The 70964-nt window shown below is 46.9% G+C and overlaps 2 protein-coding genes across 2 annotated transcripts; both read left to right on the top strand.

The window, feature by feature from the left end:
* Positions 1 to 27680: 27680 nt before the first annotated feature.
* LOC134487644 (vomeronasal type-2 receptor 26-like) lies at positions 27681 to 48939 on the top strand. The gene is made up of 9 exons (XM_063289569.1): positions 27681 to 27686; positions 27802 to 27926; positions 29844 to 30135; positions 39238 to 39490; positions 39782 to 39999; positions 41083 to 41301; positions 45788 to 46006; positions 46524 to 46653; positions 48010 to 48939. The coding sequence occupies exons 1-9, from the start codon at positions 27681 to 27683 to the stop codon at positions 48912 to 48914; spliced, it is 2367 nt and encodes a 788-aa protein (XP_063145639.1). The 3' UTR covers positions 48915 to 48939.
* A 12088-nt stretch (positions 48940 to 61027) lies between these two features.
* Positions 61028 to 68393, top strand: LOC134487635 (vomeronasal type-2 receptor 26-like). Its single transcript, XM_063289558.1, has 6 exons — positions 61028 to 61254; positions 61813 to 62104; positions 62604 to 63431; positions 65006 to 65224; positions 65746 to 65875; positions 67453 to 68393. The coding sequence occupies exons 1-6, from the start codon at positions 61028 to 61030 to the stop codon at positions 68355 to 68357; spliced, it is 2601 nt and encodes an 866-aa protein (XP_063145628.1). The 3' UTR covers positions 68358 to 68393.
* The last annotated feature ends 2571 nt before the right edge of the window (positions 68394 to 70964 follow it).

Below are 70964 nucleotides of genomic sequence, written 5' to 3'. Positions count from 1 at the left end.
ACTGAGTGACATGGCAAAGAGCCCCAGAACCACGACACAGTGAGAAGCCCCAGAGCCATAGTGCAGCACATGGCCCCAACTGCCTGAGCACCACAGCACAGTGCCAGCCTGCAGATGCCCCAGCCCAGCCCAGCCCAGCCCAGCCCAGCCCAGCCCAGCCCAGCCCAGCCCAGCCCAGCCCAGCCCAGCCCAGCCCAGCAAGGCAAGTGTCAAGCCCCAGCCACCCAAGCCCAGCAGTGTGATGCAAAGGCCCAGCTACAGGGACCCTTGCCACCCTGCACACTGAGCCCCCATCACCATGCACTCCACTGCCTCATCTGGCCTTCGCCACGCTCTTTCTCCCGCTGCTGCTGATTCATGCCTGGCCTGGCCCTTTGTGAGGCAGCTGCTGGCTGCATGAGGCCTTTTCCCCAAGGTCTTGTGAGGAAACCACCATGCGCAACCTCGGGAAGAAGGCCTCGTGCAGCCAGCAGCTGCCACACTCAGGGCCAGGCGGGGCATGCCTCATTAGCAGTGGGAGGAAGACGATGGTGAAGGTCAGCTGGGGGTGGCAGACCCCAGGGTGGCAGTGGCCACAGAGGGCAGGGGACAGAGATAGGGGGAGATAGTGATTTTGATCAAATGACAGCAGGGGTGCTCCAACGGCTGTAATTTTGAGGGCCAGGGTGTAAGTATAATCGTTTTTATTGTTGTTCTATTTAATGAAATGAGTTGAAAAGATTTTTCCTACTTCGTTGAATCTGTGGACTGGAATTCCAACCTATGTATTCCCAGTTTCTATCTTCCCAATTGGCTTGGTTTACTTTGAAGTGGGCTAATTGTTTAAATGTGTTTATTAGTCTTTATTAGTCTTTATTAGGAACTGAGGAGCCTTATGATGAAGGTGCAAGAAGAAAGTGCAAAAGTTCTTTGCAGCTCAACCTCAAAAAAACCAAGATTATGGCAACCAGCCTGATTGGTAAGTGGCAAATAGAGGGAGAAAATGTAGAAGCAGTGAAAGACTTTGTATTTCTAGGTGCGAAGATTACTGCAGATGGTGACTGCAGTCAGGAAATCAGAAGACGCTTAATCCTTGGGAGAAGAGCAATGACCAATCTCGATAAAATAGTTAAGAGCAGAGACATCACACAACAAAGGCCCGCATAGTTAAAGCAATGGTGTTCCCCGTAGTAACATATGGCTGTGAGAGCTGGACTATAAGGAAGGCTGAGCGAAGGAAGATCGATGCTTTTGAACTGTGGTGTTGGAGGAAAATTCTGAGAGTGCCTTGGACTGCAAGAAGATCAAACCAGTCCATCCTCCAGGAGATAAAGCCAGACTGCTCTCTTGAGGGAATGATATTAAAGGCAAAACTGAAATACTTTGGCCATGTAACGAGAAGACAGGACACCCTGGAGAAGATGCTGATGCTAGGGAGAGTGGAGGGCAAAAGGAAGAGGGGCTGACCAAGGGCAAGGTGGGCGGATGATATTCTAGAGGTGACGGACTCGTCCCTGGGGAAGCTGGGGGTGTTGACGACCGACAGGAAGCTCTGGAGTGGGCTGGTCCATGAAGTCATGAAGAGTCGGAAGCGACTAGATGAATAAACAACAAATTAGTCTTTTAAAGGTTTAGATAGATGCTCTTGCCATTTGGACATTTTTATTTTTGGGAAAAGGGTATTAATGAAGTTACTTTTCTAAATACGTAATAGTAATAAGGTGTTGGCAGGTTGCTTTGCTTTAGTTTAAATGCTTTGGTTCACCTTGATAATTGTTTAAATATATTTACCAGGATGACATTTTTTTAGGAGTTTAGATGGATGTCTTTACTTTTTGGATAATATTTTTATAAATAAATAGTAGTAATAAGATGTAGTCGGGTTATTTTTTGTTAGTTTAGCTGGCAGATAGGAGTAAATTACAGTGAAGAAGGATAAAGTTTGTGAGTTTATAGGTGAAAAATTATGTTTGAAGGGGTTTTTCATATTTTTTAACTGAGAGGGAAAATTTGTTTTCAAAGAGAATGCTATACTGAGAATTGAAATGTTTTATAGAAATAATGTTTACTATAATTTAAATCGGAGTAAGAGATTGATACTGGTTTATGTACATCTTTGCTGTAGAAGTCGGAGTCATTCTCTAGCCGTGTTTTTTGGATTTTCACAGCATTTACGTTTTCTTCTTTTCCTCTGTAGTTTCTTTTGTTTCACCCTTTTTAGTTTTTATCTATGTGCTTAAAAAAATTAATAAAGTTTAGAAAAAAGAGAAAATCTGCTCCCAACACTGCAAAACAGATTCTGTTGTTGGGTGTCTGTATCATGGCTTCTTCAACTCCAATTTCAAAGAATAATCCCTACATACAGAGCTCTTAATGCCACACTCCAAATGTCCTTCTTTATTTGGCTGCTGTGATTCTTGGCTAGAGACAAATCTTTATCTTGGCCAAGGTCTTATAAATGACAAATGATATTTCAGGAAACAGTAGGTAACTTATGCAAGAACCCGGTTAGACTCCACGTGTCCCTGCTGACTTTCGGTCACTGATGCTCAAAAAGGGCTGAATGTAGCAGCCCCGTCTGGCCAGGGGCCAAGCAGGGTCCTCGACTTACATACGACCTTCTCTCTTGAACAGAGCCGCTGCCTGCCCTGTTTGGTCCCTCCACAATCGAAAAATATCCAAGGATAAGCCCTGGATGCAGAGCAGCCCGAGGAATCTCAGAGCAGGAGGACTTGAGGGCCACTTCGCCTTGGAGCCCTGCTGCGTGTCCTGAGATTCACAGAGGCTCCTTTCACACAAGCTGAGCCATACAACAAATGGAGTAGTCAACAAATTGTCTGTGTTCACACAGTATGTGAAGCCATAGAAAATAAAGCAAGTTAAAATGAATTGAGCCTAGTGTCTTTTTAGAGGTTGGATTCAGGCTACATGCTAAAGGAAACTTAGGTGGTCCTGCAAACATGGGCAGTAGGAGTTCAACTGGCCTGTTGGGGCATCTTGCGCAAACGCACCCAGATTGCCCCCTTTCTCTGGGCTGGCACCTCCTCCCTGGAATGGTCACCTCCTGAAACTCAGGAAACTGTTGGAGACCTTGCAGGACCTGAGAGGAAGGTCTTTCCTCCATGGATCAGATGGACAACTGGTTGGGCTTACTTCTCTGACCCCCTCTGGCCCTTTTTCATCAAAAGATGATCCTTCATTCATATTACTGTTTTTAAATAATTGTTGTTTTAATTTGTTTTGAGATTCAGTTTGATGGGAAGCGTGGAAATATTTGAAAAGTTAATCAAGCAACACCCATGGGAAGCTGGCTCTCTGAAGATCTTTTGAATGGACAAATAGCCAGAGATTACCTGCCATGACTGGACATTGGAGATCCTCTTTCCAAGCTTCATCAGGGTTGGTCGCTCTCCTGATCCATACATTGCATGTAATGCATGTGCCACAGAATAAATGGCATTGTAGATGCTGTAACTTTCACCTGTCATGCTCATTTCAAACACGCAAGCTGGCAGATTCTGTAAATTCTCCTTTCCTGTACATGGTTTTTTCCCCTCTTGAGGGATTTCGCCTGCTTGCAGGAAACTGCAGCCAAAGACCCTTTCCCACCATGGAGGGAGAAAGACATCACCTTGGGGGTTCAAGGGGTCTAAAGACAGGAGGAAGTGCCTGAATTCTGGGACATCCCCAGTGTGGTCCCTGAAATGCAGAGCCCCATGGAAGGGCTTTAGAGGTTGCACCATTCCTTGAAATACTAGAAAGCTTATTTCCCAATGGGAAGTCAGGATCCAAACTTTTCCAAATAGAATCTTAGTCTGTTGTTCATAACGATACACAGCCAGGTATATAGTAGTAACACTACTGGAGTCTCCAAACAGAATAATCACTTCAGCTTTAAACCAAGTTTCAGGAAATGTGAACAGTAAAATACCAAGATTATTAGATTTCAACATTTCAGTGAAGGCCAGGCAGATCTCCTTGTACTTGAGCATGGGCATCAGGGAGGAGATGAAATATTCTCCAATGTCATTTTCAGGGGCCACAAGCCCAACCCAATTCCACTGGAAATGCAGGAGCAGCTGGATCAAACCCAGATACTGAGGAAATTCATTGGGGTTAATCCAGAAAAAGGAAGGAAAAACAGTTCTGTCTCCCTGAGTGAACTCAAGGAAGTCAAAGCCGAGCTGCAGAAAGGGAGAATCTTGTTTTACAAATGAATTTTTGAAGACAAGGTGAAATTTTATGCTGATGTTGAGGGTCAGCATCCTGTGGTTTATTCCCCACCAGTCAGGCTGACTCACTTTGAGCTGCAGCAATGCTTCTTCCCTCCATAAGGAAAGCCACCACTGACCTAGTTTGCCTGGCTCTGGCATGTGAGTAGCCAAGGGAACAAACCGTCATCCTCATTCAGAGAATAAACTGGATTGAAGGATAGTTACATTTACAAAGTTAAGAAGCAATTCATCTAGAAAAGCATTTCAGAAATATGTTATTATTTACCACTTTGGGATGGGGCATAAAGAACATATCCTCACACATAAAGATAAAAATGAGCTCAACTATAGCATCCATTCCCCAAGTGACATACTCTTGATGTACCCCCAAATAACTTTGGCTTCTTCTTTGGCTTCTGTGTTCACTTCTGTTCTGCATCTACTCCATACTGTATCCAATGGAGCCCCCTTACCTGTGGGACCTTGAGGATGCTGAAGATGGAGGCCATCTGCCTTGAGGATTTGGGGTTGAGACCACCAATGACAGAGAGCAGGGTGTCCTGCCTGTCACATTTGTAGCCTGGAACCATTCGGCCTCGTGTGGAGAGCAGAGAGAGGCTGTTCATGGAAATGCTTCTCCCAGACTGGCTATTGTCATAGATACGGAAGCCGAGTGTGACGTTGGGCAGGAGAACCAAATCCTTGTTGATCTTCGTTACTGCAAGTACCAAGGCCAGAAACAGCTGGTAGTTCCTGGGCGTAATGCTACAATGAGAAAGCATTTGGGAATATGACAGGGAGGCTTGTATGTGCTGGTAGATTTTGCCTTTCCTTGTGTGTGTGTGTGTGTTTGTGTTTCCTCCTGGACTTTGAGGTGGTGAATCAGTTTGTTGTGAGCTTTTGGACAGAATAAATGTGATTAAGAATACTACGTAGACGGTCCTGCCTTGGAACCATGGTAAATGGAGATCAGGGCTGAGAAGTACCACTTTTGCAGCCCTAGACAGCCATGGCTCATCCACGTGAGAAGCCTCTAAGGTAGCTTGGACAGTTTGGTTGTCATTCTGAAGAGCTTTTTCAGCTATTCACAATACTCCAGTGGGGGTCACAGCATAGATTTGCTAAAGGCCATTGCAAAAGAGCACTAATGATTCCAAAACTGTGTGTTCCTTTCTTGCAGCACCTCCACACTGTAAGTGGATTGGCCTTTTCTCTGAGTTTTCCACTATGACCTTTTGTCCAAATTTATATTTTAAGCCAAGCTCCTCACTAGGCCAGCACAGTTTCTAACTCCTGCCCCTTCCTCACTTTTTATGCTGTTTATCATCTGCCTGCTGAAGAGCCCTGGGAAACAGGAACACTCTGGCCGATTTGATGGGCTTGGCTTTTTATCGGGAAAAGCAGCAAGGCTCCTGAACTGCACCAGGACATTGCAAACATCACAACAAGAATTTCTCAAAGGAATCCCTGAAGCCAAAGCAAGGCAGGCAACCTTCTACCCCTTTCCCCTCCAGGTGAAACATACCCTGGTGCAATTGGGAACAGTGATGGGTCCTGCTGAAACGTCATCTTTCTAATATGAGCAAAGGTTCCCAGGGGCAAATTCCCCCCGATAATGAGATCGCCAGGCCTGTAGTGGTCCTCCAGAGTCTGCAAAGGGTTCCTCAGTAGACATACAGTTTGCATTATCTTCTGAGTCGCTGATGGCAGGAGCCAAAAGAAAAGCTGCAGTAGGTGAGGCAACCCATTCATTCCTCTCACCTTCCCTCCTAGACCAAAAACCAATGTTTCTTTGGAAGCTGAACTACAGGTGGTCCCCACAAAATCTCATCGGGGCTTGAGCACAAAAGAAGCAGGTTGTGCCACTTGGATGGCCTCACAGCAAATTTATATCAAGGGTGTTTTCTCTTACTGGTGTTTGAGCTATCATCAAAGAGAATATTGAGTCCAGTTCAGTTTCATTGATTGCAAGAAATGACCTCTTTGCAAGAAAAGCTGAGCTGACACGTCCAGCCCCCTTGGGAGAGCTCAGCACTTATTTCTTTTAAGCAAGTTTTATCTTGGAAGACTTTTGTGGGTAGAAATCCACCAGGGATACATTCAGAATTACTGTTCTTCTGATAATTGCAAGGAAGGGTAACATCCTACCCACTTAGTAGCAGCTTCTCGTCATACCCCAGAAGGGGAAAAACATGTTTGTAGTTGATCCACAGAGGAGATGCAGTTGAGAGGGAGGGTGCAGGTGGGTATTTCTCATGCCTGAAACTGAGCACCTGCACCCAAGATGGAGTCTGGCCTGGGCCATAGTTGGTTCAGATAGAGCAAGGGCTAAGGGGCAATGTGGCAGGTGGTGGGGGTGCACAGTCACTTAAGATATTAGACTAATTTAAACACTGCAGCAGTGTCCCTGATAACTGGTTGGAGCCAGAGACATTTGTCAATATCAACAACCAGGATAGACTTGCTGCTCAAGTGAGATGGGGGCCACAGGACTCCATGGCTCTAGGGAGGCCCTCTGTTTGAGATCAGGTATCCTCACTATGATGATGAAATACACTTGCACCTGTTGTTCCCTGGCTGACCAAGTGGTGCTGTCAAGGTCTAGCTCCAGCACCCAGAGGCTGATGGGACCTGGATGGGGAAGAACAAGGTCAGTCTCAATCCTAGCAAAACCAAAATTGTCAGGGCTTGATGCTCCCAGTTCTGGGGGACTTTCCATCTTTGGTCCTGCATGGCATTGCACTGCCGCCATTGGGACTGGTGTACAATCTGGGGGCTCCTGTTCATTTATTGATTGATTGATTGATTTGTCAAATTTGTCACCGCCCATCTCCTCTGAGCAGAGGAACTCTGGGTGGCTTACAATATAAAACAATAAATACATAATAAAATTTCAATAAAAAACACATTATAAAACAATTTCGCAGAGCTACCAAATATAATAAAAGTTGGATGATGAAAAAGTTGGATAGAAGGAAAATTGATTTGCTTGAACTATTGTGTTGGAGGAGGCTCTTACACATCCCTTGGACTGCAAAGATAACAAATAAAGAAGTGTTGAAGCACATAAAACCGGTCATGTCACTAGAAGGAAAAATAACAAAACTTAGACTTAGTTACTTTGGTCACGTCATGAGATCAACATCGTTGGATGATGGAGATCAACATACTGCTTGGAACAGTCAGTGGCAAAAGACAACAAGGACGTGAAAGAACGTGCTGGTTGGAGGTAATCAAAGCAGACACAGGCCGAGATATAAAGCAACTGAAAGAAGCAGTACAAGATAGGAAATCACGGAGAGAACTGGCTGCGAGGGTTTTGGTTTTAAGGCCTAATTTTAGAAACCCACAGCACAAGCCATGATGGAAATGCGAAGTTCTTTATTCAGTCTTTCAGTCTGTCAAAGCCATGACTGGCCTCACTTCCTCCCACCTCCCTTCTTAAGCCTCCTGCCTTTTCTTTGTCCCACCCCTTCCTCTGCATTGACAGCTTGCGTGATGGTGGCTTCGCAGTCTCTCAGTTCTGAGTGGGGTTGTTGCTAGCTACTCTCTTCTCATCCTTTGCCCCTCCATTGTTTCTCCTCTCTCTTTCATTCCCCTTGATGTGTAAGGTTGGAGCACCCAGTCGCAATTAGCTATTGCTTCTGGGTTCTCCAACTTTACATGCCACCCACCTTTGGAAAGATGGCCTCCACCCCTGTTCCATCCCCTGGACCGGGAGGTACCTAGAAGAAGAAAAAAAAACAATTAGGAGATAAGTAAGAGAAGGCAACCAGTCTATCCTACATTAGGCTTATAGGGATATTGTTTATGAAACACCCTGACCAGGCAGGGTACATGGTCATGGTGGCTCTCCACCCACTCATTCTCAGCTGCTGGTAGGTGTTTCAAGTGTACTAAGTATTGTAATTTCCCCCACCTTAGTCTGGAGTCTAAGATTTCCTGGATTTCAAAGTGTTGTTCGCCCTTGATTAGGGTGAGGATGGTTTGGGGTGCCATCATGCTGACGTTCATGCTGGTTTAAGTAGACAGCAATGGAAGACCAGGTGAATATTGCATAATTTTTTTGGAGCTGAAGTTGTACAGTGAAATCATTTATAAGTCATGTGATTGGAAAGGGACCAACATATCTTGGGCCAAGTTTCTTTGATGGGTGATTGGATTTCAAATATTTAGTAGAGAGATATACTGTGTCTCCCACTCTTAAGGGCCACTGAATGGATCTCTTCCGATCAGCATACTTTTTGTAATCGGCCTTGGCATTGCCCAGGGCCTTAACAATTGTTGGCCAGCTGTCATGCAGTTCTGCGATCCAGTGGTCCAAGGAGAGTATTTTGGTGTGAATTTATGGGAGTTCTGGGATGGCCATGAAGTCTTGCCTGTTACTGACCTGAAAAGGAGTAAACCCTGAGCTCACATGTACCGCATTTTTGTATGCTACCTCGGTGAATGGGAGTAAATCAACCCAATTGTCTTGTTGGTGGCTGGTGTAACACCACAAGTATTGCTCGAGGACCTGATTCCTCCATTTCCTTGCCCTGTCAGTTTCCAGGTGGTGGGCAGAGCTTAGTGCTTGGTCAACACTGATCAACTTGAGAAATTGTTTCTAGAATCTGGAGGTGAATTGAGTTTCTTGATCACTTATTATATGTTTGGGGGCTCCATGAAGGTGATAGATGTGATGAATGAACATTTTGGCCAGTTGACTGGCTGTAGGAAGTCCAGCAGATGGGATGAAATGAGGCTGTTTTGGGAAAAGGTCAGTGACTTCCCATATGACCATTATCCTCTTGGTCTCTGGGAGTTCAATGATGATGTCCATGATGATTTGTTTCCATGGAATGGGTCTTTCTGAAAGTCTAGCAACACAAAGGAAACCAAGTTAATCAGGGGCAAATTGCCCCCAATAATGAGATCGCCAGACCTGTAGTGGTCCTCCAGAGTCTGCAAAGGGTTCCTCAGTACACACATGGTTTGTGTCATCTTATGAGTCATTGAGGGCAGGAACCAGATGAGGAGCAGCAAGTGAGGCGGCCCAATCATTTTTCATTCTCCTCACCTTCATGCCTCGGTAAAAATCAAGGCTTGTCCAGATCCTCCTTAAAAAGAGGCAGGCTCTGCCTGTTACATGCGCTGGAGGCCAATTTATATCAAGCATGCTTCGACTTAGGTGTGTTTGAGCTGAGACCAAAGAGAAAATTGAGTCTGGTCCCTCGAAGGAAATCACCTCCTTGCAAGACAAGCTACGGTGACCTGTCCAGCCCCCCTTGGGAGAGCTCAGAGCAGATTTATTTTAAGCAGGTTTTCGCTTGTATGTCTTTTGTGGGTAAAAGTCCAGAGGGGATACATGAAGAATTACTGTTCTTATGATAATCCAGGGAGGAGCAATTTTTTATGCACTTAGCAATAGATTTTCTTCACATGCCAGGAGGTTACAACACATGTTTGTGTCTCTGGTTGGTGACCCAGGGGGCAGATGTACTGGAGAGCCAGGGTGCAGCCAACTCTTTCTCCAATGGGAAACTGAGCACCCGCAGCCAGGATGGTGTCCAGCCTGTGCCATAGTCTGCTGAGGTGGAGGGAGGGCAAAGGGGCACAACGGCAGCATGGTAAACAGCTGGGCCTTGGAAGTGGGGTCAATAATGCCAAGTTTGGATGGAACAAGTGGTGCCCTTCTGGAATGACTGCCGAGAGTGAGAGTGGAGCGCATGAGGCCACGTGGTTCTCCTCCTCTCTCTGGAGCTGCTTTCAGTCAGACGGGAGAGGCTGGGCCAGAGGCCTGTGATTTTCAGGGTGCCTCAGGCTTGGTGTTCTCTTCCCTCCTGCTTAACAGCCACAGGAGGCTGCCAGGAGTTCATCAGCTGGCTTGAGGTCAAGTATCATCACTATACTGATGATGCTCAGTTCTGCATCTCAACCGCCATCCATTCAAGCAATGCCGTCAAGGTCATGTTCCGGTGCCTGGGGGCTGGGTGGGGCAGAAGAGGCTCAACCTCAGTCCTGGACTGTGGGTCCTTCATCCTCCCTGTGGAGGATTTTCCATTGTTTCTCCCAAATGGGGTTCCATGGCCACCCTCGGGACTGGTGCAAAGTCTGAGTTGTTCTTCCTGGACTCTCAGTTGCTGCTTGAAGAGCAGATGGCAGCTGTGACCAGAAAGGCCTTTGCACAGGTTCAGCTTGTGAAACAGGTGTGCCTGTCCTGGATCAAGAGGCTCTCCTCACTGTCCCTCCAGCCTTGGTCATCTCCCGCTGGATTCTTGCAATGGGCTCTCTGTGGGACTGCCTTTGAAGGGCAGTGCTGTAAGATGGGCAGCCATACAAATCTTGTAATGGAGCCCCAGTGTCAAAGCAATATGATTTGTCCTGCACAACCTGTTTTAACAAACCTGTACAGGCTTCTGGTAATCACCTTCTTTGTTTCTAGGTGCTTGCAAACCCAGCATTTGCTTATATTTTGTAGGATTGCTCCATGTATTATTTATTTATTGCTCACATTTATATGCCCCCCCATCTCACACGGCAGCTCTATAGATATACAGCATTTATTTTGGCTTTCAAGCAGCCTTACACTTTGATAACATTTTGAACCAGTGATAAAATGAGAGAAGGGCTGTCCATGTAATAATCGTTTTTCAAGAGTGCCTTTGCCCTGCTCTTTTTACTCTGCAGTGAGCCCTTGCACTGTGTGGTGGCAGCAGCTTTGACCTATCATCTTCAGAGACCAATGGCAATGGAGGTCTTGGCTGCTGCCTGGAATAGTAAAGCGGCCGGGGCCTTAGACAAGGTTGCATCTGTGCGGCCTCTCTTATCTCATCGAACCCGACATTCCCAGTGGTTCACAGAGGTGCTCAGGGTTCTGAAGAGGGTTAAGAGATGCCTAGAATGCTGCTGGAGGAAGACAAAGACCGAACCTGACTGAACACAAGCTAGAGCAACCTTTAAGTCCTGTGGTGGTAAGAGGGGCAAAAAGCCAGTATTTCTCCACTCCTATTGCATCCGCAGAATGCCACCTGGTGGCCCCGTTTAAGATTACCCGATCCCTTCTAGGGAAAGGGGATCCAGAGATCCACCTACAGGGCCGAGCTGAGGAGTTTTCTGGGCATCTGCAGGATAAAATCGCTCAGATCCATTCCAAGTTGGACTCTGAGTGTGAGGCATTGTCTGTGGATGTGCCCAGGGAATGCTCTTCCTCTGTTATCTGGGAATGGTTTGATCTTCTTGAGAGGATCAACTGCACACAGTACAATCCCCATCCACATCACCCTCCTGCTCATCTATGTGGAGTTTCTGCCATCAAGCAGGGTATCTTACGGGACCACCTAGAAGGGTTGGGATTGGAGACCCTTCTGGGCACCAGCTCCATCAGGGACGGTTTCAGTCCATGGTGGGGGAGGTGAGAGGTCAGCCTGGTGGGCTTTGATATGTGGGATGCTGCAGGGTCAGCCCTCTCCCCCTCTCAATGTATCTCTAAGCATTCTTGTAAGGACCTGAAACATCCAAGAGGCTATCACACAATGTTGTCTTCCTTCCTCTCTGCCCAATAGTGAACAGTTTGCTAAAAATGCTGTTCTGTATGCTCTTTATACTCCAATTCTCTGCAGGGCTTGCTCTTTCTGGAGTATGGTTGGTAGCCAAAGAAAAAGGACCCCAAGGGACACTTGTTGCCTCTGGGCCAAAAGCTGGATACTGTTGCCTTAGAGGGTGGAATTGAAATGACAGGCTACAAGATTCGGGAGGCAAAGTTATGGATGACACTTGGTGGCAGCAAAAAACATAGACTTATAGGATTAGACTAGAGAATCAGAGAACTGTAATGTTGGGAGGGACTGCTAGGATCTTCTATTCCCTCCAGTTTGCAGGAAAACCAATTCAATCAGCCTAGGCAGACAGCTGTCCCACTCTTCTTCTAAACTGCCAGAGATGGAGAACCCACCACCTCCATACGGAGACTGTTCCATGGTTAGATGGATCCTACTACCAGGAAGGTTTTCCTCAAAATCTAGTCCCTAGTTTCAATGGCCATGGAAATAAGTTCCTGACCATCTCCCTGATAGCATCCTTTTCCTTCAAACTATTGCCTAAGGGATAGAGAATGGGTGTCTTTCCAGCCTTGTGGTGTCAAGGCATTTACAACCATAAAAGGACAACTTATCATAGAGGAGAACCCCCAGACAGGTTGATGGACTCAGTCACAGAGGCAATGGGTGCACAGCTGAAGGAGCAGTTGGTGACAAAGTGTCCTGGGGAAAGTCTATCTATCTGGTTACAGAGGGTGGACACTGACTTATGCACATTATGAAAGATTAGATAGATGATAGATGATAGATAGATAGATAGATAGATGATAGATTCATAAGGTGCCATAAATACCATGTATCTGTGTGTGTGTGTGTGTGTGTGTGTAGTACTAAAGGTAAAGCCCAATAGACAATTTATTATATAAATTGCATTATATCATTTATATGTCCTGACATTTGTTATGCCCTGTATATGAGAAATTATAAGACAAAATAAAATATTATTGACTTTTTGATTTGCTCCTGCTGAAATGTGCAACACCTAAATGTTTAGGTTCCTAACATTCCGTCCAGTTCCCAAGTTGTTCCACCCTTTTCTTTCCCTCCAACTACACCTTCTTATCCCGCCTTTGCTCATTCATTCATCCCCTCTCCAGCTGCTTCCCTGATAAAAGCAATGCTCCTTTTCTCCTGGAGCAGTTTTGTGTGAATGTATTAAGATTCATATATGTTAAGGTTTACCTTCCTTTAGGAAGGAATTAACTTTCCATTCCCATTTGCAAAGTTGGGGGGAGGGGTGAAGGATAGGAATGGGTTGCCCCAGGACTGTCTTTCTCCACCTCCCTCCCCACAGGCCTGGTGCCTGTCCATGGGCATCCTTTAAAACTCCTCGCCAACTCCCCCCCCCCCACACACTTGTGGACCCACTTGCTGCTCACAACCAGGGTGAAATTGCTCAATTGCTTTGAGAAAAACAATTTGGCTGTAAAACTGATGACATGAGATCATGCTGCCTTCCCAACTCTTGATGGGATTTTCAGAACAGAGAAACAAAAGAGGTCTCAAATCTGATGAAATTGGAAATACAAAATCTGAATGCCATTCCATGTGCTGGCGTTAACCTTGAAAGCTCTACATGGTTTGGTGCAAAGGCACCAACAGGACCATCTTGTCCAAACACTTCTGGCCAAAACTGGAGAGTGTGAAGGCACACCGGCCCTCCTTCTCTGTTGCTGGCCATGGTTGGTTGACTCTTGCAGGTTAATAGGTTATATTGTGATCAGTCATGCAACTTGATAACCAATTATTTAACAGACATGCCCCTTTCTCATTTAATCACTCGTAAGAAATGTGTTCAATGTTTAACCATGCCCATAGCAAAAATCAATGTGTCCTATCTCTGAATTACTCTGAATTATTTTTCTTCACTATATTTTCTCTGCAATTCAGATTGGGCCTCAATAGGATAGTGTAGCATTTGGGGGAAAAGATACAAGCCAAGAGACCAGCTCCAGAGGCCAAGATGGAGAAGATCTCCACAGCCACCATGGATTTCCCTTTGGTGCTCAGGTAGGTGGGGAGGAAGGTGATCCAAACACTGCAAAAGACCAGCATGCTAAAACAGTTTTGTGTTGGGGATAGTGTAAGTGGTTTTGAGTGATACCGTGTTACTGTGAGTAGGAATTTGCCATGTATAATTGCTGTGTAAGAATTAGCTTACATAGTAAAGACTGTACATAGTTAAAGAACTGGTCTCAAGCTGATTTCCTGCAGAGCCACTTGAAGACTGCAGTGCAGGTGCAGCTCTGACAAGTCATGGGTCCAGGAGATCCCCCAGGTTATGCACAGGGTCCGTCTGGGGCAGTGCAGCCCCATCCCAGTCCAAAGTAATTCTCTGGAAACCAAAGAGCCCTGAACCCACAGCCATTCCATCTTACCAGGGTTCAGCTTCAACCTGTTGCTCCCCATCCAGACCTCAACAGCCTCCAGGCACCGGGAAAGGGTGGTCACGGCATCACTTAACTCGCCATGGCCAGAGATGTACAACAGCTACAGATAAAAGGTTTGACTGCAGATTTGGAACATACAGCACGCCCTTCACAGTTTCTCCCAGGCAGGATAAATACAAGTCACCTTGTCCCATCATTTTGGTCACAGACCCATCAGCCAAAGACACAGTTTGCCAGTCAGTTTTAGACAGTGAAACAAAAGAGCTTTTACAATTACCTAGGTGACAATTAGCCCCAGAAGCTAACACCCATACATCAGAATTACAGTTTTCAGAAACCTATGCAATGTGGGTTGTCTGGAGAGTCTTCTTCTGCATTGCCTCTTTTTTCTTCTTCCCTGTCTTTTGATTTTTGGCCATTAAGGCACAGTCTTGGGGTGGGCAGCGTAGTTCTGCGCTGGTTCACCTCCTTCCTCCAGGGCTGGTCCCAGTCGGTGGTGATAGGAGAGGAGAGATCCGACCCTTGACACCTCCATTGTGGGGTGCTGCAGGGTTTGGTTCTCTCTCCTCTCTTGTTTGACATCTACATGAAACCACTGGGTGAGATCATCTGTCAGCATGAGTTGAGGTATCATTAGTATGCTGATGATACCCAATTATACATCTCTATCCCGGGTGAGGTAAGTGATGCAGTGACTGCCCTTTCTCAGTGCCTGGAGGCTGTGGGGGTCTGGATGGGGAACAACAGGCTTCAACTGAACGCTGGTAAGATGGAGTGGCTGGGGATTGATGGTGCTTCATCTTCCGGGAAACTGTCATCCTTAGTTTTGGATGGGGTGGCACTGCCCCAGACAGACTCAGTGTGTAACCTGGGGGTTCTCCTGGACTCATGACTCCTGCTCGAAGAGCAGGTGGCAGTCGTGGCCAGGAGGGCCTTTGTGCAACTTTGGGTTGTGTGCCAGTTACGCCTGTTCCTGTATCGAGAAGCCCTCTGAACAGTCACTCACACTCTGGTTATCTCCCATATAGACTACTGCAATGTGCACTACATGGGGCTACCCTTGAAGAGTATCCAGAAGCTTCAGCTGGTCCAGAATGCAGCTGCGCGGGCTATTTTTGGTGCCCCTAGGTTTGCACATATAACACCATTGCTGCACGAGCTGCACTGGGTGCCAGTTTGCTTCTGGGTCCAATTCAAGGTGTTGGTTATTGCCTTTAAAGCCCTACATGGCATGGGGCCAGGTTACCTGAGGGACCGTCTCATCCCCATTACATCGGCCCGCCCCACCCGATCATCCAGAGAGGGCATGTTGTGGACCCTGTCCATAAGATAATTTCATCTGGTGGGGTCCAGGAAATGGGCCTTCCCTGTAGTGGCCCCTGCTCTGTGGAATATCTTGCCCCTGGAGGTGAGGCAGGCCCCCTCACTTCTGACCTTCCAGAAGGCCCTGAAGACCTGGTTCTGCCGTCTCGCCTGGGGCAGGAAAGTGAATAACCATCCTTGAGGGTGGCTTGCACCCTAGAGTCCCTCCCACCAGCCTGGATTTTATACCTTTCTTGGATTTTATTTATTTACTGTATTTTATTATAACTGTTTTATGTGATTTTAATGTTTATATTTTGTGCTGGATTTTATTGTAAACCGCCCAGAGTCCCTCTTGGGGGAGATGGGCAGTGGCTAAATTTGAGCAATAAATAAATAAATAAATAAAACCACAGTTGAAGCATTGCCTGCTGGTTAGCACTATTGCTTCAGCTTCATTTCCCTTCTTTTCCCTGGCTTTCTTGTGCTGTGATTTCCCAGAAGAGATAGGGGGGATCTTTCCTATCTCTTCTCCCACTCTGCGAGCAAGCAGCCAGACATATACGAGGGGGTGAGTTCTGTTTCGAGCATTGCCCCCAGGGTACAAATTAGGGTGTCCCAGTTTTCATTCAGTGAAGACAAAATGATGTAGGATTTTGTCAGAGGTGCACACTCAATGACTCTTTCTTGCAGCTCAACAAACAGGTGCTGTATATGATTCAGGTGTTCAGGAAGGCTATTTCCCTCTGCTAAGTGGGCCTTATAAAGCTTTCTGGTCAGGGAAACTTTACTCCCTGCTGTTGCCTTCACATATAAGTCTCTCAAAGCATCCCAAAGTTGCTTTGCAGACTGCACGCCACACACATTCACTAGCTGATTGTCCTCAACTCCTAAAATAATGGATGCTCCGGCACGTTCATCCTGTCTAATTCATGCATTGCTGGGGTTAAGAGGGGTTTGCTCACTGATTGGCTTCCAAAGGCCCTAGTTGTGCAGGTACATTTCCATTCTGAGACTCCAATTTAAGTAGTTTGTCTCTGATAGGTGCTCGAGCAGCATTGGTGAGTGCTGAGAGGTAGCAGTAGCAGCCATGGCTTCTTTCTTCTCTTGCAAGTCACCTCAGCTCAGCTTTTTTGTTCTGCAAACTGGAAAGCAGCTGGAAAGTCTCCATGTGGCTCTAAGAAGAAATCCTCACAAGTCTTTTTCACTTGCCTTTAAAATGCAGATGAGGTGTCAAGCTCTCTCTGTGCCAGGGTCGCCTGGGCTCATAACCTGTTGATGCATGTGCAGAGTGCTGGAAAGCATTTGGCATGAGAGGTCAGAAAGAAGACACTAGGCATTTCAGCGAAAAAGTTGTATTCAGAGAAGACATGGAGAACATAAACAGTTTCCTCCTCTAGATCCCTAGAGGGACTCAGAACCTGGAATACAAAAGCACAGTTACAAGTGCACACGTGTTGAGCAAAAAGAGCTGCTGCTGAGCTGGGCTGAACAGAAACAGAAACAGAAACCACTGGCAGTAACTCCAGGCAAGTTTTTTTTTCAAGGATGCAGGCAGCTTTCCCTCATATGTTCATCCAACAAGATTTACACCCATTTAGGAAGGAATTAACTTCACCTTCCCTCTTGCAAAGTTGCGGGGAGGGGTGAAGGAAGGGACTGGGCTTCTCCAGGACTGTGTTTCTCAACCTCCCTCCCTGCCAACCTGGTGCCTGTCTTTGTGCATCCTTTAAAACTCCTTGCCAACACCCCCCCCCCCCTCTTTGCTTCTGGCCCCACCTGCAGCCCACAACCAGGGTTAGACTCTTTGGGAAAAACCATTTGGCTGCAAAACTGATGACATGAGATCGTGCCACTTTTCCAAAAGTTGATGGGATTTTCAGAACAGAGAAACAATTGAGATCTGAAATGTGCTTATATCAGAAATAAAAAAATCTGAATGCCATTCAAAGTGCTGGCGTTAACCTTGAAAGCTCTATATGATTTGTCTCAAAGGCACCAACAGGACCATCTAGTCCAAACACTTTTGCCCAAACTGAAGAGTGTGAAGGTGCACAGGCCCTCCTTCTCTGTTGCTGGGCATGGGTGGGTGACACTTGCAGGTTAATAGGTATATTGTGATCAGTCACACAACAATTATTTAACAGACATGCCCCTTTCTCATTTCATCACTTGTAAGAAATGTTTTTAATTTTTAACCATGCCCAAAGCCAAAATAAATGTGTCCTATCTCTGCATTTCTCAGATTTTTTTGTTCCTCACTATATTTTCTCTGAAATTCAGATCGGGCCTCAATAGGATAATGTAGCATTTGGGGAAAAAGATACAAGCCAAGAGACCGGATCCAGAGCCCAAAATGGAAAAGATCTCCACAGCTACCATAGACTTCCCTTTGGTGCTCAGGTAGGTGGAGAGGAAGGTGATCCAAACACTGCAAAAGACGAGCATGCTAAAAGTAATGAACTTGGCTTCATTAAAGCTGTCAGGCAATTTCCTAGCCAGAAAGGCCGCTGTGAAACTGAGGAGGGCCAGGAAACCCAGGCAAGCAAGGACAGCATAAAACATTGAAGCTGAGCCTTCCTTACATTCTAAGATTATCTCTCCTACCAAGGAGTAGAAGTCCAAGTGGGGAAACGGGGGAGAGGTTACCAGCCAAGTGGCACAAAGAACTGCTTGAACCAGGGGGCAGGCTATGACAATGGAGTTGGTCAGTGTCTTTCCTAAGAATTTCCTTGTCCTGTTCCCTGGCTTGGTGGCCATGAAGGCCAGAACCACCATGACAGTTTTTGCCAACACAGAGGAAACTGCAAGGGAAAAGAGAATGGCAAAGGCAATTTGTCGGAAGAGACAGGTGAGCTTCCCAGGTTGACCAATGAAGAAGAAGGAGCAAAGGAAGCAGAGCAGGAGGGAGACCAGGAGGATGTAGGTGAGATCTCTGTTGTTTGCTCTGACGATCGGTGTGTCAGAATGTTTAAGGAAAATCGCCAGGACTGCCAACGTGATCACAGAGAGAGAAAGAGCGAGAGAAGCTAAAGCATATCCCAAGGTTTCTTGATAGGAAAGGAAGTGGATCTTCTTGGCCATGCAGTGATCTTTGCCCTCGTTGGGGTACTGGTCTTCTGGGCAGGGGTCACAGTGAGCTGCATCTGCAATCAAGAGTCTTTGTCTAAGCATTTCAGATGTATCTGCTGTGAGCAAGTTCCCTCCCCCCAGGTGTCTCAGGGGTGACATGACTGTTCCCTTTCTGCAGTAGCCAACTCAAAGATGGTGATGGAATGATCTACTGTAGAAATTTTGCTCACCCACAAAAGGCAAAATATCCTAGGTTGAAGATGAGTCTAGAGATGGGTTGGTTACATACAGGGATCTATGGAGTTCCAATTAAGAAGTCTGCTGTGGAGAAAAACCTTCCTAGGAACACTGCTATTAGAGGTTTGTCTACATTATCTGTTGGTATGTGCTGAGTAGGCATAAAACAAAAGAGAGAGAGAGAATGACAGGAGGTGGGAGAGGGAAGGGGCTCTTTGCCTGATCAAAAGTGATTCATGGGGAAATTGGCTTCACGAGGGAGGGAGGAAAGAATGATCCAGAGGCAAAATAGCACTGAGAGCTCTCTGGCTCAATTTCTCTGCTTTGTATTTCAAATCACATTTTCCTATCAGTCATCCAGACTTTTTTCCATGGAGGGGTTAGCAGACATGGGTAGATGGATTTCCAATTTCTTTGTTTGGCATATCGATTTCCTTGGAGACTGACATTCCTGAAACATCTGGTAAATAATAAAAATTAAGGCTTGAACCCCAACCACACCACATTATTCATTCAGAAGAAAGATCAGTAGCTGTTTTCTCCCAGTGGTATGTGATGGTAGGACTGGAAAGGCTAATAGGGAACTCATCAATTGTTCCCTGAAACTACTTTGTATTAAATTGCTGAGGAGTGGGAAGGTTGGTCTTTGCGGGCAAGACGGTTTAGGTCCATATACTGAAAGTCTCTGCTGAAAAGTAGGAATACTTTTAAGCATGTCAATCTTACCAAAAATGACCAAAAATATCTTAATATTTTGATCAACTGAATAATTTCCTTGACCCAGGAAGATCTGCAGTTGAAAAAACCTGCAAGGTTTGCCCTACCTGTCTGATCAGACATGGTCCCTTCTGGACAAGGGTCACATTGGTAGCAGCAGACCTGCTCGCCCTCTGGAACGCTTCTCCTCTCCCCCGCATGGCACCTCTTCATGCCACACCTGGCAAAGGGCACCTTCTAAAAGAGAAAAGAGAAATGATTGAGATGGCCTAAGCATTGATCACACATCATTTATTCATTTCCACATTCCCATTTCTATCTTCAGAATGTCTTCGAAACAACTGGTTCACCATGGTCTACCAGGAACCAGGAACAGCTCCTGGGGGAATTAGGCCAGTGGTGTTCCCAACCCACCAATGGATGCTGGAGATTGGAACTGGGACCTCTGTGGGCAAAGCAAGGCCTGTGACAATGTCCTATAGCCTTGCTGAAAGAAAGAATCACAAAGGTCCAGTAAAGGTCCATGGAGTTCACTGTCTCATGCTCAATTCCACCCTGGGTTTCCAGCATGAGTTTTTCCCAATCCCAACCCTTCTTGGGCATGCAGACCTCAAATATGTTACACGCAAAGAAGGTCTTTCACCCCAAATTCAGAACATTTCCTTATACCCCACCTTTGTGGCCCAGATGACTGCATCTGGGTTAATGGTGAAATCCTGGCCTGGGGGAGCCCCAGGATCTATTTGCCCAACTGTCACAGGGATGAAAGTTTGATTGAGGAGGAAAACCCAGTTCAGAAGATCATAACGAGCAGATCCCAGTCCGTTTTCTGAGTATGAGACTTCATTTCCAGCACTATCATTGAACCGGACATTCATCAAATATGGAAGAATCTGAAACAGAAGACACCCTTAGGAACTGGGGTAATTGCAAATGAGACATCGTGGCTCTACCAGTCTCTGGTGGCCACCGTCTTGGGAGAGAGGTTGTGTGTCTGTACTTGGTGAATATCTTTGTGATCATGAGCAGCACCGAATCACAGGAATCCATCCTGGAGCATGTGAAATTAATCTCAGCACTGCAAGAAGATTCTATTATTGGACATTTGGATTATGGCTTATTCAATTCCAGTTTTGCAAGAAAGATACCGACATACAAACATTTTAATGCCACACTGCAAATGTCATTGTTTGGTTTTATTCCTGAAATCCTTAGCTATATAAATTTTTAATGTTTATCATGGTCCATGGTCTTGTAAATGACATACTCAGTTTTCGGAATGAGTCAATGAATTCCACAACAACAGTAAGATTCCCCTGGACTTTCCTGACTCTTTCGAGATGACAGTCAAAGAGTGCAGAATGTAGTACCAGGTCTGACCCAATGGAAGGAAGTGCCTGCCCCAATCTTGATAGCGATCAAGGGAGATCCAAGATTTAGCCTTTGATGTGGAACAGCCTGATGAATTTTGGACTGGCAGGCCAGTAGGGGCATCTTTCATTGGAGCCCTGCTGTGCGTGTTGAGGTTGGCAGAGGCTGCTTTCACACAACAACTTGAACCGTACAACAAATGGCCAATTACCAGATCAGCCTGAATTCACAAAAAATGCTAAGCCATTGAAAAATAACAAGGTTAAAGCGAGCCAAGCTTAGTGTTTTGTTTATACGCTGGATTCAGATCACATGCTAAGGCCAACTTGTGCACATGTGACCACTGGGAGTTGCACTGACCTGCGGAAGCATCTTGCACAAGCACAGCCAGATTGCCATCTTGCTCGGCTGATGCTCCTGCCTGGGATGGTCAGGAATGGAAACTCAGGCAGCTGCGGAAGAAGCTGCGGAAGGCCCTTCAGGACCTGAGAGGGAGGCCTGTCCCCCCTGGGCACTGTGGACAACTGGTTGGGTTGTCTCTTTTGCTCCCCATATCCCTTTTTCATCAAAACATTGTATTTCGGGCATTTTTATTCCATATTTTAATAATTTTTCTTTTAATATGTTTTGATTGCTCATATATGATCAAATTGTTGTTGACTCTTCACGACTCTGTTTTGAGTTGTAGTGTACAGGTATTTAATAAGTAATTTAGTAAAAATTACTAAATCTTCCTCTCTTAAGTATCTTTGGAATGGACAGGAGAAAGACATTACCTGCCACGAGTGGACATGGGAGATCTTCTTTCCAAGCCTCCTCAAGGCTGGTCGGGCTCCTGATCCATGCATTGCCTGTAGTGCGTGTGCCACAGAGTAAATGGCATTGTAGATGTTATGACTTTCACCTGTCATGCTCATTTCAAAGACGCAAGCTGGCAGATTGTGTAAATTCTCCTTTCCTGTACATTGTTTTTCCCCATCTCGAGGGATTTCACCTGATTTCAGGAAACCACACCGAAAGACCCATTCCCACCATGGAGGGAGAAAAATGTCTCCTTCGGGGTTCAGCGGGTCTAAAGACAGGAGCCTGAATTCTGGGACATCACCGGTGTGGGGATCCACAGTAGCAGAGAGGCCACAGAAGTGTGATCTGGTCCAAGGCCCTGCCACCTTCCCATTCTAGGTGGCAACTAAGGCCTCAGTCGAATGGTGCACCAGACCTTCGGCAACAACCCCAAGCTCCATGATTTGGAACCCAATAGGGTCCAACAGGACCGGTGTGGACCGAGGTGGACCTTTCTAATTGGTCCTGCCTCTGATGGCAAACTCAGACTCAGACGGGGAGACCAACAATTGGCAGCCTGCTCTGAAGTTATCAGATTAATCACGGGCTGAGGACTTGAAGGCAGCTGAGGCGGGACCGTGCGGTGATCAACAGGAACAGCTGCTGTTGGTCTCTGAAGATGAGAGGTCGAAGCTGCCACCACCACACAGCGCAAGGGCTCACTGCAGAGTAAACAGAGCAGGGCAAAGGAGCTCTTCAAAAACGATTCTTACATGGACAACCCTTCTCTCATTTTATCACTGGTTGAAAATGTGATCAAAGTCTAAGGCTGCTTGAAAGCCAAAATAAACGTGGTCTATCTATACAGCTGCCTTGTGTGAGATGGGGGGGAGGGGATATATATGTGAGCAATAAATAAATACTACCTGGAGCAATCCTACAAAATATAAGCACATGTTGGGTTTGCAAGGACCAAGAAAAGTAAAAGGTGATTACCAGAAAGCTGTATGGGTTTGTTGAAACAGGTTGTGCCAGACAAATCATATTGCTTTGACACTGGGGCTCCATTACAAGATTTGTATGGCTGCCCATCTTACAGCACTGCCCTTCAAAGGCAGTCCCATGGAGAGCCCGTCGCAAGAATCCAGTGGGAGGTGACCAAGGCAGGAGGCACAGTGAGGACAGGCACACCTGTTTCACAAGCTGAACCTGTGCAAAGGCCTTTCTGGTCACAGCTGCCATCTGCTCTTCAAGCAGGAACTGAGAGTCCAGCCCTCAGGGACTGGAATATGACCTTGACAGCATAGCTTGGGGGGAGATGGGCGGTGGTACAAATTTGAGAAATAAATACAAAATTGCTTGGTTGGCTGGGCGTTGAGATTTACAATGGAGTATCGTCAGTGTAGAGATGATACCTGACCTCAAGCCAACTGAGGAACTCCTGGCAGCCTCCTGTGGCTCTTAAACAGGAGGGAAGAGAACACCCAGCCTGAGGCACCCTGAAAATCACGGGGTTCTCACCCAACATCTCCTGTCTGACAGAAACCAGCTTCAGAGAGAGGAGGAGAACCATGTGGCCTCATGCAGCCAGGCCAGGACACCATGGTTGACAGTTTTCTTTCCTCCCCAGCTGGCAGTTCTGAGGACGTATCGCAGACTAACTTCTCTGGCTCCACGAAGTTTTTAGAGAACTGAAGATAAAAAGGGAGGTGACCTTGACAGAAGCACGCAAGAACCGTTGCTAGGCAAAGGGGGCTGAAACGTTCCTTAAGTCCTGGGAAGCAAGTTAATATTCAGGAGCGGATCAGGCAGATTCACTGGGGCATAAGAAGGAGGGGAGATGCAGCACAATCCGATTGGAAAGATCCCGTTCTTATAGCCACTCCCAAGAAAGCCTAGTTCTGGTCTTCTCACGGAGTTGATTTTCTGGTCAGACCCACCTAATGGGGCTCTCAGGAACCCTCCAGCAGGGTTCAAATTAGCCTTGCACCTGAGTGACCACCCTGCCTCTCTATTTTTACATTGATTTTTATGCTTTATTGATTTTATTGCAACTTCTTTCTTTGATGGTTGTGAGCTGCCCAGAGTCATTGAGAGTCAGGTGGCATACAAGTTTAATTTTGTTGTTTATTCGTTTAGTCGCTTCCGACTCTTCGTGACTTCATGGACCAGCCCACGCCAGAGCTTCCTGTCGGTCGTCAACACCCCCAGCTCCCCCAGGGACGAGTCCGTCACCTCTAGAATATCATCCATCCATCTTGCCCTTGGTCGGCCCCTCTTCCTTTTGCCTTCCACTCTCCCTAGCATCAGCATCTTTTCCAGGGTGTCCTGTCTTCTCATGATGTGGCCAAAGTATTTCAGTTTTGCCTTTAATATCATTCCCTCAAGTGAGCAGTCTGGCTTTATTTCCTGGAGGATGGACTGGTTTGATCTTCTTGCAGTCCAAGGCACTCTCAGAATTTTCCTCCAACACCACAGATCAAAAGCATCGATCTTCCTTCTCTCAGCCTTCCTTATGGTCCAGCTCTCGCAGCCATATGTTACTACAGGGAACACCATTGCTTTAACTATGCGGGCCTTTGTTGTCAGTGTGATGTCTCTGCTCTTAACTATTTTATCGAGATTTGTCATTGCTCTTCTTCCAAGGATTAAGCGTCTTCTGATTTCCTGACTGCAGTCAGCATCTGCAGTAATCTTTGCACCTAGGAATACAAAGTCTTTCACTGCTTCTACATTTTCTCCCTCTATTTGCCAGTTATCAATCAAGCTGGTTGCCATAATCTTGGTTTTTTTGAGGTTTAGCTGCAAGCCAGCTTTTGCACTTTCTTCTTTCACCTTCATCATAAGGCTCCTCAGTTCCTCTTCGCTTTCAGCCATCAAAGTGGTATCATCTGCATATCTGAGATTGTTAATGTTTCTTCCAGAGATTTTAACTCCAGCCTTGGATTCCTCAAGGCCAGCTTGTCGCATGATGTGTTCTGCATACAAGTTGAATAGGTAGGGTGAGAGTATACAGCCCTGCCGTACTCCTTTCCCAATCTTAAACCAGTCTGTTGTTCCGTGGTCTGTTCTTACTGTTGCTACTTGGTCGTTATACAGATTCTTCAGGAGGCATACAAGATGACTTGGTATCCCCATACCACTAAGAACTTGCCACAATTTGTTATGGTCCACACAGTCAAAGGCTTTAGAATAGTCAATAAAACAGAAATAGATGTTTTTCTGAAACTCCCTGGCTTTTTCCATTATCCAGCGGATATTGGCAATTTGGTCTCTAGTTCCTCTGCCTTTTCTAAACCCAGCTTGTACGTCTGGCAATTCTCGCTCCATGAACTGCTGAAGTCTACCTTGCAGGATCTTGAGCATTACCTTACTGGCATGTGAAATGAGTGCCACTGTTCGATAGTTTGAACATTCTTTAGTGTTTCCCTTTTTTGGTATGGGGATATAAGTTGATTTTTTCCAGTCTGATGGCCATTCTTGTGTTTTCCAAATTTGCTGGCATATAGCATGCATTACCTTGACAGCATCATCTTGCAAGATTTTGAACAGTTCAGCTGGGATGCCGTCGTCTCCTGTTGCCTTGTTATTAGCAATGCTTCTTAAGGCCCACTCAACCTCACTCTTCAGGATGTCTGGCTCTAGCTCACCGACCACACTGTCAAAGCTATCCCCGATATTGTTATCCTTCCTATACAGGTTTTCTGTATATTCTTGCCACCTTTTCTTGATCTCTTCTTCTTCTGTTAGGTCCTTGCCATCTTTGTTTTTGATCATACCCATTTTTGCCTGGAATTTACCTCCGATGTTTCTAATTTTCTGGAAGAGGTCTCTTGTCCTTCCTATTCTATTGTCTTCTTCCACTTCCGCGCATTGCTTGTTTAAAAATAATTCCTTATCTCTTCTGGCTAACCTCTGGAATTTTGCATTTAATTGGGCATATCTCCCCCTATCACTGTTGCCTTTTGCTTTCCTTCTTTCTTGGGCTACTTCTAGTGTCTCAGCAGACAGCCATTTTGCCTTCTTGGTTTTCTCTTTCTTTGGGATGTATTTTGTTGCCGCCTCCTGAACAATGCTGCCAACTTCTGTCCATAGTTCTTCCGGGACCCTATCTACTAAGTCCAGTCCCTTAAATCGATTCCTCACCTCCACTGCATATTCCTTAGGAATATTAGTGAGCTCATATCTAGCTGATCTGTGGGTCTTCCCTAATTTCCTGAGTCTGATCCTAAATTGTGCAAGAAGAAGTTCGTGATCTGAACTACAGTCAGCTCCAGGCCTTGTTTTTACCGACTGTACAGATGTCCGCCACCTTTGGCTGCAAAGGATGTAATCAATCTGATTTCGGTGTTGTCCATCTGGTGAAGTCCATGTATAAAGCCGTCTCTTAGGTTGTTGGAAGAGAGTGTTTGTTATGCAGAGTGAATTGTCTTGGCAAAATTCTATCAGCCTGTGTCCTGCTTCGTTTTGTTCTCCCAGGCCATGCTTACCTGTAATTCCAGGTGTCATTTGACTGCCCACCTTAGCATTCCAGTCTCCTGTGATGAAAATAACATCTCTTTTAGGCGTGTTGTCCAGTAGGTGCTGCAGATCCTCATAGAACTGCTCTACTTCAGCTTCTTCAGCATTTGTGGTTGGGGCGTATATTTGGATCACTGTGATGTTAGATGGCTTGCCCTGAATTCGAATTGAGATCATTCTATCATTTTTTGGGTTGTATCCAAGCACTGCTTTAGCCACTTTACTATTAATTATGAAGGCTACTCCATTTCTTCTGTGGTCCTCTTGTCCGCAGTAGTAGATCTGGTGGTCATTTGATGTGAAGTGGCCCATTCCAGTCCATTTCAGTTCACTGACGCCCAGAATGTCTATCTTTAATCTTGACATCTCACCAATAACCACATCCAATTTGCCCTGGCTCATAGATCTTACATTCCAGGTTCCGATGGTGTGTTGATCCTTAGAACATCGGATTCGCCGTTCACCACCAGCACCGTCGGCCGCTAGCCGTCCTTTCGGCTTTGAGCTAGCTGCGTCATCACATCTGGGGCTAGTTGAGCTCATCCTCTGTTCCTCCCCAGTAGCATTTTGACCATCTTCCGACCTGGGGGTCTCATCTTCCGATGGTATACCGACATATCTCTGGTTGTACTGATCCATTTAGTTTTCACGGCAAGAATACTGAGGTGGGTTGCCATTACCTTCCCCAGGGATCGCATTTAGTCTGACCTCTCTGTCATGACCTTCCCGTCTTGGGTGGCCCTTCACGGTTTAGCTCATGGCATCATTGAGGTGCTCAAGCTCCAGCACCACGACAAGGTAACGATCCTTTGCTGAAGACAAGTTTAATAAATTATCATTATTGTTGTTGTTGTTGGTCTATAGGAGAAATTAGCTTCCAAGGTCATCTCCTGCCAGGGGAGTATAAATAAGCCACTTGTTCCATCCAAACACAGCATTATTGCTCCCACTTCCAAGGGCCCAGCTGTCTACCATGCTGCCCTTGTGGCCCTTCCCCCTCCCTCCACCTCAGCAGACTATGGCAGAGGCCGGACGCCATCCTGGCTGCGGGTGCTCAGTTTCCCATCGGAGAAACAGTCAGCTGCGCCCTGGCTCTCCAGTCCATCTGCCCCCTGGGTCAGCAACCAGAGACACAAACATGTTTTGTAACCTCCTGGCATGTGAACAAAATCTTTTGCTAAGTGCATAAAAAAGTGCTCATCCCTGGAATTATTGTAAGAACAGTAATTCTTCATGTAACCCCTCTGGATTTTAACCCACAAAAGACATCCAAGTGAAAACCTGCTGAAAATAAATCTGCTCTGAGCTCTCCCAAGGGGGGCTGGACAGGTCACCGTAGCTTGTCTTTCAAGGAGGTGATTTCCGTTGAGGGACCAGACTCAATTTTCTCTTTGGTCTCAGCTCAAACACACCTAAGTTGAAGCATGCTTGATATAATTTGGCCTCGAGCGCATGTAAGAGACACAGCCTGCCTCTTTTTATGGAGGATCTGAACAAGCCTTGATTTTTACCGAGGCATGAAGGTGAGGAGAATGAAAAATGATTGGGCTGCCTCGCTTGCTGCTCCTCATCTGGCTCCTGCCCTCAATGACTCATAAGATGACACAAACCATATGTGTACTGAGGAACTCTTTGCAGACTCTGGAGGACCACTACAGGCCTGGTGATCTCATTATTGGGGGCAATTTGCCCCTGAGAATCTTGGGTTCCTTTGTGTTGCTAGACCTTCAGAAAGACCCATTCCTGTCGGACACCAACTATTCGTAAGTTTGAGCTGGAGGGGAAGGGGCAGAGGATGCCTGATTTTTTTGGGATTCAGGGCCTGCTTTCAGAGTTTCTTGTTCTGGTGATGTTTGCAATGTCCAGGCACAGTTCAGGAGCCTTCGTGTCTTTCTCGATAAAGAGCCAAGCTCACAAAATAGTTCAGAATGTTCCGCTTTCTCAGGACTTCAGCAGGAAGATGATAGACAGCTTCAAAAGAGAGGAGGCAGAATAGCTCCTAAACATGGGTGACCTAGTGAAGAATTTGATTTCACATTAATTTGGACAGAAAATGATGGGGGAAAACTCAAAGGAAACGCCAATCTGTTTACAGGGTGGAGGTGCAGGAAGAAAAGGCAACTCAGTTTGGGGATCCGTAGTGCTCCTATAACAGCCTTCAGTAAACGGATGCTGTGGCCCCCGCTGGAATATTGGGAAGAGCAAGGGTTATCCGAGCTGACGAAGCTGCTTGAGGGGACAAGCAAATAGACTGGGGATCCAGTGTGGTGATTGGGAAAGAAGGCAGCTGCCGGAGCAAAGAAAAGAAGGGGGGGACGGTACAGGGGTATGAAAGTGGGGGCGATGTGGAGGAAGAGGATGGTTTGTCTGCTTTCTCAAAAATTCCTCCAGGCTAAAGGCAAGAAGGTTCAAAACCAATACAAGGAAGCCCTTCTTGAAAAACCAGACCCAGTTAAGTGGTGGGACTTGCCCCAACCAGTTGTGTGGACGGTTTTTCAAGGGGGTGGATCGATTTGTGGAGGAGATGGATATCATGGGCTGTTCAAAAAGGGCAGCACACAGTCAGCAGGCTCTAAATACCAGCTCCTGGGGCTTCAATGCACCTGTAATGGTTGTTGGCAGAGTGCAAGAACGCATTTCGCCCAGGAGAGATCAGAAAAGTCACACACGAGGCATTTCTATAAAAACAAATTTATTTACAGAAAGCACAAAAACATATTTACAGGCTTCTGCATTCTCACAGGCTCTCTGAGAGCTGCTTACTCTCTACAAGCCTAAAGAGAAGGAACTGAAAACTAACAGGCAAACTGCCCTCCCTTCAGGCAATTCAACTATTAACACCTGAAAAGAGGACAATTAAATTCAACCTCCTCCCCTGGCCAAAATTATTAGTTGCCACAGTAACCTTAATCTGTAGCAGAAAACAATATACCAAACAATGGTTTCTCACCATCTTATGATATCACATACCTTCATCATGGCTTGTTCCCCAGCTCCATTTGCTTGCACTGAATGGCAGAGGCAGCTTCCCAAAGAGGCTTTACTGTTGACAAGTGCAGGAGCTGTGAGGTCAAAAGCTTGGCTTTCTGTGTGCGAAGAATGTGCCTTGACTGCTCAGCTGTCATCGTCCTCTGAGAAATCACCTTGGATTCCCATTCCCATGGATCTGAACCAGGGGTTTGTTGAGTATTGCAGAAGCTACATTATAGCCAGCTACCTGAGAGTCAGTGTGGGGTAGTGGTTAAAGGCATGGAGCTAGAAACCGGGAGACCCTGAGTTCTAATCCCGCCTTAGGTACAAAGCCATCTGGGTGACCTTGGGCCAGTCACCCTCTCTCAGCCCCAGGAAGAAGGCAATGGCAAACCACTTCCAAAATCTTGCCAAGGAAACTGCAGGACCTTTCCAGGCAGTCACTGGGAGTCAACACTGACTCAAAGGCACACACACACATATCTTAGACCACAGATTACTCACATTTTGAGACTGTTTGGATTCTCAAACGTAGTACTTCTCAGTCCCTAGCACTGTTTCAAAGGAGTATCTTCCAGATAACATTCTTAATCAGATGTTTTTGCCCAAAGCCTCAGAACAAAATCAAAAGTCCAGGCAAAAGGCAAAACAAACTCCATCAGCACACATCACCTCTCCTGTAATGTTCTCTGATGTCTTTCTCATTGTAGAGTCATACCCAACAACTATCAGCAGTTCCTCGCCATGGTTTTTGCAGTCACAGAGGTCAACAAGGACCTGGTTCTCCTCCCCAACGTCACGCTCGGCTTCCGCATCTACGACAATAGACAGATTGAGAGGAGGATCTCCTTGAACAGCCTCTCTCTGCTCTCCACTCGAGGCCGAATGGTTCCAGGTTATCAATGTGACAGGCAGGACACCCTGCTGTCCGTCATCAGTGGCAGTGACTCCAAGTCTTCAAGGCAGATGGCCCCCATCTTCACCATCTTCAAGGTCCCACAGGTAAGGGGTTTCAATTGGATATTGGTGTGGGGCAGACACAGAACAGAATTGAACATAGAAAGCAAAGACCAGTCCAAGTTCTATGGGGGCACATTATTTATTTATTATTATTGATATACAGTTATTGCCTGCCCAACTCTAGTGAACTCTGAGTGGAGTCCAAAAGTAGAGAAAATATAGGAACAGCAAGAAACATGAGATCAAAAGGCAGCCCTGACTTAAATACTTGCTAACCAAACCAACAAAACAAAACAAAACAGGGGCCATTAAACAATGACAAACATCAGCCCCAGGCCTGGGGCCAAAGCTGGGTTTTCAAGGCTTTCCGGAGCCCCAGCAGAGAGGGTGCCCTCCTCATCTCTGGGGGGATGCTGGCCCAGAGGGTGAGGCCGGAATAGAGCAGGCAGAAGAGAAGGCCACTTCATTTTGAACCAGATGCAGCTTCTGGATGGACATCAAGGTAGCCCCAAGTATCGCATTGCAATAAACCCAGCATGAGGTGAGCAGGGCATGAGGTCTCCCAAATGAGAAAAGGGCCAAACTGCCACACACGCTTTACCTCCTGGCCACAGCTGTCACCTGCTCTCCGAGCAGAAGCTGTGAGTGGAGAAGGACCCCCAAGTTGTGCGCCAGTCTTGGCTGTGAAAGGGCAGCCCCATCAAAGACCAAAGATGGCAACATCCCTGACCCAGGGGGTCCAACAGCCACAGCAACCCAATCAATCATGTTTATTACAGCCCTAAGGCCAGACACAATAAAATTATACATAATAACAATCTTACATTAATATATATATGCATGTAAAAACAAAAGCAATCAATATACTATGATCCAAAATTTGTTGAAAATAAAATACTCTATTAAACATTTCAAATCTAAGTGATGGTGCAGCGTATTGTGCAGATGGTAGCACAAAACTGGGCAACCTGGGAGGAGATTTTCGGGTCCTTGTCTGAAAGAACTATCATTAGGTAGAGGTCACTCTCCCTACCAGGAAATTTCTTCAGTAATGGATAAATAGGACTCTGTCTAGAGTCCTTATATAGGGAACAATAGAACAGCATATGGCTTAGGGTTTCTATTGAACTGTCTCCACATGGACATAGTCAAAGGTGCATGGGAGTACCCTTGAAACGTCCAAAAAGGACTGCTGAGGGCACTTCGTCCAGCCTGGCTAAAGTAAAAGCTTTACAAAACATCAAAAATTACAATAGAAGATAGATAAGAAGCTGAAACGAACCCTTCGGGAAGCAATCGGCAGATATTGGGGAGTAGCATCTTACTTCAATTTGTTTGTAGATCTATATCCCAGATTCGTTGTTTCAGGGTGGTTCTAACGTTATCATATCCTAATGAGCACAAAAACTCAGTCTTATTAGGTGTAATGGTTGCCTAATCCCAAATACTCAGTCTCACAAGCTCGGGCTTAAAGATAACTGATTTATTAAAGGAATAGTATGCAAATACAGAGAAAGCTGAGAATGAGCAAAAGCGCGCCAAATACAAACTTAAGAGCCTTGCGTTCAAACCAGTCCCGCCCCGAATGCATGACAGCCAGCACCCCCTCCCAGGTGTAAGCAACCGTTACACGCGCCTGGGAAAGTAACCTTGAACAGGCTTGCAAACCCAAACATACATTCCAGTGTTGGAAAACAACGAGGAGGGCAGGAATGGAAAACCCCCAGCATGAAGTAACGTGAATATACTCAGCAGACAGGTTTGACATGTGAACCGTTACAATGTATACAGATCATTGAAACGTGGAACATGACATATCGCCCCTCCCCAGAAAAGTGCTAAGGGGCCGGTTTGTTAGGGTAGGCAGAATGAAATTGGTTCACAAGGATAGGTGAACGAACATCAGTAGCAGAAACCCACTCGGGATGAGGGAAATGTTTCCAGCGCATGAGGTATTGCAATATAGAGCGCTGGCGACGGGAGTCGAGGATGTCGGCCACTTCGAAGTGTTGCTGGTTATCAATCAGGATCGGAGGAGGTGGGGCTGCTTGGGGGTGCCAGCGGTCGGATGGGACATACGGCTTGAGTAAACTGCAATGGAAAACAGGATGTAAACGTTTTAGGTTGTGTGGTAAATCAAGTTTAAAGGTAACAGGGTTGATTTGCGCAACAATAGGAAATGGACCAACAAATTTAGGACCCAGTTTTTTGGAGGGTTGTGGCGACTTAAGAAATTTTGAGGATAAATAGACTTTATCACCGACTGCAAAGGCAGGTTCTGGGGAGCGCTTGGCATCTGCGTGTTTTTTATAGGTGTTTTGGGAGTGGTTTAGAGCCTGTTGAATATTGCGCCAAGAGTCTTTGAGAGAGGCAGCCCAATCTGTGAGGGAAGCCGGAAGGGGTCGTGAGTGCGGGAGCTCGGGTATTGGAATGAACTCACGCCCAAAGACAGTCTTAAAGGGAACTTGTCCAGTAGTTTGGTGAATGGCGTTGTTGTAGGCAACTTCTGCAAAGGGGAGTAAGTCAACCCAGTTGTCTTGTTGATAATTGACAAATGCTCGAAGGTATTGTTCAAGAGTAGAGTTAACAGCTTCAGTAGATCCATCCGTTTGTGGATGCCAAGCAGTGGAAAGGGCTTGTTTTGTTCCAAGGAGTTTCAAAAATGCCCGCCAAAAGTGTGACGTAAATTGTGTGCCTCTGTCACTCACCAAACGGGAGGGTATTCCGTGGAGGCGGTACACGTGAAGGAGGAACAGACGTGCGAGCTGCTGAGCGGTAGGAATGGAGGCACATGGTATGAAATGGGCTTGTTTAGAAAAGAAATCCTTGACCACCCAAATGACGGTTTTTCGTTGGCTGGGAGGTAGGTCAACAATAAAGTCCATTGATATGTCCTGCCATGGGACAGATGGGGTAGAAATGGGTTGTAAAAGTCCCTGTGGTTTGCCAGGTTTGCGTTTTGTCATAGCACAGACAGGGCAAGCAGTTACATATGCTTTAAGGTCCTTCAGTAAAGATGGCCACCAGAATTGGCGTCTGAGCAAGTGAAGGGTTTTGAGGTACCCAAAATGTCCCGCTAATTTGTCATCGTGGCATCTCTGGAGGACCGTTTTTCATAAAGCTGGAGGAACGTAGAGACGATCGTCCCGCCAGGCAAAACTGTCAGTAAAAGTTACAGTGTGTTGGTTTGCTTGCAACCAAGTATCAGTTTTGAGGTGGGAAAGCAACTGTTGTTTCAAATCTGAGGGAATTGGCAAGCGCGCTGGAGTGGAGGGAGGCGGAGCGGAAGGGGGCTGAGTCTGGTGCACTCGCGCCCGGCTGCGCGTCACCGCTGCCAAACTTAATTGCTTTTCCGTCCAGACTGTGCCTTGTACTGTTGGCCCTGGGCCAGCATCTTGTGGTCTCCGTGAGAGAGCATCAGCTAGAAAGTTTTTCTTGCCTGGTATGAATTTAAGGGTGAAATCAAAGCGACTGAAAAATTCAGCCCAGCGCAGTTGTTTAGGGCTGAGTTTGCGGCTGGTGCTTAATGCTTCCAAATTCTTATGGTCAGTCCAAACCTCAAAGGGGTTGGATGCCCCCTCTAATAAGTGCCGCCAGGCTTCTAAGGCTGTCTTTACGGCAAAAGCCTCCTTTTCCCAAACGTGCCAGCGTCTCTCTGTTTCTGTAAATTTACGAGATAGGCACAGGGCTTCAATGTATTTGAGTTATCAGATTGGAGCAGTAGGGCTCCAACGGAGAAATCAGAGGCATCCACTTGCACTATGAAAGGCTTAGTGGTGTCAGGGTGTTGTAGAATTGGTTCGGTTGTGAAGATTTGCTTTAGCGAGTCAAACGCCTGCTGGCAAGCAGGAGTCCATTTAAGGAGCACTCCAGGATTTTTGGAATGGCGCGTATCTCCCTGTGCTTTGGTTTTGAGCAGTTCAGTGAGGGGAAGGGCAATTTCTGCAAAATTTTGGGCAAATGCCCTGTAAAAATTTGCGAATCCTAAGAAACTTTGTAATTGCCTTCTGGTGCGGGGAGGTTCCCATGCCACAATGGCTTCAACTTTGTTAGGGTCCATTTCAATACCCCTAGCAGAAATTCGATATCCCAAGTAGTCAATTTGTGATTGATGGAAAGCACATTTGGATAATTTGGCATACAATTCAGCGTTCCTTAACTTAGTAAGCACTTGACGCAGCAAGTGAACATGTTGAGACATGGTTTCAGTGTAAATCAATACATCATCCAAATACACCAATACTCCCTTAAACAGGTGGTCATGCAAGACCTCATTGATAAGTTGCATAAAAACACCGGGGGCACCAGAGAGACCAAAAGGCAAAACTTTGTATTGGAAGGCCCCCAGAGGACAGTTAAAAGCCGTTTTCCACTCGTCTCCTTCCCTTATGCGAATGCGAAAGTAGGCTTCCCTTAAGTCCAATTTTGAAAATATTTTGCCCTTGGACAGATGTGATAACATGTCTTTAATTATGGGCAAAGGATATTTATTTGATATTGATACCGCATTGAGCCCGCGGAAATCTGTACATAACCTTAAGGAACCATCCTTCTTTGGTCTAAATAGAACAGGTGCCCCCACCGGGGAGTTTGCAGGCTCAATGAAACCCCTAGCAAGATTTTTGTCAATGAATTCTCTTAGCGTGGCTAGTTCTTTTGGAGACATGGGGTAGATTTTTGGCGGAGGTAATTTTACATTGGGGAGGAAGTCAATGGCACAGTCTGTCTTTCGGTGAGGTGGCAGCGTATCTGCCTCCTTCTCCCCAAACACATCAGCCAGATCCTGGTATTGGCTAGGCAGGCCTTCCAGAGGCTGAAGTGTTTGTACAGTGGTGTGAGCTACTCCCCCCCCCCTCCATGTCTTCTAGGAGATCTTTTTCAGGTACTTTGTAAAATCCATCCGCAAAAGTGACAGTTCTATGTAGCCAGTTGATGAATGGGTTTTGTTGCACAAACCAGGGCATACCTAAAATGACCAGCGGACCCCCCACTGGAGCTACAACAAAAGGTAGTTTTTCCCTATGGGAACCCATTTGTAAGGCAACCAGTCCCGTTGAATGGGTGACTGCTTTTCCCCCCGCCATAGTTCCATCCAATTGGGTGAAGACCATTGGTCGTGGCAAAGGGAACGTGGGCAGTTCCAGGGCCGCTACCACATCAGGATGCATGAGGGAACGAGAGCACCCCAAGTCGAGCATGGCCCAGACTTCCACAGTTTTGGTTCTAGAGCCCATTTTTACTTTCACAGTCAGTGTAGGAAAATTCCCACTCACCGAATCGTGGTCACGCCCAGTTTCTTCCACCTGCCCAATGGCGCCCTTCAGGGCAGGTGGTAGCCTTTTCCCGCCGGCTGTTCGAATTGTAATTCCTCTTCCTCTTCTCCGAATGGCAGTTCGGGTGGATCTAGCTCAGCGATGGCAGCTTTCATCTTCCACGGTAGGGCAGGCGACTTCACTGGAGGTTTCGCCTGCCGTTCCTCCGGGCGGCGTCTGGGGCACGAAGTGGCGCAATGGCCTTCTTTTCCGCATCTCAGACATTGACCCTTGGAAAACCGTCGTTCCTTTTCCTCCTCCCAGGTTTTTGGTTTGGGGCGGCTGGCAAGTCCAGTCGTACGCGCTCCTCTGGCGATTCAGGATTGTCTCAGTTCTTTAGTATGGGCATAGGTTTGCAGGGCGTTTTCCGCACTGCCTGCCAACTGAATCCATCCGTATAGCATTTTAGGGTCATCCCTTCCCAGCGCCCAACGGAGGATTTCTGGTTCTAACCCTTGCTTGAACATTTCAATTAAAGTTGGCTCGGACCAATCTTCCACCTTCCCTGATAAGGCTTTAAATTCAAGCGTGTAGTTGGCGACGGAGAGGGACCCTTGATAGAGTTTTCTCAGGGCGGTTTTGGCTGTCTCTTGAGCTAACGGGTCTTCGAAGTGTTGTTTAAGTGCCCACAGAAAGTCATCGAAGTACTCTAACTCTGTTGCCTCGGTTTGGCACAGTTGCACATACCAATCAGCTGCCCTCCCTCTCAGTTTGTTGGCAATAAAATTGATTTTGCCATGTTCTGAGCGAAAGCTTCGGCCCCAATCCTCCATATAATGCTTAGCATTAGTAATAAAGAAGGAGAGTGTAGTGGGATCCCCATCAAATTTCACCCCAAACGGTGGGAAGTTTCTTACCGGCTCGGCTGGCTGTGGCGGCTCCGTAAATGTCAACATACGTCGAGCCCCCAGGGGTGGTTGATCTCTGGGCAGTCTTGTCTCTCTCCCCCCCCCCCCCTTGGCGGGATGCTCGAGTCCTGCTCCTTCCCCTGGGTGGCAGGGTGCTGTGTCTTGGGTAAGCCAGCTGTGACTGATCTTCCTCCCAATCTTCCTGAGTTGGCCCTGCACCCTTGGGGAGATCCTTTAGGATGGTCACTATCAGGTCCATTTTGTCCTCGATTGCTTTTATACAAGCAGGAGTGACCAGCTCTTCCACAGGTCGGTTGGTTACCACCACCCTCAGTGACAAGGGGATTTCGGGCTCCCAAGAGGGTTGTGGGGACTCTCCCCCCGGTGCCCTTTCCACTACGGATTGGTGTTCACTCCTGAGACTCTCCTGCATGGATAGCAGCAACTCATCTAATTGGACTTCCCGCATTTCTCGACGTGCTGGTCTTTGTGCTCTCGAAGTTAGCGCGGGTTGGGTCCTTGTCGAATCCGGCTCTTCCTCGCTCCCTTCACTCACGCGAAGCTGTTGGTCGGTCATCGCTAGCGCTCCTGTTATCCAACGTTTGGATGGGGCTAGCGGGAGATGAATGAAATGATTCTCAGCTTTATGTAATGGTTGCCTAATCCCAAATACTCAGTCTCACAAGCTTGGGCTTAAAGATAACTGATTTATTAAAGGAATAGTATGCAAATACAGAGAAAGCTGAGAATGAGCAAAAGTGCGCCAAATACAAACTTAAGAGCCTTGCGTTCAAACCAGTCCCGCCCCGAATGCATGACAGCCAGCACCCCCTCCCAGGTGTAAGCAACCGTTACACGCGCCTGGGAAAGTAACCTTGAACAGGCTTGCAAACCCAAACATACATTCCAGTGTTGGAAAACAACGAGGAGGGCAGGAATGGAAAACCCCCAGCATGAAGTAACGTGAATATACTCAGCAGACAGGTTTGACATGTGAACCGTTACAATGTATACAGATCATTGAAACGGGAAAATGACATTAGGATTGAGCCAAAGTCTGTTTTGCCCCATCCAGACCCGAACAGGCTCCAGTCATTGGGTCAAGACATTGGCAGCTCCACCCGTGCTGCTGCGGATGGAGATGTAGGGCTGGGTATCATTAGCATACTGATGATACCGCACCTCAGACTGGCGGATGACATCCCCCAGTGTTTTCATGTAGATGTTGAACAGGAGAGGGGAGAGCGTCGAGCCCTGAGGAACCCCACACATGAGGGGCCTCAGATATGATCCCTCCCCACCATTAACCCAGACTGGAACCAACCACTGAGGAAGGAGGTGAACCACGGGAGGACAGTCCCTCCCACTCCGGACCCCTGAAAGAGGTCCAGAAGGGTCCTGTGGTTGACAGTATCAAAAGCCACTGAGAGATCAAGGAGCACTAGAGTGGACACACCACCCTCATCAGTCAGCATGACCAATGCCGTCTCTCTACTGTACCCTGGTCTGAAGCCAGACCGAAATGGGTCCAAATAATTTGTTTCCTCCAAGGTCTTCTGTTGCTATCATCCAACCACCTTTTCCACAACCATCCCAGAAAGGGGAGATTGGAAAGTGGCTGATAATTCTACAACTGGGAAGGGTCCATCAATGACCTCTTGAGGAGGGGGCAGACCACCACTTCCTCCAAGTCTGATGGGATCACCCCCTCTCTCAAACAGGCTGAAACCACCACATGAACCCACCATGTGGTCACCTTCCACGCTGCTTAAAAAACACAGGAGGGGCCAGGGTCTAAAAAGCCAGTGGCTAGACTAAGTGTCATGCGCTGCCTACCGCTGAGTAAAACACAGACGCTGATTCGGAGAAGAGCAGGTTCAGGTTTATTCAAACGTAGTGTCAGACGTGAAAAAAGCTGAGAGTGAAGGGAGCGTGCCGGTGCGGGGTTTAAATACCCCGCGCCGGTCAGCGCCCCCTCACCTTGGGTTGCGTCATCCCCCCTTTGTCCTGCATGCTTTCGTGCCGGTAGGTGAAGGGTTGCGGGGCCCCAGCTGGTGCCCCGGGATTGCCCATAATCTGTTTCTTCCTTTAGCCAGTGATTGCTGTCAGCTGGGCGATCTCCGTTGCGCTTTGCTGACAGCTTAGGTGTGCCTCGTGATCCGCCCTGTCTTTGTCTTTCCTTCTTCCTCTTTTGTGTCCTGATGGCTGAATCATCCGGCCGGGGTCTGTGTCTGTTGTTGTGTGTGCTTTGCTTATCTTAAGTCCCTTCCTCTGCTTCCTCGGTATTGTCATGTGTGCCGTTGTGCTGATGTCTTCAGCTCAACAGCACTCATGACACTAAGAGACATAAGGATCTTGCCCACTTTCTCAGGCGTAACAGAATCAAATTCAGTCCAGATAACATCAGAAGGCTGTTTCCTCATGAGAACTTGCCCAGTCAAAGTCCAACTCCAACATCAGGAGTACGTGACTTGGAGACCCCATTCTACAATTGAATTCATATTTGTATTTCATGTGTCAGAATATTATAAACCCAAAGGACAGATAATGAGATATTTCAGAAATACTCCCAGAGAAATTCCTTCTTAACTGATTCTTTGTAATCCCCTTTTAATCCAGTTTATATTTGGTTTCATAGTTCTGTTTTGCTCCCTTGCTTCTCACCTGTGACAGCCAGGTATAAAATGCAACTGGGGGGTCTTCTTTAGGTGGGAGGTTTAACCTCATAACTCAAAGTGAGGCTACCTCTATTTCAGCCCAGCTGGTAGGGCCATAAATCATATGATGGATATACTTAAAGCCATCATAAAACTTGACCTTGTCTACAAAAAATGGTTTGTAAAAAAGCATCTTGCTTTCTCCAGCTTGGTGTTGTCTTTGAGGTCACTCAGGGAGACAGAACTGCTTTTCCTTCCTTCTTCCGGATTAATCCCAAGGAACTTCCTCAGTATGTGGGTTTAGTCCAGCTGCTCCTGCACTTCCAGTGGAACTGGGTTGGGCTTCTGGCCCCCGAAGATGACAGAGGAGCAGATTTCATCTCCTCCCTGGTGCCAATGCTCAAGGCGAAGGAGATCTGCCTGGCCTTCAGTGAAATGTTGGAATCTGATAACTTCTTCACAGCTCTTAAACTGATGGAATCTGATAACCTGTTCACAAGAGCTGATAAACTGTCGAAATTGCTTCAGATTCCCAAATCTTGGTTTAAAGCTGAAGTGATTATTCTGTTTGGAGACTCCAGTATAATGAAAATCTTACCAATGCGTCTGCTTTTTTATGAACGATTGACTAATACATCATTTGGGAGAATCTGGATCCTGACTTCCCATTGGGATGTTAGTGTGATGGCATTTCAAATAACATTGCAAATCTTGAAGCCCTTCCATGGTGCTTTGCATTTCAGGGACCACTCTGGTGATAGATCAGAATTCAGGCATTTCATCCTGTCTTTAGACCCCTTGAACCCCCAAGGAGATGCTTTTCTCCCTCGATGGTGGGAAAGGGTCTTTGACTGCCAATTTCTGAATTCAGGTGAAATCCCTGAAGAGGGAGTGGGAGAATGTACAGGGAAGGAGAATGTCCAGAATCTGCCAGCTTCCGTTTTTGAAAAGAGCATGACAGGTGGAAGTCACAACATCTACAATGCCGTTTACTCTGTGGCACACGCACTACAGGCAATGCATGGATCAGGAGCCCGACCAGCCTTGATGAGGCTTGGAAAGAAGATCTCCCATGTCCACTCGTGGCAGGTAATGTCTTTCTCTTGTCCATTCCAAAGATCGTTAGCAGGGAAGGTTCCCAGTTTGGTCTAGTGGTTAAGGCAATGGGTAGAAACCAGGAGACTGTGAGTTCTAGTCCCGCCTTAGGCACAAAAGCCGGCTGGGTGACCTTGGGCCAGTCCCTGCCTCTCAGCCCAACTCACCTCACAGGGTTGCTGTTGTGGGGAAAGAGGAGGAGGAAGGAGTATTTGGTATGTTCCCTGCCTTGAGTTATTTATAAAGTAATAAAGGTGGGATAGACAATAAATAAATAAATAAATAAATAAATAAATAAATAAATAAATAAATAAATAAATAAGCAAGCAAGCAAGCAAGCAAGCAAGCAAGCAAGCAAGCAAGTGAAAAGGAATAATTATTAAAGTATGGAATAAAATGCATGAAATATGATGTTTTGATGAAAAAGGGACATGGGGAGGAAAAGAGACGACCAAACAAGTGGCCAATAATACACATGGTGGACAGGCCCTCCACTAGGCTTGGCTCACTTTATCCTTGCTTATTTTTCAATGGCCTAGCATACTGTGTGAACTCAGGCTGTTCTGTTAATTGGCCATTTTTTGTACTGTCCCAGTTGTGTGAAAGCAGCCTCTGAGAAGGTGAGCGCAGACGGCTGGAATTTCATGCAAAGGTGGTCCTACGGGCCTCCTAGACCGAAATTCGTCAGGCTGTTCCACATCAAAGGCTAAAGCTGGACCTCCCTTGATCCCTATCAAGACTGGGGCAGGCACTAGCTAAGGATTTCAGAAGTAGAACCAAACAGTCATGTTTGCAGTGTGGCATTAAGATTTCTGTATGTTGGTATCTTTCTGGTAAAAGTGGAATCAAATAAGCCATAATCCAAATATCCAATAATAGAATCTTCTTGCATTGCTGAGATTAATTTCACATGCTCCAGGATGGATTCCTATGATTTGGTGCTGCTCCTGATCACAAAGCTATTTATCAAGTACAGACATTCAACTTATCTCCTAAGATAAGGGCCACCAGAGAGTGATAGAGCCACAATGTCTCACTTGCAGTTGGCCCAATTCCTAAGGGTGTCTTTTCTTTCAGATTCTGGCCTATTTGAAGAATGTCCAGTTCAACAACAGTGCTGGAAATGAAGTCTTCTTCTCAGAAAATGGACTGGGATCAGCTCGTTATGATCTTCTGAATTGGGTTTTCCTCCCCAGTCAGACTTTTGTCCCAGTGGAAGTTGGCCAGATAGATCCTGGAGCTCCCCCAGGCCAGGATTTCTCCATTAACTCAGATGCAGTCATCTGGGCCACAAAGGTGGGCTGGAAGGACAGGTTCTGAATCCAGGGGAAGATTTATTCTCTCCTGGGGATACAGAACGTCCTTCTCTTTTCCATTCCAAAGATACTTAAGCGAGGAAGGTTCCCACATATATGTACTAAATTACTTATTAAATACCTGTACACTACAACTCAAAACAGAGTCGTGAAGAGTCAACAACAATTTGATCACATATGATCAATGAAAACATATTAAAAGACAAATTATTAAAATATGCAATAAAAATGCCTGAAATACAATGTTTTGATGAAAAAGGGACATGGGGAGGAAAAGAGACAACCCAACCAGTTGTCCACAGTGCTCAGGTGGGACAGGCCTCCCTCTCAGGTCCTGAAGAGCCACAGCTTCTTCTGCAACTGCCTGAGTTTCCATTCCTGACCATCCCAGGCAGGAGCATCAGCCGAGCAAGATGGCAATCTGGCTGTGCTTGTGCAAGATGCTTCCACAGGTCAGTGCAAATCCTCGTGGTCACATGTGCACAAGTTGGCCTTAGCATGTGATCTGAATCCAGCGTATAAACAAAACACTAAGCTTGGCTCGCTTTAACCTTGTTATTTTTCAATGGCTTAGCATTTTTTGTGAATTCAGGCTGATCTGGTAATTGGCCATTTGTTGTACGGTTCAAGTTGTTGTGTGAAAGCAGCCTCTGCCAACCTCAAGACACACAGCAGGGCTCCAATGAAAGATGCTCCTAATGGGCCTGCCAGTCCAAAATTCATCAGGCTGTTCCACATCAAAGGCTAAATCTTGGATCACTCTCAAGGTTGGGACAGGCACTTCCTTCCACTGAGTCAGACCTGGTGCTTCATTCTGCACTCTTTGACTATTGTCTCAAAAGAGTCAAGAAAGCCCTGGGGAATCTTACTGTTCTGGAATTCATTGGCTCATTCCCATAATCGAATATTTCATTTACAAGACCATGGACCATTTGAAACATTAAAAAAATTATATAGCTAAGGATTTCAGGAGTAGAACCAAACAGTGACATTTGCAGTATGGCATTAAAATGTTTGTATGTCAGCATCTTTCTCGTAAAGCATGAATCGAATAAGCCGTATTCCAAATGTCCCCAATAGAATCTTCTTGCAGTATTAATTTTACCTGCTCCAGGATGGATTCTTGTGATTAGGTGTTGCTCCCTGTCATGGGTTCTTATTTATTTGTTAGTTTGTTTCTTTGTTTATTTTCTATCCTGCCATGATTACTTTTATAAATAATTCAAGGTGGTAAACATACCAAATACTCCGCCCTCCTCCTATTTTCCCCACAACAAGAACCCTGTGAGGTGAGTTGGGCTGAGAGAGAGGGACTGGCCCAAGGTCACCCAGCCAGCTTCATGCCTAAGGCGGGACTAGAACTCTCCTACTACGCCTGATTGGCTCTTGGGCTGAGAGGGAGGGACTGGCGCAAGGTCACCCAGCCAGCTTCATGCCTAAGGCGGGACTAGAACTCACAGTCTCCTGGTTTCCAGTCCGCTGCCTTAACCACTAGACCATCCTGGCTCTTACTATACCATATAAAACTACATCACCTCGATCACCTTTATTGACCAGACTATAGCCGTACAGTGTCCAGCTGGTCACAACCCCCTTTCCATTTGTCTTGATTCCTGGCTTTTCTTCTCCAGGTCTGGCCCAAGTCCTTGACTACTGGATCTTCCCATCTCTTTGGCTGATAGGTCTCTTTCCTTCTCTTCAATACCCTTTGGCAACTGCTCTTGTACAACAGCCATCCAACACGCGTGCAACATGCCGTGCCCAGCGTAGCTTTCGTTTTCGGTATTCAACGACATCATTTATTCCACTTTGTGTTCTAATCTGGCCGTTTGCGACATGGTCTCAGAGAGAAACTTTCAGCATGGATCTTCCGTAGCCCTTCCTGCTCTTGAAAGCTCTTCCTCTTCTGCCTTTCTTCACAACCATGCTTCCCTTCCATATAGCACCACCGATAGGACAGTCAAATTAACAAGATTAGCACACAGTTTTCCTTCAATCTTCTCATTCTGTCAGACTTCTCTAATGGAGCTGTATCTAGCCCATCCAGCTTTCTTTATTCTAAGCAGTTCTTCTCTTGGATCGTTATTCATTTTGATTAGCCATCCCAGGTAGACACAGTGGTCATCCTCTTCGATAGGTTCATTCTGAAGCCTCATTTGGAATTTTGGAAAGTTCCCTGTCTGCATATAGTTTGTTTTAGTGAGATTCATCTTTAGACCCACGTTTCTGCTTTCGGCATCAAGTTGTCAAAGCATTTTTTGCAGCTTTCGAGAGTCCCCTTTCCGGGAGAGATGGGCGGTGATAGATTTTGAAATATAATTCAATCAATCAATCCTTTGTGATCGGTACAACGTTGTCCACAAATCTGAGATGGTTTATCTTCCCTCTGTTTATATCAATTCTGTCTTCCCAGGACATTTGCGCATGGTATTTTCCAAGCAAGCATTGAAAAGTTTAGGTGAGCTCATACCACCTTGCTTTACATCTTCCTCCACTGGTATTTGTATTTCGGTTTTGAAGACAGTAATATTTGTGAAGCAGTTGGTATTTGCTTCTTTCAGCAGTGCAGTGTAGTCAGAGTTGATTCCTTGTGCACTGATCACTTGCATTACTGCATTGACTTTGACACTGTCAAATGCTTTTTCATAATCCACAAACGTGATCGCACGTGGAAATTTATATTCTCTTGACCATTTGATGACCTGAGTAAGAGTGAATATATGATCGGTAGTACTGTACTGGCTTCTGAAGCCAGCCCGCTCTCACAGCTGTTGCTCGTCTCAGGTTCTCATAAGATGGTTTGTAATCACTTTCATGGATAGCTTGTAGACAATCGATAATAGGCAAATCAGCCTATAATTTTTGAGATCGAGCTATAATTTTTGAGATCTCCCTTCTTGTACAGCAGAACTGTAGTAGACTCCTTCCAGCAGTCAGGAATTTTTTGCATCTCTACATGCCTGGCAAAGCACTCTGCAAGTGCTTTCCGTAGTTCATGACCTCCAGCCCTCAGTATTTCCATTGTTATACCATCTTTTCCTGGAGCTTTCCCCAGTGTCATCCGATGGATGGCGTGACAAACTTCACTTATTAGGATGGGCAGTATATGCTTAGTTGTGGTGGCCAATGGCAGGATTGGGATGTCCAGACGAGATGCAAACAGGTCCATCTAGAATTCTTTCCAGATCTGCTCGACGTCTTTCTTTCCCATCTTTTCCTTTCCATTTTTGTCTTTTAATGCTGCTATTGTTCCTTTACGCCGTGCTATTTCCCATTTGCGCTTTCTGATGCTGCTTCACTTATTTGCTGCCTCAAGAAGTTTCTGCTCTTGGAATTTCTCCAGATCTTCTTTTGGTCTCCTCCATATTAACTTGCAAAGAAGAAAGTATTCGGCATTATTCCGAGGAGTTCTATCCACCTGTCTTCTCTTTGAAGAAGCCTTTTGGTCTCTTCCAAGATTCTTCCTTGTATCTCTTTTGGCTTTCTCCTTCTTGCCTCTTCAGTGCATTGCATCAGCTCCCCAATGAAGTCACTGTGGTCTTCGTTACGATGTTCTCCCATATTCCATTTCATCTTTGAAAGGCTTGCCTTCAGGGCACTTTCTTCAAGAGATTTTGGTAACCGCTTTTGATTTGCAAATCGTAGGATTTTCTTCTCAATCTTTTTGTCTTTTCTTGAATCTTTTATATATATATATATGCTAACGTTTGATTGTTTCAGGCTCAAAATGGTCTCCCAAAAAGCACTGAAATCTACAACACTTGGAGATTTTAGATCTCCCCTTTTATTTATGTTTTATTTTCAACAAAACTATCTACAGTACAAAAGTGAATCTTTCAAAAGCTGTGTGACTTTTTCTGGAGCGAATATCTTTCCATCCTATCTTATTACTAATGAAACTATACTAAAGAATGTTATTCTATTCTTACCTTACCACACTCTCTACTACTACTTCTAGGCAATACTATTACAAATATATTCCTACTATTTTTATTCTACTACTACTATTACTAGCCACTGTTACTACAGCTAGAATATAGCTTTTGTATTGGACGGTCTGTACAGCACGGTTTGCGGCAGGGCTTTGCCTCTTCACTCTGTTTCCCCAGGACCTCAGAGTCTCTGTGGAGAAAACAAGGAGCTCTTCCCATTTTCTTTTGGCTGCTTTCCTTCCTGGCTGCTGCAGGGCCACAGAGCACCCCTATCCCTGCTAGTCTCCTCACGTCTCCTCCCCTGCTGGTTCAAGGCTGAAGCTGGGGAGGAGGTTGGAGACAGGAGGGAGCCAGGCAACACAGGGGCCTGAGATCTATCAGCAACCTGCTCTTGCACATTCCCGACCACAAAGTTATTCACCAACTACAGACATACAACTTCTCTCCAAAGACGGACGCCATGAGGGAGTGATAGAGCCACGATGTCTCATTTGCAGGTACCCCAGTTTCTAAGGTGTCTTTTCTTTCTGTCAGATTCTTCCTTATTTGAAGAACGTCCGGTTCAACAACAGTGCTGGAAGTGAAGTCTCCTTCTCAGAAGATGGACTGGGTTCAGCTCGTTACGATCTTCTCAACTGGGTTTTCCTCCCCAATCAATCTTTTGTCCCTGTGAAAGTTGGCCAAATAGTTCCTGGGGCTCCCCCAGGCCAGGATTTCGCCCTTAACCCAGATTCAATCATCTGGGCCACAAAGGTAGGCTGGAGGATACGTTCTGAATCCAGGGAAAGATCCATTCTCTCCTGAGGATACAGAAGGTTCTTGTAACCAGACAAAAGCTGTACTGAATCACAAGAGATGACAACCATGTGGTGAAAGACCTGCTTTGCATACAACACACCTGAGGTCTGCAATATGCATGTCCGAGAAGGGTTGGGATTGGGAAAAACTCCTGCTGGAAACTCAGGGTGCAACTGAAGCAGGAAACAGTGAACTCCATGGACCTTATGTTCTTTCTTTTAGCAAGGCTCTAGGACAGTTTCACAGGCCTTGTTTTAAACACAGAGGTCCCAGGTCCTATCTCCAGCATCCATTGGTGGGTCGGGAATGCCATTGGCTTGAGTTCTCCCAGGAGCTGCTCCTGGTTTCTGGTAGACCATGGTGAACCAGTTCTTTGAAGACATTCTGAAGATGGAAATGGGAATGTGGAAATGAATAAATGTTATGTGCTCATTGCGTAGGCCATCTCAATCATTTCTCTTTTCTCTTTTAGAAAGTGCCCTTTGCCAGGTGTGGCATGAAGAGGTGCCATGCGGGGGAGAGGAGAAGCGTTCCAGAGGGCGAGCAGGTTTGCTGCTACCGATGTGACCCTTGTCCAGAAGGGACCATGTCTGATCAGACAGGTAGGGCAAACCTGGGGAATTCCTTCAAAGGCAGATCTTGCTGGGTGAAGGAAACTATTCAGCTGATCAGAATATTAAGATATTTCTGGTCATTTTTGATAGGATTGACATGCTTGAAGGTATTCCTAGTTTTCATCAGAAACTTTCAATACCTGGCCATAAGCTGTCTTGCCCGCAAAGGCCAACTTTCTCACTCCTCAGCAATTTAATACAAAGTAGTTTCACAGCACAATTGATGGGTTCCCTAACAGCCTTTCCACTCCTACCATCACATACCACTGGGAAAACAGAAAGCAGAGAAATGGAGCCAGAGAGCTCTGAGTGCTATTGTGCCTCTGGATCATTCTTTCCTCCCTCCCCCCTGAAGCCAGTTTCCCCATGAATCACTTTTGATCAGGAAAAGAGCCCCTTCCCTCTCCCACCTCCTGTCATTCTAACTCTCTCTTGTTTTAATCCTATTCAGCCAATGCCAACAGATAATGTAGACAAATCTCCCATAGCAGTGTTCCTAGGGAGGTTTTTCTCCATAGTGTTTGAAGTCCTGGCGAATCCAGCATGACTCATTTGCATGTGAATAAGCATGTAAATTAAGTTGTCCCACAATGCAACTCTGAGGAAGCTGTTTATTGCCACTCCAGTTGCTCTTCCTCTCTCTCTCCTTCTTCCACCCAGGGAGAAGCAAGCATGCTGTTCTGCTCTCCATTCATCAGGGCCATGCGCTCAGGCCTTGATGAAGGATACTGCCCCTTTCTTCCACACAGCTCTTGGCAGCTTTAGGGCTGAATATTTAGGGCAAACTAAGTATTTAGAAAGAAAAGAACAACAAAGGAACTTCATCTTTTCCACCAAGATGGATGTAACAGAACAACAAAGAATAAAGTCAGTAAGAATTCTTTTTACTTATCTTGACCTAATCTGTCTAGGCATGTGATTCCTTATGCTTGGGAGGCTGAATGTGTATGACCAACAACCTCTGTTTCTCTGGTGTGCTCACTGAAGCTATTTTAAGATACTTTTTCTTTTTCTAAGCCAGCTTATCAGCAGTGTTATAAGCTTGCTCCATTTCAGTGGTTGTAGCAGGCCACTAAATTGGCTTCACATAGAAGACTTCACAATTAGAATTCCTTAGTTCCCTGCATGTAACCAACCCATCTCTAGACTCATCTTCAACCAAGAATGTTTTGACCTTTGTGGGGCAGCAAAATTCGTATAGTAGGCCATTGCATCACCATCTTTGATTTGGCTACTACAGAAAGGGAACAGTCATGTCACCCTGAGACACGGGGGGGGGGGGGGGACGGGACTTGCTTATGGCTGATACATCTGAAATACTTAGACAAAGACTCTTGATTTCAGATGCAGCTCGCTGTGACCCCTGCCCAGAGGACCAATACCCCAATAAAGACAATGACCACTGCATTGCCAAGAAGGTCCACTTCCTTTCCTATCAAGAGACCCTGGGATATGCTTTAGCTTCTCTGGCTCTTTCTCTCTCTGTGATCACATCTGCAGTCCTAGTGGTTTTCCTTAAACATTACGATACACCTATCGTCAAAGCCAACAACAGAAACCTCACCTACATCCTCCTGGTCTCCCTCCTCCTCTGCTTCCTCTGCTCCTTGCTCTTCATCGGTCGACCTGGGAAGCTCACCTGTCTCTTCCGACAAATTGCCTTTGCCATTCTCTTTTCCCTTGCAGTTTCCTCTGTGTTGGCAAAAACTGTCATGGTGGTTCTGGCCTTCATGGCCACCAAGCCAGGGAACAGGACAAGGAAATTCTTAGGAAAGACACTGACCAACTCCATTGTCTTAGCTTGCCCCCTGGTTCAAGTAGTTCTTTGTGCCACCTGGCTGGTAACCTCTCCCCCATTTCCCCACTTGGACTTCCACTCCTTGGTGGGAGAGACTGTCTTGGAATGTAAGGAAGGCTCAGGTTCAATGTTTTACGCTGTCCTCGCCTACCTGGGTTTCCTGGCCCTGGTCAGTTTCACGGTGGCCTTTCTGGCTCGGAAATTGCCTGACAGCTTTAACGAAGCCAAGTTCATTACTTTTAGCATGCTGGTCTTTTGCAGCGTTTGGATCACCTTCCTCCCCACCTACCTGAGCACCAAAGGGAAATCCATGGTGGCCGTGGAGATCTTCTCCATCTTGGTTTCTGGAGCCGGTCTCTTGGCTTGTATCTTTTTCCCCAAATGCTACATTATCCTACTGAGGCCTGATCTGAATTGCAGAGAAAATATAATCAGGCACAAGAATCTCTGACTTATGCAGGGATAGGTCACATTAATTTTGGATTTGGGGCACATTTACTATTTGATCTGATTTTGAAAAAAATGATGAAAAGAAGGAGGGTCTTGTCCATCAAATAATTGGATAACAAGTAATGTGACTGATCATAATGTACCTATTAATCAGCAACAATCACTCATCCTTTTTATTTTTCATGAATACCAGTTGTTCCCAGTGAGTCCCAATGCCCAACTTGGAAATAAAGGTTGATATGTGGAAGTTTCACACTTTATTCCTTTTAATCAAAGGAGTCTTTAAACATGTGTTGAGTTGGCTTCACTGTCAGTGTTGTTAAATACATTTGTCTCCATCGATTCCTGAGGCTTTGCTGTGTTCCCTACTAATTTTTTCACTTAGTTGGCTATTAGAAACCCAGTTTGGTGTAGTGGTGAAGATGCTGGCCCAGAAACCAGGAGACAATGAGTTCTAGTCCTGCCGTAGGCAGGAAAACCTGCTGGGTGATTTTGGGCCAGTCCCCCTTTCTCAGCTCAACCCATCTCACAGGGTTGTTGTGAGGAAAAGAGAAGGCAAGGGCATTATGTAGCTGCCTTGAGATGATGATACAGAGAGAGAGAGAGAGAGAAAATAAAAGTGGAATAAAAATCTAATAAATAATAGTTTTTTTTAAAATTCTAGAGTTTAAAGGACCCACATTGTTTTAGTCTCTATTAACTTCATAGAGAAACAGACTTTATTAATAAATAAGACCTTGGTTATTAATGGATATTTTCCTGTCCCTGTTATTATCTGTTATCCTTTCCAACTATTATGAAGAAGGAAGGATGGGTAGAGGGGTGGGAGGAAGGAAGGAGGGCTGCGAACAAATGGAATACATTTTGTTTTGTTCATTACTGTACTTCTACATATTGATGATGGTATATTGTCTAAGAACTCAAATGATTTGCAACAAATGTTCCATAGGTTTTGTCCTAACCGACAGGAATCACGCTGAGACGAGGAGCAGGTCTCTAGTGTTTATTACTGCTACATAAGACAGAAAATCCTAACAAACTGAAGAAGCGTGGGAAAAACCCAGACAGACAAACCCCAAAGGCTAAGGCGGGTCTGATCTGTGTCTCTTCGAATGGCTGCTCAATTCCTCAGTACTACGCCTGCGTTTTCCCCCCTGGATAGAGGCCCCCTCCTGCTCGCCATCAGTACTCATGACAGATTTGATATTCATACTCATTGTGAGTATGTACTTGAAAAATAATATATCAAACCCCAAGATAGTTGTGTTTGACAGAGAAATGTAGTGAACATCATATTTATGTAATATGATCAGTATCAGACCTTATTTTTGATAAGGTGTCCTTTTATGGTTGTAAATATCTTGACACCACAAAGCTGGAAAGAGACCCATTTTCTATCTGTTAGGCAATAATTTGAAGGAAAAGGAGACTATCAGCGGTCTGGTCAGGAACTCATTTCCATGGCCATAGAAACCGGGGTCTAGATTTTGAGGAAAAGCTTCCTGGTAGTAGGATCCATCTAATGGTAGAACAGTCTCCCTGTGGAGGTGGTGGGTTCTCCGTCTCTGGCAGTTTAGAAGAGGAGTGGGACAGCTCTCTGCCTGGGGTGATTGAATTGGCTTTCCTGCACATTGGAGGGACTAGGAGGTACGAGCGGTCCCTTCCAACATTACAGTCCTCTGATTCTCTCGTCTAATCCTACGATTCTCTGTTTTTTGCTGCCACCAAGTGTCATCCAGAACTTTGCCTCCCAAACCTTGTAGCCCATCATTTCCATTCCACCCTCTAATGCAAGGGTATCAAGCATTCGGCCCAGAGGCGATAAAGGGCCATTTTTCTTTGGCTGCGAACAATAAGCCAGAAAGAGCAAGCTCTGCAGAGAATTTGAGTAAAAAGATGTTGAAGCGCACTAAGTGAAGGGATAAGCCTTGGGGACCTCACTCACTACTTTCCACCAGTTCCATGTGGAACCATTCCTGAGCACCGTTGGATCTGATTGTTCAGCTAGTTGCAGGCATACAGTATCAAACCTCAGAACTGGGTAGTCATGTTTGTCCATCATGTCCCCAAGGATGTCCTGTGAGCCTTTGTCAAAACCTTATTGCGATCAAGAGGAACCACATCCAGAGCGTTCCCATGGTCTAACAGACTGTCATAAGAGATAAGGTTAGTCAGATATGATTAGGTTTTGACACAACCAGCCTGATTCTATATACTTGTAACTATCTTTCCCAAGGGCTCACAGACAGCTGTGCTTGACACCTGGTTGTTCTTCTTTTATCGTGCAGGTGTTAAAATAGCTGGTCTGTAGTTTCTGGGCCCTCTTTTCCTTCTGAAAAGGTGGGACTGTCTTTGCTCCTCTCCAGTCTTCCACACCTCCCCAGTTCTCATCAAATCTCTCCAGCGGATTTGAAAAATTACAGTCAGCAGCTCTGAGGTCAGTTCTGCCAACTCCCCCCATGCTCTGGGATGTAATCCATCCAGCCTGAAGACAAGAGTTTGTTTAACCAAGCAGGGCAGGATCACACCATACGTTCCTCAGTCCTGAGCCGGATTCCTCTTCTCCTCCACTCTGACAGGAAGGCCACAGCCCCTCTTTGAAGGGCAATGGATGCGAAGGAGCTGTTCCACCACTGGGCCCCCTTGTGAGCCCCTCTCCTTCCCTGGGCAAGAGACAGAGAGCTTCCCTGACCCTCGCTGGCCTTCGGATGGAACCATGTGTCGCGGGTTCTTTGTTTCTGAACCACCAATAGCCAGACTGACCCAGATTCAATGGACACAAAGCACTAGAAACTTGGACCATGGATGGGGTGTTTGTCTCTCCCTTCAGTGCCTGGGGAGTGTGGGGGTGGATTTTATTTTACAAAAGGAAAGCTTGCAAATAAAAAAAAAAAGGAATTGAAAACTGCAAATGTCTTCTACTAGTGCAGAAATTAAACTTAATAATAAAACTATTTAAAATAGGAACTACTATTTTCTATAAGCTCTTAATCTACACTACATGCCATATATAGCTTGGATTCCAAACTGTGGTAACAATTTTGTTTGGATAGGAGGACTTGAGAGTTGTGCCAAAAAACCTCACTAAAATGGATTTTGAGGAGGGATCAGTCCTTTTTGGACTGGCAGAACTTGGCCCAGGCTCAGCCTTCACATGTTCGAAATGTTTTGATCTCCTCAAGCACTCTTGACCCCTATGAATCCATCTGCTGTCTGCAGGGATAAAGAACCTGTTTATTCCCTCATGTTTCCCCTGATGGCCTTATGTCCGATGATCAGCTGTCATTGTCATGAGTCAGCACCCCAAGCTCCTTCCTTTAAAATCAAGAGGCCTGCCTTGAAGCCCATCCCAGGCATGTGACTGTTCCTTTCCCTCAAAGCCAGGAGCCCAAATTCCAGTTGAGAGACATTATCTCATGTTGACTCAAGAGTAACACACATGGAAGGAATTACTAAGTGACAACTTGGACAAAGGATGTATATGCCCCTCCGAATCTCCAGTGCCTGTATCCACATTTCTATTGCTAAGGGGAATGGCCCTGTCAGGACGGTTCATGGTTACAGATCCCTAAACAGTATGACTGTTGGGCTCCATTATCATTTGTGACCATCAAGAACAATTGAACCCTCCCTAGGGTAATAGAGGGAAGGAAGGGAAGACAGAGTCAGGCTTTCAGGATAGTGCTGCTGGGCCCTGTATCAATTAAGTGGAGTTCCAGTCAGTCTCAAGAAGTATTTATTCAATTATTTATTTATTTTGAGATTTATAAGGCCATCTAACTTAAGACTGTGTGACTCTGGGCAGTGTACAACATAAAGGTACAATAATGATGATGATGAAGATGTGTCAGGCTCTGCCTGCTACCCAGTAAAAACACAGATGCTAGCGTAGGCTTAGGGTCTGGATTTATTTGAGTAACAGTATGCATGCCCTTTAAGAAAGCTGAGAGTGAGTGGAGCGCGCCAGAACAGGATTTAAATAGCCCGGGCCGGTCAGCACTCCACCCCTTCTTACTCCGGGTGCACCCCCGAGCCCCACCGGTTCTGTTGTCGGTAGGTGAGGGGTTGTGGAGCCCCTCCTGTGCTCCGGGCATTTCCTTGATTGCTTCCCTGGCCGGTGATGGTTCATTGCCGGGCAATCAGTTTCGTAATCCCTTTGACAGCTCGGGCGCACCTCTTGGTCTGGTCTTGTCAATTGCTGTTGCTCTCTTTTGTTACCTAGTTGCCTTTTCCCTTAATCCACCAGGGACCCATTTCCCTGCATTGTCATGCAAGCCGTTGCAATGTCACAAGCATCGCAACGGTGATCATGACATACTGCACCCCTTTGAGAAGGTTAAGCCACGGGTTTGGAGGGATAGGTGGTATGGAAGGTGCGGATCAGGTCTGGAGCCTGGATGTCGCGAGCAGCGACCCAGTCAGGGTGCGGGAAGTGTTTCCATTTGATTAAGTATTGGAGGGAGCCCTGTAGCTTGCGGGAGTCAAGTACCTCCTTTACTTTGAAATGTTGCTGCCTGTCTATCATCACTGGTGGGGGGGGGGCATGCGTGGGTGCCACCGGGAGGGGACACTTGCTGGCCTGAGTAAGCTGCAGTGGAACACCGGGTGCAGTCACTTTAAATTATGGGGCAGGTCCAAGCGCACCGTGACTGGGTTCACGATCTGTGTCACTTGGAATGGCCCAATAAACTTGGGGGCCAGTTTTTTGGATGGTTGTGGTGATTTTATGAATCTGGTGGATAGGTAGACCATGTCCCCCACCTGAAACGTTGGTTGTTGGCACCAGTGTTTGTCCGCTTGTATTTTGTAGGTGGTTTGTGCCTCTTTAAGCATGTCTTTGATGATCGGCCAGGAATCTGCAAGTTTCGTACCCCACTCACAGGTGGCTACTGCTGGGGATGGTGGTTGGGGTAACTCAGGGATGGGGACGACCTCCTGACCTGACACCACCCCAAAGGGGATTTGTCCTGTGCTTTGATGTATCGCATTATTGTATGCGACCTCTGCAAACGGGAGTAAGTCCACCTAATCGTCCTGGTGGTAATTTATATAGGAGCGGAGGAATTGTTCCAGTGTGGCATTAAGGATTTCCATAGATCCATCCATCTGGGGATGCCAGGAGGTTGACAGGGCTTGCTGGGTACCTATCAGTTTTTTAAAAAGCCCGCCAGAACCTCCAGGTAAATTGTGTGCCTTTATCAGTCACCAACTGGGAGGGGCGGCCGTGTAGGCAGTAAACGTGGACTAGGAACAGTTTCACCAGCTGTTGTGCTGATGGGATTGAGGCACAGGGGATGAAGTGGGCTTGTTTTGAGAAGTAGTCTTTTACTACCCATATGACCATTTTCTTTTGGCTAGGCGCTAAGTCCACAATGAAATCCATTGAGATTTCATCCCACGGGCGGGAGGGTTCAGCCACGGGTTGCAGCAGCCCCTGGGGTTTGCCAGCTGGCCACTTGGCCATTGCGCACACTGGACAGGATGCCACATACTGCTTGATGTCCTTCCTCAGCGAGGAACTGCCTCCGAGTTAGATGTGGGGTTTTCAAGAACCCAAAGTGACCAGCCTGTTTGCTGTCGTGCGATCTGTTGAGGATCATCTGTCGTTGAGAGTTGGGTACGTACAACCTTCCCTCCGCCCACACGAGGTCCTGGTCCATGGTGACCTTGTTGGGGTTGGCGAGGAGCCAGGGGTCTGATTTTAATGCCATTGCAAAATTGGACCGTAACCCACCTGGCATTTACAGTTGCCTGCGTCTAGGGGTGGGTTGTGCCATAGTTGTTTGTAAGTGGGGGGGGGGTAGGCTGTCCCCAAGTGCGTCCCCGGGTGACCACTGCCAGACCCAGCTGGGAATCAGAGAGCACCGTCCCCACGATGTCGGAGATAGGCTCTGCATCTTGTGGCAGTCAGGAGAGTGCGTCTGCCAGGAAATTCTTTCTCCCTGGGATGAACTTCAGCTGGAAGTTGAACCGGCTGAAGAACTGAGCCCAGCGGATTTGTTTGGGGCTGAGGCGTCAGGCCGTGCGGAGCGCCTCGAGGTTGCGGTGGTCTGTCCAGACCTCAAACGTGCAAATTGCCCCTTCCAAAAGGTGATGCCAAGCCTCCAGTGCTGCCTTAACTGCAAAGGCTTCCTTTTCCCATACGTGCCAGTGCCTCTCTGTCTCTGAGAATTTCCTAGAGAGATAGGCGCATGGCTTCAGGATTCCAGCGGAATCCTTTTGCAGCAGGATGGCCCCTATTGAAAAGTCAGAGGCGTCCACCTGCACCACAAAAAGCTGTTCGGGGTCCAGGTGAGAGAGAATTGGGGGGCGTTTTCCACCGGCTGTTCTTGGGCATCGATCACGTCCCCTGCGAGATAGGCATCCGCTTCCTCATCCAGGGTTGCTAGCACTCCTGTCAGATGTCTGGGGGGGTTGGATGGCTTGTGCGGCATCTTCGGTGTTGGGCTGGGTGGGCGATCCATTGTCCTGCCTTTGAAACAGTCCGCCGCTCGGTGGCCCGTCTTCCCACACCTGGTACATTGACCACGGGCAAGCCTCCATTGTTGGTCTGCGTGCCAGGTTGGGCCCGACTGTGGGACTGGTCCTCTTGTGCTGGGCAGGATTTTGTCATTTGCGGTCATGAGCAGGAACGTGCGCTGAGTGTGCTCCGCTTTTCCGGCTAGGCAAATCCACCCGTGAAGGGAGGCTGGGTCATCCCTGTAGAGTGCCCATTGTAGCACCTCCCGGTTGAGGCCACCCTTGAACATGTCGATCAAGGTGGCCTCAGACCATTCCAGGATTTTGCCTGCGAGGACCTTGAACTCGAGGGCGTAGTCAGCCACCGCTTTTCTTCCTTGGCGAAGCACTTTAAGTGTGCTCTTGGCCCTTTCCTTCGCCAGGGGGTCCTCGAAGTAATGCTTCAGCTCGGCTAGGAAGTTGTGGAAATTGGCCAGGGCTGGGGCTCCAGACTCGGACATCTGCACGTACCAGTCCTCAGCCCTGCCTTTGAGCTTGGTGGCCACTGCCGAGATTTTGGCTGCTTCTGTGCCAAAGGAGTGGCCGTATTGGGCCATGTAGTCCCTCGCATTCGTCAGAAAGAAGGACAGGTTCGTGGGGTCTCCGCAAATTTTTTGGGGAAGTCTTTGGTGAACCCCCCAATTTGCGGGACCCCTACCTGTGGGTGGTGAGGGATGGCCCCCACTAGCCTGGAGCCACGAAGCCCTGCGACAGAGTCTCATGCTTGGCCCCTTCTGCTCGGGGTTGTTGACGGGGTGGGTAGGGTGCCCTGATCCCTTCTTGTCCCCTGTGCCACCTCAGTCTTTGAGCGCTCACCTATGATTGATGCCAGGGACTGGAGCATGTGTTCCAGGTCTCGTACCTTGGCTTCCAGGGCCGTGACCTTGTCTGGCGTGCCCTGGTCTGCCGATGTCAGGGACTGGAGCATGTGTTCCAGATCTCGCACCTTGGCTTCCAGGGCCGTGACCCTGTCTGGCGTGCCCTGGTAGTCCGATGTCGGTGCTGCCAGATGCTGTCCAGTCTGTAGTCTTGCGCCTTCCTGCTCAGGCGTTTGGGGGTAGTGGAGCCTCCAGGTGGAGTAGGGTGTTCCTGTCTGGGGTCCTGCTCCGCTGGCCCATGTGAGGAGTTGCTGGCCCCCGACTTCGTCTTCCGTCGGGTCTCTCCCATCTGGGCTGGAGCTCCAGGTCTGGAACTGGGGTGCGGTGTGGGCAGGGAGGGTGCCCGTGTCCCATCGTGGGTGTGCCGCCTCCAGCAGCTGTCAGGTTGTCTCTGCCTCCTGCGGGCCGTCCTTCACACCTCTGGTGCGAAGTGCTGACTCCATGGCTGTCCCCAGTTCCGTTATCGCCAGTGGATCTCTCCCATGGAAAATTTTCATCCGGTGGAGCTTGGAGAATTTTGTTTGGTGACTCTCAGCTTTATGTCAGGCTCTGCCTGCTTCCCAGTAAAAACACAGATGCTAGCATAGGCTTAGGCTCTGGATTTATTTGAGTAACAGTATGCGTGCCCTTTAAGAAAGCTGAGAGTGAGTGGAGCGTGCTGGACTGGGATTTAAATAGCCTGCGCCGGTCAGCGCTCCATGCCTTCTTACTCCGGGTGCACCTCCGAGCCCCGCCGGTTCCGTCGTCGGTAGGTGAGGGGTCATGGAGCCCCTCCTGTGCTCCGGGTGTTTCCTTGATTGCTTCCCTGGCCAGTGATGGTTCATTGCCAGGCGATCAGGTTCGTAATCCCTTTGACAGCTCGGGCGCACCTCTTGGTCTGGTCTTGTCAATTGCTTTCTTTGCAACATTGTATCTTTCTCTTCCGTGCCGCCGGCTAGATTTGATACTTTGTTGCCAGCACCTGTTGCTCTCTTTTGTTACCTAGTTGCCTTTCCCTTAATCCACCAGGGACCCATTTCCCTGCATTGTCATGCGAGCCGTTGCGATGTCACAAGCATCGCAACAGTGATCATGACAAGATGACAACAATAACAACTGAACAATTAACAACCAATGTATTAATACAAGAGCTAAAAGCTAAACTATAAAATGGCCACCAAGCACAGAGCAAAACAAACCTCAGAAGTGGGGGGGATCCCACTCAATGGGCCCCAATGCCTGGGTGAAGAGGCAGGTCGTAAGGGGTTTCCTGAAAGCAAGGACAGTCGGGGCCTCTTGTATATCCAGGGCAGTTCTTCCACATTGCAGGGACAACCACAGAAAAGGCACAATTCCTTGTCCCCACAAGATGACAAGACTTAAAAGGAGGAATCAGGGGCATGCCCTCCTGGTGGCTGGGTGTGGGCTGGTCAGATGTTCTTGGGAGAAGGAAGTGCTTCAAATTACCTGGTCCTAGGCCACGTAGGTCTTTAAAGGTAACCACCAGCATCTTGAATTATACCCAGAAGCCTATTGGGAGCCAGTGCAGCTCACGGAGTAGTGGGGTTATGTGGGCATAATGAGATGCACCCATAACTACCACTGCTGCTGCATTCTGGACCAACTGAAGTTTTCGGACGTTTTTCAGGGCAGCCCCATTGAGTGTGTTGCAACAGTTCAGTTGGGAGATGACCGAGGTGTGTAAAGGTGAGAAGGGCCTCCCAGTCCAGGAATGGGTGCAACTGGCACACAATAGGCGGTTGTGCAAAGGCTCCCCTGGCCACAGCTGCCACCTGCTCTTCAAGGTTCCAGGAGAACCCCCAGACGGCACACCAATGCTGAACGAGGTAGTGCTACCCCATCCAGAACCAAAGTTGGAAACTCTGCAACTCCCGGGTCTGGGGGGCCCAAAAGCCAGAGTCAGAATAGGAGCTGATTCAGACACAAACACACACACACACACACACACAGAGAAAGACACAGACATGCACCAATGCAGTAGCTAAACAAAGAAGTGATTTTTCACTGGACACTATGACATCTATACTGAGGAAGTAAAATGTCCTAATAGAATGTACAAGTGAAAGCATTATCTACGAAATCAGCACCTTTTTCTATGTATGCACAGAAAATGAGAATTCAAGTCTTTTTTTTAACTGTGGAAGGACACTCCTCATTTCCCTTGGGGACCACTGTGCCCCCCTCCTCTTACTCCGTTACACATTCGGAGTCCTTACGAGGACTAGCATCCTGCCAGACACCTGGAACCGGCTCCCTTCACTCTCGGCTTTCCCCAGAGCAGCATCTCATGTCTTCGTTGCCTGACAGAAATGACCAGGCCATGGACTGAGCTGAACACTTTTGATGCAAGGAGGCCAATTGTGAGGCACTGAAGGTGTCTGTGGGGTACAGAGATGAAGGATTTGATCTTGGTCCCAAAAGGGAGAGGCTCCATTTCGCACTTCGAGGGACCCTTATCGAGCTACCTTGCATACATCCTGGCTTCTCCATGGGGAAATGATTCTTCCCGAGAATAAGGAATGGGTCAGCCACGTTACAAGTTCCACGCAGAAAGCCACAGACCAGGGCTTAGTAATGTCCACTCACCCCCAACATGTTGAAGGGGCTTGAAAATCAGTTGTTGGTATTTTTAATTTTGGGTCATACGAAGAAGATTGCAGTGGTGGTTCAGTTGTGCTAGACGCAGTCCATTGTGTCCAGTATCAAGAGGGTCCACCCGCCCACAGCAAACAAGACCGTTTCCTCACAAGAATATCCAAGAAGCATCGGGATCCAGTTCAGCTTTCCTACTTCTTTTCCTTTCTTTGGTCACATGCCTTGTGCTCCTAACTTTTAGGAAACACCAGGAGAGCCCAAATGTCAAGCCACCCAAGGCTGGGGAACTTTTGCCTTGCAAATAACCCCCCACTTCATCTTCTATAAAGAAGGCCTTAAAATAAGTGCTCCTGACTATGACCCCCACTCAGATTCTATCCAAGAAATCTCAGGACCAGGTCTGTGGCTGTGGATTTACTCAAAGAAAACCTTTCTAATACTTTACAAGCTCCAGTTTCATATTTCCTTTTTAAGACAGGTGAGACAAGATGAATATTGAAAAAAAACAGTAAAGCTAGAGGAGATTGGAGGTCCCTCAGGTACCAAGTCAATATGTCATGTAGGACTGATAGGTGATAACCAGCAACTTAATTGCCTCTGGAGGCCAACTGCCCATCCCTCCTCCTGCTGCCACATGCTGTCCAGACGTAGCTTCCAAGTGGTCTTCAAGGGCAGCCCCATGGAGAGCCCATTGCAACAGTCCGCCCGTGAGATGAGATGACTAAGGCATGAGGGACTAGGAAGAGGGACTCTCAATCCAGGAAGAAGCACAAGTATTGCAGAGGCCGAATCGGTGCAAAGGCCTTCCTGGCCAGAGGTGCCATCTGCTGCTCAGCCAGGAGCTGAGAGTCCAGGAAGTCCCCAGACTGTGCACCAGTCCTGAGTGTGGCAGTGCAAAGCCATGCAGGATCGAGGAGGGAAAGTCCCCTGGAACTGGGGACATCAAGCCCTGACAACCCCTTGATTTGCTAGGATTGCAGGTGACCTTTCTCCCCATCCAGACCGCAACAGCCTCTAGGCACTGGAATGAGACCTGGTCAGCATTGCCTGGTCGGCCAAGGGTTGATGTGTACAAATGTGTGGCCTAGTGATGATACCTGACCTTTAACTGACAGATGACCTACCCCAATGGCCACATGGAGACATGAAACAGGAGGGGAGAGAATGTCAAGCCTTGAGGGACCCCAAAAATCGTGTTTCAGGGTCACATGACACTGACTGGAATCAGCTGCAGAGAAAGAAGGAGAGCCATAAAGGACCATGTCCCCCATCTCGGTCTATGCAGCGAGTCTAGAAGAATATCATGGTTGATGGCATTCTTCCCCCACCAGCTAACAGCAGGCAAATTGCTCAGGCTCTGACCAGTTCTTAGGCAACACTCCTGCAGAGGTAAAATTGACCTGACACGTTAAGAGACCCCCATGCCTCTTTATTTTTAAGGACTATGGGGGAAATTGCCTTCTAATCTCATTGCTGTCATATGGCTTAAATAAACCAAGTGTTCCGTCCAAACACTGGCATTGTCACACACGCTTACAACACTACAGCGGATTGCCACATTGCCCCTTAGCCCTCACTCTATCGGAACCAACTGTGGCCCAGGCCAGACTCCATCTTGGGTGCAGGTGCTCCGTTTCAGGCAGGCCGAATAACCCCCGGAACCCCGACTCCCAACTCCATCTGCTCCGTGGGTCAACAACAAGAGACACCAACATGTTTTCCCCCTTCTGGTGTATGAAGAGAAACTATTGCTAAGTGGGTAGGATGTTATTCTTGCAATTATCAGAAGAACAGTAATTCTTAATCTATCACCCGTGGGATTCCGGGAAAATGTTCCCAAGATAAAACACACGAAGCTGAAGTAGCTCTGAGGTCTCCCAAGGGGCCGTGGACATGTCAGCTTAGCTTGTCTTGAAAAAAGGTCCTTCCTTGCAATCGATGAAACTTAGCTGGCCTCAACATTCCCTTGGCTGATAGATCAAACACAGGCAAGAGAAAGCACCCGTGATGTACGTGTGCTGGGAGGCCATCCAGGTGCCACACCCCGCGTCTTTCCTGCTAAAGCCCTGGTGAGAGGTGGGGGGGCACCTGCAGTTCGGGTTCTGAGCAAACATTGGTTTTGGATCCAGGAGGGGAGGCGAGAATGATGAATGGGCTGCCTCTCCTGCTGCTGCTCCTCTTCTGGCTCCTGCCTCCAACGACTCAGAAGATGACGCAAAGTGTGTGTGAGTTGAGGAACCCTTTGCAGACTCCGGAGGAGCATCACCGGCCTGGCGATCTCAGTATTGGCGGGAATCTGCCCCTGCGGACAATTTTCGATGCCATGAGAAAATTTCACCAGGAGCCATCACTCACCCCAGTTTTAGCCACGTAAGATTCAGCTGGAGGGGAAAGGGGTACAGGATCGTCTGCTCTGTTTAGGATTCAGGGACTCCTTTCAGACATTCTTCCTCAGCGACGTGCGCAACGTCCTGGTGCAGTTCAGAAGCCTTGGTGCTTTTCCCGATAAAGAGCCAAGCTCATTAAATAGGCTGGAATGTTCCTGTTTCCGAGGACCCTTCAGCAGCAAGATGATAGACGGCATAAAAAGTGAGGAAGGGGGTAGGAGTTAGAAACTGTGCTGGCCTAGTGGAGAGGTTGGCTGCTAATATTCATTCGGACAGAAGAGATCACTCAGGTAAATGAGCCATGGCCGTTTAGGTTGTGGAACTTCTGAGCCCCAGTCTGGGTTTGCTACGATTTCAATGGCAGTAATATCCACATAATATCCTTAATCCATTTTCTTTTGTCCAAAGACTCACAACAAATGGAGTCGCCACCTCAAAGTCCAGGAGAACACACACAGAGAGAGACACACACAAGGAAAGGCAAACGCCACCAGCACACACAAGCCTCCCTGTCATATTCCCAAATGCTTTCTCATTGTAGCATTACGCCCAGGAACTACCAGCTGTTTCTGGCCTTGGTACTTGCAGTAACGAAGATCAACAAGGATTTGGTTCTCCTGCCCAACGTCACACTCGGCTTCCGTATCTCTGACAACAGCCAGTCTGTGAGGAGGATCTCCTTGAACAGCCTCTCTCTGCTCTCCACACGAGGCCGAATGGTTCCAGGCTACAAATGTGACAGGAGGGACACTCTGCTCTCCGTCATTGGAGATCTCATCCCCAAATCCTCAAGGCAGATGGCCTCCATCTTCGGCATCCTCAAGGTCCCACAGGTAAGGGGGCTCCATGTGGAGCAAACACAGAAGAGAAGATCACACAGAAGCCAAAGTTGAAGCCAAAGTTATTTGGGGGCACATCGGGAGTATGTCATTTGGGGAACTCATGCCGTAGTTGAACTCATTTTTATCTTTGTGTGTGAGGATAGTTTCTTTAGGCCCCACCCCAAAGAGGTAAAAGATAACATGTTTCTGAAATACTATCCGAGATGAATTCCTTCCTAATTGATTCTTTGTAAATATAGCCACCCTTCAGTCCGGTTTCTTGTCTGAATCAGGCTGATGTTTTTTTCCCCTGGCTTCTCACGTGCCAGAGTCAGCAATCGATGTCAGTGGTGGCTCTTCTTGAGGAGGGAAGAAGCATTGCTGCTGCTCATAGTGAGTCAGCCTGACTGGTGGGGCACTAAGCTACAGGATGGTGACCCTTAAGATCAGCGTGAAATTTGACCTTGTTTTGAAAAGTTAATGTGTAAAACAAGGCTCTCCCTTTCTGCAGCTCGGTTTTGACTTCGAGTTCACTCAGGGAGACAGAATAGTTTTTCCTTCCTTTTTCCGAATTAACTCCAATGAACTTCCTCAGTATGTGGGCTTAGTCCAGCTGCTCCTGCATTTCCAGTGGAACTGGGTTGGGCTTGTGGCCCCTGAGGATGACCGTGGAGAGCATTTCATCTCCTCCCTGATGCCGATGCTCAAGCACAAGGAGATCTGCCTGGCCTTCACCGAAATGTTGATAGTTAATAATCTTCATATGTTCACATTCCTTCTTCCCAAAACTTGGTTTAAAGCTGAAGTGATTATTTTGTTTGGAGACTCCAGTAGTGTTACTACTATATACCTGGCTGTGGATCTTTATGAACGACAGGCTAAGATTTCATTTGGAAAAGTTTGGATCCTGACTTCCCACTGGGATGGTAGCTTTATAGCATCTCAAGGAACGGTGCAAACTCTAAAGCCCTTCCATGGGGCTTTGCATTTCAGGGACCACACTGGGGATGTCCCAGAATTCAGGCACTTCCTCCTGACTTTAGACCCCTTGAACCCCCAAGGAGACGTCTTTCTCCCTCCCTGGTGGGAAATGGTCTTTAGGTGCAGTTTCCTGAAATCAGGTGAAATCCCTCAAGAGGGGAAGAAACCATGTACAGGAATGGAGCGTTTGCAGAATCTGCCAGCTTGCGCGTTTGAAATGAGCATGACGGGTGAAAGTTACAGCATCTACAATGCCATTCATTCTGTGGCACACGCATTACATGCAATGCATGGATCAGGAGAGCGACCAACCCTGATGAAGCTTGGAAAGAGGATCTCCAATGTCCAGCCATGGCAGGTAATCTCTGGCTCTTTGTCCATTCTAAAGGTCTTTAGAGAGCCAGCTTCCCATGGGCGTTGCTTGATTAACTTACTGCAATTATCCCCTAAGATGATGGTCACCACAGGATGAGAAAAGCCAGGATGTCCCCTTTGTGGTGGTCAGGCAGTTGCCTCAATTCCTCAGGGTTGATTTCTTTCAGCTTCTTGCCTGTTTGAAGAAGGTCCAGCTTAATGGCAGTGCTGGAAATGTAATCTCATTTTCAGAAAATGGACTGGGATCAGCTCACTATGATCTTCTCCACCTAGGTTTCCTTCAGCATGTAGCCTGAATCCAACCAGTGAAACCACACTAAGCTTGATTCATTTGAACTTGCTTTATTTTTCTGTGGCTTAACATACTGTGCGAACACAGACCATTTGTTTAGTACCCCATTTGTGGTATGGCTCAGCTTGTGTGAAAGGCGCCTCTGTGAATCTCAGCACACGCAGCAGGGCTCCAAGACGAAGTGGCCCTCAAGTCCTCCTGCTCTGAGATTCCTCGGGCTGCTCTGCATCCAGGGCGGAACCTTGGATGTCTCTCGATTGTGGAGGGACCAAACAGGGCAGGCAGTGGCTCTGTTCAAGAGAGAAGGTCCTATGTAAGTCGGGGACCCTGCTTGGCCCCTGGCCAGACGGGGCTGCTACATTCAGCCCTTTTTGAGTATCAGTGACCGAAAGTCAGCAGGGACACGTGGAGTCTAACCGGGTTCTTGCATAAGTTACCTACTCTTTCCTAAAATATAATTTGTCATCTATAAGACCGTGGCCAAGATAAAGATTTGTCTCTAGCCAAGGATTACAACAGCCAAACTAAGCAATAACAATTGAGGTGTGGCATTAAGAGCTCTGTATGTAGGGATTATTCTATAAAACATGGAGGTGAAGAAGCCATGACCGAAACACCCAATGACAGAATCCTTTTGCAATGTTCGGGTCAATCTCTCATGCTCCGTGGTAGTTTTCTTTGATTTCATGCTGCTCCTGATCACTCAGATATCCACCAAGCTAACATCTCCAGCTGTACAGACTTGCAATTATCTCCAAAGATGATGGTCACCATAGAGTGAAAGAAGCCACGATGTCTCATTGGTGATTTTCAGACAGTTACCTGAATTCCTCAGGGTCTCATTCCTCAGGGTCTATTTCAAGGAGGTCTGGTCCACTAAAAGAGCTAGAAATGTAATCTCATTTTCAGAAAATGGACTGGGATCACCTCGATATGATCTGTCATGTGATCTTTCTGTTAACAATCACGTTGCTTAGCAACGAAGTTTCCTGGTCCCAATTAGGGTCATTAAGTGAGGACTACCTGTAGCTGCCTTACATGCAGAGTCCAAGTTCCTATCCCAGCACCAATTGGTTAGTGGGCAAAGCCACTGGTCTGAATTCCCCAGAAGCTCTTCCTGGTTGATGTTACAGGATGGCAAACCTGTTCTTCTAAAGATTTTCTGAAGATGGAAATGTGGAAATGAAGTAATGATGCATCCGTGATAGAAGCCATGATGTCTCATTTCTACTTCCTCCAGTCCCTAAGGGTTTCTTTTCTTCCAGATTCTTCCCTATTTGAAGAACGTCCGGTTCAACAACAGTGCTGGAAGTGAAGTCTCCTTCTCAGAAGATGGACTGGGATCAGCTCATTATGATCTTCTCAACTGGCTTTTCCTGCCCAATCAATCTTTCGTCCCTGTGACAGTTGGCCAAATTGATCCTGGGGCTCCCCCAGCCCAGGATTTCGCCATTAACTCTGAGGCAATCATCTGGGCCACAAAGGTGGGGTATAAGGAAATGTTCTGAGTTCAGGGAGAGAGTCATTCTCTGCTGGAGATGCAGAATGTCATTCTAGCTGAGAAAAGGTCTATCAGGTCAGAAGAGGTGACGGCCATGTGCTGAAGGACCTGCTTTGCATGGAACACATTCAGGTTTGATTTGTGGCATGTCCAGGAAGGGTTGGGATTTGGAAAAACGCCTGCTGGAAGCCAAGGGTGCAAACAGAGCAGGGAACAGTGGTTTTGATGGGCAGTTCCCATTCAGTTGGATCCTCGGGATTCTTTGTCCTAGAAAGGCTGCAGCTGAATGTCACAGAAGTCCCAGTTCCTATCTCTGGCATCCATTGGTGGGTCAGGAATGTCACTGGCCTGAATTCCCCCAAAAGCTATTCCTGCTTTATGTTGGACCATGCTGAACCAGTTCTTTTGAAGACATTCTGAAGATGGAAATGGGAATGTGGAAATGAATAAATGATGGATGTTCATCGCTTAGGCCATCTCAAGCATTCTCCTTTTCTCTCTTAGAAGGTGCCCTTTGCCAGGTGTGGCATGAAGAGGTGCCATGCGGGGGAGAGGAGAAGTGTTCCAGAGGGCGAGCAGGTTTGCTGCTACCAATGTGACCCTTGTCCAGAAGGGGCCATTTCTAATCAGACAGGTAGGGCACACCTGAGCAGCATCTTCCACTGCAGATCTTCCAGGATCAAGGAAGCCGTTCCATTGATTGAAATATGAAGTTTTGTCTGTCATTTCTGATCGATTCCAGATGCATCAAAGTGTTATTAGTTGTCAGAGAAAAGGTTTGGTACACAGACCTAAATTGTCCTGTTCCCGCAGTCGCCCTTTCTTACTCCTGAGAAAGGAGGACTGGCAGTCCTGCTCTCCTCAAACAATTTAATGCACTTGAAGGGAGTTTCAGGCCAGGAATCGGTGGGTTCCCCGCTGTCCTTTCCACCCCCACCCAGTGTCAGTTACAATGGGAGCACCAAATTCAGACCATTTTCCTCAAGGAGTGGAGTGGGGTGGGTGGGGGTTCAAGGCTCCATTATTGTTATTCACACTTTGCTGCTCTGTCAGGAATATTGATTTCTAAGGAAATTAGCAGGATTCCTGCTGACAGGTCTCTATATATTCTTGGGGTTCCGGTATAAAGTGAAATAGCCAGGTGCCCATTTGTCTCACAGCAAAAAGCAAAACATCAGATTTAAAAGCGAGTCAGAGCTCAAGAGATCCCTGTCTCTGACCGACTCATCCCCAGGCTCATCCTGAGCCAAGGATGATTTGCCTTTATCTGGGCACCATAAGATGCCCAGAGGGTCCCTCCATCAATTTCTTTCTTCATGAGCTGGCCCATGAAGAAAAGCCTGCCCATCAGATTTCACAGAGAAGGCATGCTGTGGGTACCATCAGCTAGGGATATGCATTTGATGGTCCCAGGAGAGGTGCCTTCTCTTCCATGGCCCCACCCTCTGGACTATCCTTCTCCCTGAGATTAGATCAGCTCCATCCCTTCTGATATTCCAAAAGACCACCAAGACCTGGTTATGTGATCATTCCTGGGTCTCCCAAGGAACTGGAGACTTGCTTAGATGGTTCCATTGTTGAGGGAGCCATTTTTATCATCCCTTCACTTATGGTATGTATTTTTGGCTTTTATGATATATATTAATATGGCTTTTATAATTTTATCTCTTGTTTTTATGTTGGCCATTGTATCTCATTGTTGTATGCCACCCAGAGAGACTCTTGGTGAGATGGGCAACTATATAAATTTCATTAATAAAATAAATAAATAAATAAATAAATAAGGAAAGAAACATTCATCAGTCCTGAGACGTTTGGAGCGGGAGAGGTGCCTTCCCTTCCATGGGGCCCACCCTATGGAATATCCTTCCCCTTAAATTCATTCATTTCCATCCCTTCTGATGTTCTGAAAGGCTCTCAAGGCTTAACCAGAACAGGCCTGGGGCTCCCAGGGAACCAGAGACTTGCTTAGATGGTTCCATTGTTGGGGAGCCATTTTTATCTTCCCCTCATCTTTGGTTTTTATGATATGTATTAATATGGTCTTTATATTTTTATTGCTCTTTTTATATTGGCCATTTTTTCTGTTGTACGCTGAGTCACTAAATCTGAAAAGAAACATCCATGTCACACCTGAGACACTTGGAGGGGAAGAGATTGTGTGCACTGCATATGCACCTGGAAAACTTAGACAAAGCCTCTCGATTTCAGATGCAGCTCACTGTAACCCCTGCCCAGAAGACCAGTACCCCAACAAGGGCAAAGATCACTGCATTGCCAAGAAGATCCACTTCCTTTCCTATCAAGAGACCCTGGGATGCACTTTAGCTTCTCTCACCCTTTCACTCTCTGTGATCACGGTAGCAGTCCTGGCGATTTTCCTAAAACATTGTGATACACCAATCATCAAGGCCAACAACCAAGATCTCACCTACATCCTCCTGGTCTCCCTCCTCCTCTGTTTCCTCTGCTCCTTCCTCTTCATCGGTCGACCCGGGAAGCTCACCTGTCTCTTCCGACAAAGTGCCTTTGCCATTCTCTTTTCCCTTGCGGTTTCCTCTGTGTTGGCAAAAACTGTCATGGTGGTTCTGGCCTTCATAGCCACCAAGCCAGGGATCAGGACAAGAAAACTCTTAGGAAAACCACTGACCAACTCCATTGTCTTCACCTGTCCCTTAGTCCAAGCAGTTCTTTGTGCCACCTGGCTGGTAACCTCTCCCCCGTTTCCCCACTTGGACTTCCACTCCTTGATAGGAGAGACCATCTTGGAATGTAAGGAAGGCTCAGCTTCCATGTTTTACACTGTCCTCACCTACCTGGGTTTCCTGGCCCTCCTCAGTTTCACAGTAGCCTTTCTGGCTAGGAAACTGCCCGACAGCTTTAATGAGGCCAAGTTCATTACTTTTAGCATGCTGGTCTTTTGCAGCGTTTGGATCTCCTTCCTCCCCACCTACCTGAGCACCAAAGGGAAGTCCATGGTGGCCGTGGAGATCTTCTCCATCTTGGCCTCTGGATCCGGTCTCTTGGCTTGTATCTTTTTCCCCAAATGCTACGTTATCCTACTGAGGCCTGATCTGAATTGTAGAGAAAATATAATAAGAAACAAGAATCTCTAACTAATGCAGGGATAGGCCATGTTTATATTTGTCTTTGAGGCATGTTTATAATAGCATAACATTTCTAAGAAATAAAGCAATGAAGGAGGAGTTTGTCCATTAAATAATTGCTTATCAAGTGCTGCGACTGATCACAATATACATGTTGTCACCAACAATCACCCACCCTTGTGTTTTCCATGTATTCCAGTTGTCCCCACTGAGGCACAGCACCCTGTGTGGAGATAGCGCTTGGGGTTCAAGATGTGCATACTTTTTCAATGAGGACATTTTCCCATTTTATTCCTTTTAATGGAAATGTTTAAAATGTTACTGTTTCAAAGAGTTGGGTTCAGTATCATTGTTTTTAAGGATGTATTTTGTTTCCATAGACTCCTGAGGGTTTTTAGGACTCCCTTTTACTATTCAATTTTTGAAAATGGTAGAGTTAAAATCCCCCCCAATGTCTGCTGTACTGCCTCATTGAGTTTCCTGAGAGGGATGAGTGAACAATGCCAGAAGCTGTTCATCTCTGTGGTCTTTAATAAAGCTGATTCATTTTCTTGGAGAATCCTCCAGTTGAGCGGAGGCCTTTCAGCACAGAGAGCAACCTTGAAGGACAGAGGGAAGTTTTGTTACCAAGGCAACAATCGGAGAGATGTGGCTTAAGCCCACTCCAAGAAACCAATGGGAGAAAACAATTTGGATGGGACCCTCCCCCCCCAATTCACAGGAAGAGGAGCAGAGGGGGGAGGGAAGCACACTCAGACTTGGAAGCTGCTCTAAGGAAGGGAGTCACAGATCTGGATGGCTTTGGTGTCCCCATCTGTTCTGCCCTAGAGGGCTGGCATGTGGCCCAGCAAGATGGCAGCACTTAATTGGGGGGATGTGGAGCTCACCCTCTCCGCCCAAACGCCCCGGACAGGCAGACACAGCTGTGGAAAGGCCCCTCAAATCACCAGGCCCCGAGCCAGGTAGGGCTTTACAGCTGACAACCAGCCCCGTGAATTGCACCGGGAAGCCGACTGGCAGCCCATGCAGCTTCCATAGCCACAGGGCACATGGGCACAGCAAGATGCACCTCTTTCTGCTTGTGCCGCTGCAGTTTGGACCAGCTGTAGATTCCTGACTTAGTCCTGTCTCATCCCACGGTTTCCATAACCCCTCTGAATTCCATCCAAATGCATAGAAATGACCAGGGAACAGAACCCGATTAAGCACCAGGAGAGTCTTCTCCAGAGTAGAAAGTCTTTGCAAGTGGAACAGATTTCCTCAGCAGTAGGAGGAGGACCCTCCACCACTCGAGGTCTGGAAGCAAAGACGGGATGGTTAGGACCACTCTAGTTGCAAGATCCTGTGTGGCAGTAGGAGGATTGGGTGTCAGAACTGTCAGTCAAAGAGAGGCAACACCTCCTCCTTTAAATTAAGTTAAGTTCCAGATGCAGTTAAGTTAACCAGCAACTTAACTGCATCTGGAAAACAACTGCTAGCTGGTGTAGAGGTGCTGCATGTGAATAGCAAGGCTTGCCCATCACTCCTCCTGCAGCCAGATGCTGACCACATGGAGCTTCCAAGTGGTCCTCAAGGGCAGCCCCATGGAGAGCCCATTGCAACAGTCCACCTGTGAAATGAGGGACTAGGAAGAGGGACTCTCAGTCCAGGAACAGGAGCAAGTATTGCAGATGCTGAGCTTGGCAGTGAACCATGGACCACCTCACACCTGCTACCTCCACCCATCCCACCCGATCAGGCAGAGAGGGCATGCTACGGACCCTGCCCATGAGGGATTGCCAATTGGCAGGGTCCAGGAAGAGGGCCTTCTCTGCCGTGGCACCCGCCCTCTGGAACAAGCTGCCCCCTGGGGTGAGATAGGCCCCCACTCCCCCGGCCTTTTGAAAGGGAGTAAAAACTTGGTTATGCCACCCGGCCTGGGATGGGGGGAGTAACAGCTCCTCATGGGGGTGGTTGGCCCCATGAGGGTGCCATGAAAAGACCTTTATTCCATCTTGAATTTGATGTTTTATCCTTGATATTTATATTATATTTATATGCTTTATATTGTTTTTAGTTTTTGTAAGCCATCCAGAGTTGTCGTATGTGAGATGGGTGGCAAAGAAATTTAAGAAATAAACAAATAAATAAACTGTCTTGCCTGCAAAGGCTGCCTTTCCCACTCCACAGCAATTTAATAGAGGGTAGTTTCACGGCACAATGGATGGGTTCCCTACTAGCCTCCCGACTCCTACCGTAACGTACCACTGGGAAAACCAACTACTGATTGTTCCCCTGAATGAGGAGTGTGGTGTGGTTGGGCTTCAAGCCTTAATTTTAATTTTTTATCACATGTTTCTTCTGTCAGGAATATCAATCTCCAGAAAAAATGTATCTATTTATATTTCAAATTTCATCACCACCCATCTCACTCAAACAGTGACTCTTAGCGGTTTACACTAAAACTAGAAAAAATAAATCTTAAAATACAATAAAAACAATATTAATTAAAAATATAAATATAAAATCCAAGATTGAGATGGAAAAATTCTTAATTTAAATTCATTAAATTCATGGGAGCCTCTTCAAGGTGCTAAAAAACTCCAGGATTGATTACCCCTCCTCATGCCCTGAGCA

The sequence above is a fragment of the Candoia aspera genome, chromosome 1 (genome assembly GCF_035149785.1).
Source record: "Candoia aspera isolate rCanAsp1 chromosome 1, rCanAsp1.hap2, whole genome shotgun sequence".
NCBI lineage: Eukaryota > Metazoa > Chordata > Lepidosauria > Squamata > Boidae > Candoia > Candoia aspera.
This window is presented reverse-complemented; position numbering and strand designations above follow the sequence as displayed.

Excerpts from the sequence above, each read along its gene's own strand:
- LOC134487644 (XM_063289569.1), top strand. Across the intron at positions 40,000-41,082 it reads CCCATGTCCACTCGTGGCAG|ATTCTGGCCTATTTGAAGAA; the intron begins GTAATGTCTTTC and ends CTTTTCTTTCAG. Across the intron at positions 41,302-45,787 it reads CAGTCATCTGGGCCACAAAG|ATTCTTCCTTATTTGAAGAA; the intron begins GTGGGCTGGAAG and ends TCTTTCTGTCAG.
- LOC134487635 (XM_063289558.1), top strand. The coding sequence starts at position 61,028 with ATGATGAATGGGCTGCCTCTCCTGCTGCTGCTCCTCTTCTGGCTCCTG. Across the intron at positions 63,432-65,005 it reads CCAATGTCCAGCCATGGCAG|ATTCTTCCCTATTTGAAGAA; the intron begins GTAATCTCTGGC and ends CTTTTCTTCCAG. Across the intron at positions 65,225-65,745 it reads CAATCATCTGGGCCACAAAG|AAGGTGCCCTTTGCCAGGTG; the intron begins GTGGGGTATAAG and ends TTTCTCTCTTAG.